Below are 60,948 nucleotides of genomic sequence, written 5' to 3' on the forward strand. Positions count from 1 at the left end.
ACCACAGACCTCCCATGTAAGGTGTAGTTTGAGTTTAGATTTATTAGTGCACTGCTGCTTTTTGCTGAAGCGATTATAACCTCAACTCCTGTAAAACAGGATAGAGACTTTACAGTGTGACAAGAGATCCAATCTCAGTCATAGAAACAGAGTCGTAGAGTTGGAAGGAGCCACACATTGGAATGAACCCCTGCAATGCAGGAATCTTTCATCCAATGTGGGGCTCAAACCCACAAACTTTAAGATTAAGAGTCTCATGCTCTACCGATTGAGCTATTCCAGTCCTCCTAAGACAATAAAAACCTCCTTATTCCATTTTTACAAACCAACAAGGAGATATGCAAAGATTATCATGGATTGGACGTGCAATATCATATGTATTTTGCTCTGATAATGTTTATTTTCATGAAACCAAGAAGCACCTAAAATGTCATATGGAATTGTATGGAGAAAAAAATATGATTGCAAGTTACTCCTCCTGAGAGAACCATTCTGATCTGATGCTTGGCTGTTGTAAACCGGAAACCTGTACAATGCTTTCAGATTTCATATCCAGAAACAAAATGCTTAAATTTGTTACATGCCAAATAAAACAGGTTGGATAAAAATACTGAGTACACTAATGTGTGATTTCCTGCTGATTAGCGTGTATGAACTGCTAACTGTTTTGTGAGTAGACCCCTGGCTGCCTAAAGTGACTACACACACATCTGCATTGCTCTACTATCTTGCTCTCCCAAAATAGCTGAGAAACAAGGTGACCTTTCCATTCTGCCCAGTGAAGGTTTGGATGCAATTCAATGACTTATACCTTCTTCTAGCAACATCAACACAAATTATTACTTTATCCATTTTGAAATTATTGCTCGCAGGAAGATTGCACTCACTGATTGACCTTGGGCTGTTTTCTCTCTTTCCATCTCTCCCTCCTCCAACCTTCCTCACAGGATAGCTCCAAGTATGCTGTAGCTCTGTGGTAAACCATAGTTCAGTGAAGGCCCGTGTCTCTGTAGACCATAGCTCAGTGAAGGGTCATGCCTTTGCACATAGGTCTCAGATACAACCCCTGGCATCTCCAGGTAGGACTGCAAGAGACCCTCTGTGAAATCCCAGGGAGCTGCTGCCAGTCAATGTAGCCAATACTGAACTAGATAAACCCACGGTCTGATTCAGTATAAGACAGCATCCTTTGCCTCTATGCCCACCACCATGTACACTCCTCAAAAGACAGGATACAAATGTGGGAGTCCGACAAACGTGGATGAAGTTGTGTGTTTTTTTAAAACTGATTCTGGAAGATATAAGACAAGTGGGCATTTTCTAAGAGATAAATTTTTGTGATAAAGCAAAATCTACCAGACCCTTGGATTCAACTGTTAACTTCAATACATAATGCACACATTATTTTACACCCTTTATCTAATTGGCAAATACGGCATATGATGTTCTGATCAGGGGTGGTTTGTTGAGGACCAGGGGGTGGGGAAGTACAGATGTTGTTGAAGTACAGCTGCCATCATCCCTGACCACTGGGCATGCTGGCTGAGGCTGATGGGTCCTGGAGTCCCAACAACTTTTGCAGGATCACAGATTCCCCATCTCTGTGTTTGGATAATATGAGGTTTGCTTGGTGCAACAGAGACTCATGTCACATTAGATGCGGTGACTTAGCTCAAGAGCTCATTGACTTTTGAGAGGCTCCTGGTTCAATCCTTTCTACATGGACCAACAGGCAATCTTTCAAACAACCACAAGCTACCTTAAAATCAAGCAAATGCAACCTCTTCAATGTGCTCAGAACCATTTCAAAAATATTTAATTCCTCATTTCAAAATCTTGAAATAGACACCAAAGGAATTGGTATAAATGAGTAAATAACTCCAGTATAGCTATATTTGTAATCATCATTATGTGCCGTAAGGTCATTTGCACGCATTAAACAGTGATATTGTAAGCCATATGTGACTTCCTAGGTAAGTGTGCATAAGGTTGCGGACTAACTGGTGTAGTCACTTCAGGATTCACTTTAGAGAATGTTGTCTGATTCAATGTAATACTGTAACACAGTCCCTCCAGAAACAAAACCACAAGTTTCTAGCCCTCAAACATTTTGCATAGCCCATTTCTTCCCAAATGTTTGTATTAATCATTTGTGGTCAAAAATGGGAGGGGGAAAGTGTCAATGAACTGTTGAAAATCCTGGATCTACAGTGACTGCAATAGCATTGGCATGCTTTCTCCAGTAAAGAGAAATGGACATTTTCACGGATAATTGAAAAGTGCATCTAATACAGGCAACTGGATATATTTCCTGCTTATGCTCCCCACCCACCAAGTGCTACCACACATATGAATATACATAAGGCTTGCAATCCTTCGTGTTAAATCAGGTAGCTTAAATCCTATTGTCTTCAAATGCACAGGTCTCCAGTCGTGGCAATTAGACATATACTGAGTAAACAGGTGCAGGACTATCAAACTGAGTAAATCAATAACTGTACAGGTGCAGAATGCTCAAGGTGCAGTGCTATAAATCTTGGCTGTGCATCAGACAGTTTCTGATAAACCCTTCCTTTCCAGTAAAGGCCAAACACCACATCCATCCCACTATTGCCTCTGAACATAGCCTTTCCAAGAAGCACGTGCAAGGTTTTCTAAATCTGCTTCACTAGAGAAAACAAGGACATAAAAGAAATATGTGCTTAAATCACATGCAATGGTGCCTCTGTGACATATCACATTCAGTTCTTTTAAAAACTAGTCTCTGCCACAAGAGAAATGGATATTGCAAAGAAACCCACACAAGCATTTAGGGTATGCTTTTCTTCTTTTTTTAAAAGTCAATTCAGAGATAATTAGACACCTCCTCACATTCTTCATTGAGCATAATGCTTTGCTTATTTTGGTCCAAGTGCTGCTGGTTTTGACTTTGCCAAAGATACCCCAGTGCCTGTCTCATCCTTTGGCCAAAAGCCCTCGACCGGGTCACCAGGTCCTCGCTAGCCATCAGGTACAAGAGAGGATTCACAGCACTGTTGAGGCTGGCCAAGCCTCGTGTCACTTGATATGAGATGTAGATGTTCCTCAAGGTCTGAGTGCAGGACCCCTGGAGCTGCCATCTCCGCGACAGCAAGTTGAGGTTCCTGAAGATGTGGTAGGGGAGGAAGCAGACGGAGAAGAGCACTGTCACCAGCACCACCAGTTTGATGCTCTTGCGCTTGAGGATGGGGTCCACATTTCGGTTCCTCTGCAGGACCAGGACCACGTGGCAGTAGCATCCCATGATGATGAGGAAAGGGATGACGAAGCCAGTCACCGTGATGGCCAGGATGTACGGCATGTAGGTCCCTAGGTTCTCGTGCTCCGTCGTGTCGTGGCACCTGACGCCCGCACGGTCCGTCTTGCTAAAGATGAAGTCGGGAGAGAGCTGGATGAGGACCCAGGCCCAGACCACGACGCTGAGCGAGACAGTAGGCCCGAGGGTCTGGCACCTGCCCAGCATCCTCAGCGGGTACACGATGCCCAGGTAGCGATGCACACTGATGCAGGTCAGGAAGCCGATGCTGGCGTAAAGGTTCAGGTGGAACAGCAGCCGAGTCAGCCGGCACCAACCTTGGCCAAAGAGCCACACGCGACCCAGGAGGTAGTAGGAGACCAGGAAAGGGAGTGTGACCACGTACAGCAAGTCCGCCACCCCTAAGTTGCACACCAGGACGCTGAGGGCGCTCCAGCTGCCCTTCCGAGAGCTGGCGCACAGGTTCCACAAGCCCAGCCCGTTGCCTACAACCCCCAGCAGAGAGACCACCAGGTAAATCGTCGGCAGGAACCACTGGGTGAAATCCGTGTTCACAGGGCACAGGAGCTCAATGTTGAGTGGGGTGGTGCCAACTGTGGTGTTGGCCAGGCTGTCTATTTCTCCTTCCATGAGGTCCATGACAAAGCTGCAGCTGGGGTAGAGGAGGAGGAACAGTCAACCAGGGAGAGGAACTACAGAAGGGGATCCTGCCAGGACTAAATCAGGGAAAGGAGCAGGGGAGGCAGAGGAGATGTCTATGCAGGAGGGAATCTATGAGTTCCCAAGGGAAGGCTTAGGAAAGGAGGCAGCATTGGTGGGCAGCAGAGGCACCAGGAGAGCTTTGCAGCCTTGGCTCAGAAGGGAGGTCTGGGAATCAAGAGCCGGGGTGGGCAATGGGCACAGAAGGGAGCTAAGAACTAAAGGAGGAAGCAGAAGGTGTCCTAGCTAGGACAGGGTGATGAAGATGTGGAAACTCGAGGGAGGGAAGCGGAATGGACGCGCTGCAGAGAAAGAAAAGGTGCACGGTTTTCGCCTCGACGGGGCGGTTGCGGAGGAAGGGGAAAGCGCGCAGGAGGACAGACAGGTCTCACTTTGCCGCTGGTTTGCTTTGCGTTGCGTCCGATCTCCGCCCTCTCCGACTCCAGATCCGACTCGTGGCCCCGGGTCGCGATGGAAAGCCGTTGCCTTCCGACGTGCTGCTCGCGGTTGAGGCGTCGGCGGGGCCGCGTCCGCGCAGCGTCGCGAGGGGAGCCTGTCAGATGCGCGCTGCTCCCGGAGCGCAGCGGAATCTGCAGAGCGGAGAGGAGGTGAGACGGGACGGGACGAGAGGAGAGTAGGGGGCGGAGATGCAGGAGGGATCCGGGAGGAGCCCGAAAGTGAAAGTCGAAGCAGAGGTTGTTTGGGAGAGGGGAAGACGGGCAGGGAGGGGGGCGCCTCGGGGGAGGGAAAGCAGGGGGCGTGGGACGGCCACTCTTCCCCTGCCCTCGGTTTGAACCTCGCCTTTGCACGACTACCTAGATTTCATTGGCTTTGCTGCTGGTCCTCACCACGCGCTCCTGCTTTTATTTGTCCTGCGTTCGCGCAGGTTCTCCAAATCCCTCCAGGGAAACCGTTGTGCAGGATCCAAGCACTGTAGGTGAAGTGAAGGACTTGGGCTTCATGGATGATGGTTGTAGCCATAACTTACCACGATTTCCCCATCTCACCACTTTATTACCTGTGAGTAGTGATTGTAAGCCACTTTAAAGTATTTTATGGTGTGTAGAATTGATGTTTTTGAATTATGGTGCTGGAGGAGACTCTTGAGAGTCCCATGGACTGCAAGAAGATCAAACCTCTCCATTCTGAAGGAAATCAGCCCTGAGTGCTCCCTGGAAGGACAGATCGTGAAGCTGAGGCTCCAATACTTTGGCCATGAGAAGAGAAGAATCCTTGGAAAAGACCCTGATGTTGGGGAAGATTGAGGGCACAAGGAGAAGGGGACGACAGAGGATGAGATGGTTGGACAGTGTTCTCGAAGCTACAAACATGAGTTTGACCAAACTGCGGGAGGCAGTGCAAGACAGGAGTGCCTGGCGTGCTATGGTCCATGGGGTCACGAAGAGTCGGACACAACTAAACGACTAAACAAGTGATGAATAAATGCAAATAATAGTCGCATGTAACACCTGGTTGTCCTACATGTGTCGTCTGCGATAAATACAAATCCTAAGAAGCCGGGGACTGGCTTCGCAATATGCTTGAATACAGCTTACATGCGCATAACATCATTGCACATGATGACGTATACACATGGGACATAAATTGTGTCGTTTTGTTGCTTCGGTTTAATTATTTACTTGTGTGTTATCTTGTATTTTATTCTGTGAACTGCCCTGAGATCTTTTGATGAAGGAGCAGTATATAAATTTAATAAATAAAACAATCATAATAAATATTCCCACTTAACTGTTTCCATTGCTTTTTTTTTCTTAAAAAAATGTTTAGGGGTACTCTCATTTTGACTCAAGAAAATTACCATTTTATAGTTCAAACCAGGGGGGGGGAGGTACAGATTCACAAAATGTTTAGGGGTGTGCGTCCCCCTGCATCCCCCCAGAAAAAAGCACTGACTCACACACGCTCTCTCTCTCTGTGTGTGTGTGTGTCTTTCTTTCTTTGTATGTATTTTTTATCCCACTTTTCAAACAATTGCCTCACTAAGTAGGTCACATGAATTAGAATAAAAAAGTTGAAGACTTGGAAGGGATCCCCAAGGATCATTAAGTCCAACCCCACTGTGATGCATGAATCACAGCTAATGGATCCCTGGCCATCCCTGAGCGAGTGAGTTCTATAGCTGAACGATACCCTATACCCTTCAGGTATTTGAAGATGGCTATCATATCACCTCTCAGTCTTCTTTTCTCCGGTTAAACATACCCAACTCCCTGATGCCCCACCTTGTCTCAAAAGGGAGAGACAAAGAGTGAAGTTTACAAACTAAAATGTCAGAATGAGGAAACGGGCTAAGACACCTTTCCTGAGTCTACAGTTGATGTTAGCTAAACACTGTGATACTTGCCAAGCCAAGTGAAGGGGAGAGGAAGCTCTGCTGAACAGTGACGGCAGGGAAGGGGCACAGCACACAGTGGCTGCATACACACACAAAAAAGTCAGCCCATGGCTTTCCCCGGAGCAAGGTTTCCCAAACTTGGGTCTCCAGCTGTTTTTCTGGACTACAATTCCCAACATCCCTGACCACTGATCCTGCTAGCTAGGGTTGATGGGAGTTGTAGTCCAAACAGCTGGAGACCCAAGTTTGGGAAACCCTCCCCCAGAGACTCCTTGGAACTGTAGCAAAATAGTACTGGTCATTTGTAGAAAGCCCCACTTGTCCAGTTCTGATTCCCAAGCATTATCCATCTAGGAATGTGGGAGGCTGCCTTGCACTGAATCACCCATTGGTTCATGGGTAGGCAAACTAAGGCCCGGTGGCTGGATCCGGCCCAATCGCCTTCTAAACCCGGCCTGCAGACAGTCCAGGAATCAGCGTGTTTTTACATGAGTAGAATGTGTCCTTTTATTTAAAACTAGCTGGCCCTGCCACGCGTTGCTGTGGGTTATTTGTGTGATTTCCCCTACCCTGTGCCGATCCCCGGCTTATCCCTGTGATTCCCCCTCATCCCTGTGAATCCCCCAACTCTGTCCTGATCCATGACCTATTATGCCCCCTCTTCCCCCACCCCAGCTTATCCCTGTGATTTTCCCCTCTCCTCCCCCTAACCCCCCCACTTACCCCTGTGATTTCCCTCCTCTACTCCGTCCAACCCCCCCCCCCAGGTTAGCCCTGTGACCCGTTCATTTTGCACACAATCATTCCCCCAATGTGTGTGTTCTGTAAAATTTTGCCCTGTCCCAATCCTGACTCCCCTACCCACGTGTGTTATATGAAATAACTTTTATTCTATCCAAAGGCACGACCCTGTAAAAGGCCCATATTCAGTTGATTCTACGCTGCGGCCTATTCGCCCCGCCCCCCAGGCAGGCCCCTAAATCCAATCAGCCTAGTGGAGGTAGGCAAAGCCAAGGCGAGATACTGTGGAGAGGGCAGGTTTCATCCCTGTGTCTCCCCCACCCTGTTCTGACCCATTACCTATCCCTGCCCCCTATTCCCCCCCCCAAGGCAGGCCCCTACCTCCACTTGGGAATGTTGGGCCTTGTTGCTGCAAAAGGCCTGTTTTCAGTTGGCTGCTGTGGAATTTTGTGTTGTCATCTGGTGGCGCGGCTTTCGAGGCAGCAGTGGGCGATCTGCCTTTCTATTGGATGCTGCTGGAGTCTTCAGAGCTTCTGCTGGTGACGTCTAATTTGGGCACCACTTTTGTGTTTAATCATTTTAGGTATGAAAGGTTTGCTTTTTTGGAAAACTTTTTATGCCAGATCCCTCACTGATGGGCATGGAACGTTGTGGCCAAATTTGTTACATTACAGTTCAGCGGTTACAGAGAAAGGCTGTGACCTCTGCACACGCAATGGCTACATTTTTATATATATAGATGCATCTCTGGGTTATTTGTGGGGCCTGCCTGGTGTTTTTACATGAGTAGAATGTGTGCTTTTATTTAAAATGCGTCACTGGGTTATTTTGGGGGCATAGGAATTCGTTCATTTCCCCCCCTTCAGAATATAGTCTGGCCCCCCACAAGGTCTGAAGGACAGTGGACCGGCCCCCTGCTGGAAAAGTTTGCTGACCCCTGCATTGGTCTATCTAGCTCAGTGTTGTCTATCTACACTGACTTGCAGGAACTCTACAGTGTTTCAGATCTGGGACATTTGCAGCCCTGCCGGAAGATGCTGCTGACTGAACTGGAGACCTGTTGCATGCAAAGGAAATGCTCTGCCTCTGAGCCAAAGTCCTTCTCAAGCAAAAGGAGACAGAATGTATTTATGGCAGCCTTAGCTATTCTTAGGGATTGCTACATGCTTGGACCACCTGCCTCTCTGGCCCAGCAAAATATGTTGGCCGGTCCAAAACAACCACTGCTTGCCTGGGGTTTATGGGCATCGAGCAAGAGATCTGCAGTTACCCCCCCCCCCCAGCAGAAACACACACAAACAAACTGCATACACTGAGCCACGTCTGGGAAAGCAGTGGGATAGTTCCTGCTTGCAGAGCTGAGCTGTTATGGCACCTTGGCTCCGGCTCATTCCTTCCCTCTCCCAGCGGTGGCACAACATCTGTCTGTCTGAGATCAACCAGCTGCAGCTTATGTGCATGCCTAGTGACATGTAACTTGTGCACCTGTTTGTGTTTGCTACCAGACTGCACCAGTCACAGCTCTAGTAGGGGCACCCACCCTGTGGAATGCCCTCCTATCAGATGTCAAGGAAATAAACAACTATAAGATTTTTAGAAGACATCTGAAGGCAGCCCCGTTTAGGGAGGTTTTTAAATGTTTGAAGTTTTATTTTGTTTTTAGGGTTCTGTTGGGAGCCGCCCAGAGTGGCTTGGGAAAACCCAGCCAGATGTCTGCTCCCGTGCATCTTTGCATTCAACATCGCATATTAAAAAATGCAAACAGTATCTGCTGGAGGCATGTGATCATTGTTGAGATTGGGATCTTTGTTGGCAACTGTTTTCTTGCTATGGTCCTGAGGAAGATCCCTCCCCTGAAGCTGCTATTTACATTAAAAAATGCAAATATCTACCCACATTTGCACCAATAGGTTGGCAGTGAACATCTCTTCTAGTTAAGCTCTTTCACTGGGCTAAGACTGAGGTTGGATTTTTAAAAATGTGTGTGTGTTTCACCTCCATCAAAGCCAGCATATATGCACTCCTTACAGCAGGACGCATTGGGGACACGGAAATATTGGTTGTGCCCACACGATTTTGGCAGTGCTAGAAGATCTCTACTGATGGTCCAGCATGAACAGGTGGCCTTAGCTGTTACTATATGGATATAGCAAATAAAGCCCAGAGAAGCACTCAAGGAGAAGGGGAGGGAGGGAGGGAGGGAGGGGGAGAGAGAGAGAGAGAGAGAGAGAGAGAGAGAGAGAGAGAGATATGAAGGTCTGAATTATTCTTGCCACCAACGCCTAATGGTGGTTTACAGCCTATCACATATTTGAAGTGCTGTGTATACAGAAGTTACACAATCCTGTTTTGTAAATGTGACCGAGAAAATAGTGGTCCGAACATTGATGCTCATTTTGCTCTATGACCTCAAGAGCTTCTCATCACCAAGTATTATTTTTTTCCAATCAAGACCACGTTCTACTCATTTTCTTTTCAAGTATTCTACTTTTTTTAAAAAAAACTTTAAGTTGTGTTAATAAAAAAAAACCAACCCCACCTAAATTGTCCCTGGTGTTTGTCAGCCCCAGCTTCTCTCTGTGATATTTTTGAAAGCAGAATCAGGGAAACAAATGCCTGGCATTACTCTTATTTTTGGCACCAATGCTTGCCTTGGCAGCAGTGTGGAGCTACGTTGCCTGACAAATAAGGATTCTATATTAGATCTGCATAGGGTTTGCCTTGCTTGTTGATGGACCAGGGAACTGTCAAGTTCAGCATTGTGTCTCCCCAGCAGGGGTCAGGCAGATGCCTATGACATCGAAGCTGACAAGCCGTTAAGGGGAAAACTAACTTCTTTTGTTTTGACTCCAGCATCTGGTTGTCAGATATGTTGACCTGCATCCAATGCAGTTCTAAAGAAGCATCCCACCAGCTCAAGGATCCCCACTCGTGCAATGGGACTTTCCCTCTCTTCTTCCCTCCTGCTGCAATTCCCCCCCTCAGTGCTGGGCTCCCCCCCCCAAACCCTCCAGAGCAGATTTGTGGAGGGTATGTGGGGCACAAGCAAGGATAACCCATTGTGCAAGCAGCAATCCTTGCATTGATAGGATGTTTACTTAGCACTGTATTGGATAGAGGCCATTGCCTGTTTGAACATGGATATTCAGTTTCTAAATATGACCGTTTATTCATTTCTACAATTCGCTAATGGACACTGTCTGTTACCCTAGATTTAGGACACTATCTTAAAGGTAAAGGGACCCCTGACCATTAGGTCCAGCCGGAACGACTCTGGGGTTGCGGCGCTCATTTCGCTTTACTGGCCGAGGGAGCCGGCGTACAGCTTCCAGGTCATGTGGCCAGCATGACTAAGCCGCTTCTGATGAACCAGAGCAGCACACGGAAACGGTGTTTACCTTCCCGCCAGAGCAGTACCTATTTATCTACTTGCACTTTGGCATGCTTTCGAACTGCTAGGTGGGCAGGAGCAGGGACCAAGCAACGAGAGCTCACCCCGTCGTGGGTATTCGAACCGCCGACCTTCTGATCAGCAAGCCCTAGACTCTGTGGTTTAACCCACAGCGCCACCTGCGTCCCACTAACACTATCTTAGTAGCCTTCTAATTCAAGGGCTGTCCGGTCTAAGTCTAGTTTAAAGATAAAGAAACCATAAGAAGGAAAAGCAGCAGGAGCTTTGAGTTGCTCATAAACAGTTGGCCACCCTGGCACACACACCCCACATCCATCCGTCTTCTGACTGCATGCCAGCAATCTTCAACATCTGGCGTGGAGATGCTCTGAAGTCCATGTAAACAGGACCTAGGAATCTGGCCGCATCTCCAGCCCACATGCGGAGCATGTTTAGAAGAGAGAACAAAAGCAAACCGTTGGCATATCGCTAAATAAGATGCTGAGGAGGCAGGAAGAGCGGCGTATGAAATTTAGCATGGTCTGGAGAAAGTGGACAGGATGAAGCTTTCTCCTTGTCGCAAAACTAGAACTCAATGAAGCTGAACGCTGGGAAATTTACAACATCTTCACACATGACAATGTGAAACTACCAGTATGGCATTGGCTCCACAAGAGGCAACGATGGCTAGCAACCTGGTTGGCTTTAAAAAGGCTAAGTTTCTCAGTGGCTACTAGCCACAATAGCCATATTTCACCTCCATTGTTGTAGGCAGTATGCCTCTGGATACCCTTTGCTGGGAATCAAAGAGTTCTGCAGGGCTTAGTTTCCGCTTACAGCAGGGGTCCCCAGACTTACCGCGCAGTGGGCCGGAGGGCAGGAGAGTGCGCGTGCAGCGGGCCGGAGGGCGGGGGAGTGCGCGCCTGTGCGCATGCGCACGCGCACACGGGCGGGAAAAAATCGCCGAAAATAGCTTGTGCGCATGCGTATGGGCCTCCCCCGACCCGGAAGTGCATCGGAAATGACCTCTTCTGGGTCGGGAGAGGCCCATACGCATGCGCACAAAGGATTTTCGGCGATTTTTTGCCAATTTTTAAGATCTCGCCGCGCCGCGCGCCGTAAGAGCAGGCGGCGGCAGCGGGCGGCGGATTGGGAGGCTGATTGGGCCGCATCCGGCCTGGGGGCCGTAGTTTGGGGACCCCTGGCTTACAAGCTTTCCATGGACATCTGGTTAGTCATTATGAGAACCCTGTGCTGGAGTAGGTGGGCCTTTGGCCTGATCCAGCAGGCTTGTCTACTTGGGCAACTACAGCTTCTCTGTTTGAGCCTGTTGTGATGGAACTGTGCTCTAATGGAGAGCATTTGGTTCCTGGTCCTAAGTGTGACACGCTTGGTACTGTCAGGGACTGGACATCGGAGGAGGAATGGTGCAGACCGCCTTCCCCTCCCCCTGCACTTCCCAGAGAAGAGGGAGACAGTATAGATTTAGAACAGTGGTTTGAGAAGGTCACAGTTCAGAGGCTGCAGAGGGGAGAAGCTGGGAAATATTGGGAGAGGAGCAGGAGGAAGAAGAAGCACCACCAGGGGAGAGACAGCTGACAGACTCAGTGTCTTTGGACAGCATTCCAGAACCCCACCCTCCCCCAGGTCCACGTGGACACTGAGAGTAGGAGAACAGAAAGTTCAGAGGCAGAAAGCACAGATCAGTCACCATAGGGATGACATATAATAGGAGAGACGGGGGGGGGGGGGACGTTACATGGAACAACGTCATTATCCTAGAGGCAGCACCATGCGTCTCTCTCTGTGAATATTGAATAAATTACATTGATAAGAACTTCTTGTTTTCCCATTTCTGGCTGCCAGCCGTAAGGGAAGGGGGTCAGATTCCCTGAAGCCTGACAGATACTACACAACCTCAACTCCTGAAATATAACGAATCCCTACTGGTAGATGACACAAATATCAACATCAGGCAGATGCCATCACTATATTGTTTCAGATGCCTTACGAAAACATGTTTGTTTCAGCAAGCCTCACCTGATATATAATTTAGTTACATATAGTTTAGTTGCCTGTATCAGTTTTAAATATTTTAAAGGTTTTATTTGTGGTTTACGGCTGACGGTTTCATACACATTTGTGGTTTTGTTTTGTTTTATTTAAAAAATGGTCTGTGGATTTTAGCAATGGTACATGTACCCTGTTTGGAGAGCTGTTTGATCAAGAGGCTTATAAATCTTTTAAATCAATCAATAACATGAAGTGTACCTAGGGAGTCTAACGGTGCTTGTTTGTGACTCTTGCTTCTTCAAAACAACATCTAGCCAGAAAAGCACAATGCATCTGAAGGAGGAGAGGTATTTACATGTCGGAAAAACAACACTCTGCTCCTGCAGAGCCTCACGGAGCCTCAGGCTGTTGCACAATTATGCTGGCCTAGATCCCAGGCCCTGCACAAATTCAAAATAGAACTGCTGTCACTTAGGCCTAAAGAGGGCAAGCAAGGTAGAAATGAAGAAGAAGGCAGCATAAAGGACTTGGGTCATCAGTGAGCTGCAAGACAATGAAACTGAATGTTGGAAGATTTGGAACCAATAAAAGGAAGAACTTCTTTATGCTACATACTGTTAAACTATGAAACTCACTCCCGCAGTGATGGCCAACTTGGATGGCTTTAAAAGAGGATTAGACAAATTCATGAAGAGTAAGGCTATCAATGGCTACTAGCCATGACAGATATGCTTTGCCTCCATGGTTGGAGGCAGTAACGCTACTAAACACCAGTTGCTGAAAACCGCAGGAAGGGAGAGTGTGCTTGTTCCGCTTGCAGGCTCCCCAGACGCATCTGGGTGGTCAGTGTGAGAACAGGATGCTGTCTTAGATGGGCCATTGGTCTGGTCCAGCAGGCTCTTCTCATGTTCTTATGAATGATCAATGCACAAGCATTGAATTCAGAATGAATGTTTGTTGTAACCTTTCCAGAAACAAATCAGAATGCAATAAAAAAAATCATTCCAGTAGCACCTTAGAGACCCACTAAGTTTCCCATTGGTATGACAAATCAGAACAAATGCCCATTAAAGACTGTATGGTATGATCTCTGTGTAAGTTTTGTGCAAGCACATTTGCAAAGCTCAGCTCGGCAGAGAGCAGGGGCGGCACACGACTTTTGGAACAATTGTATGGTGGGCTCTCCTTATATGCAGCCGTTCTGCTTGCTTCCTTGTTCTCTGGGAAGTGACTTCCATGGACTTGTTGTGCAGTCTGCTAGGCCATCTAATGTTTTAGGCAAACGCTGCAATCGTATGAGCACTTCCTTGGCCCACTAAACACAGCGGGAGTTGCTCCTGCCTCCATATTCATACTTTGGAGAGCTCTGAACATGTTCAGTTAGGGGGCATTGGAACATTTTATGCTCACACGTTGAAACCGAACAAACAGCCCCAAGCACCTTTCAATGACTTGAAGCTTTCGTTGTTTGCGTTATAATTTGTTTATGGAAGCAATCTGAGTTCCCTTATTTATTTATTTTAAATATAAATCCTTTCAAGTTTCTCCCCCCCCCCCAAGTTTCCCTAGCTGTTGCCAGTTCCACAGTCCTTGGCCTGGGTCGGTTTTTCTATTGCCAGCAGCCGTTTTTGCATTTTCTCATCATTCCCTCTCTCCACAAGCCACAAAAAATCCAATCTCAGTATATCTTCCAGGAACAGGTAGGTAGACGTGTTGGTCTGGTATAGTCGAAACAAAATAAAAAAAAATCCTTCCAGTAGCACCTTAGAGATCAACTAAGTTTGTCATTGGTATGAGCTTTCGTGTGCCTGCCCACTTCTTCAGATACACTGAAACAGAAGTCACCAGATCTTCACATATAGTGAGAGGGGCCGGACTGTTTATGGCTGCATTTGGTCTTACAGGAAGAATTTACGACTGTTTATGATTGGTTCCACAGGAAAAGCAAGGGGTGAGACTTCCAGGAGGTAGTCAAATGGGCAGTACTGTATTCAGCTAACTTTTTTTGCTTGGCTGCATATTTTGATGTAAACCCCACTTATCTGCACATATTATTATGGAATTTAAAACATCCCCACAACAATGCTTGGCTTCAGAATAGAGTTCTCTGGTAACATGCTTTGGTGGTCTGCTAAACATTTGTCTCCTGGCTTCTGGGGCTGCAAAACCTTTCTTAAGAGGGAGTATGTTTCACTGCCCAGACACTGAAAAATATTGCTTTCTGTTTGTCCTGATCTTTCGTTCCATTTCCAAGATAAGAGTGGCCCAATTTTGCTTTCAATATATTGCTGCCAGTCCTCTTTTCCAGTGCCAAACTCCTCGATTTTCCCACAGAATGCCATTGTTCAGTTCCCTCACCGCCATTTATTACGAGTCCCCTTTTGATATGAATCACAGTCTTACTGTTATTTCAGGCCAAAGAACACATTATTTATTGCTGGAAAGAAGACTTGAGGGCCAAACGAGATGTGATCGTGGAAGCCATGTTTTTTATTCAACGTGTGAGCATAAAACAGCGTGGACGGCAAACCTCCAGCCTTTGGGCCAAATCTGGCAAACCAGGGATTCATGAGGCCATTTCCCCCAAACCACATCCACTTGCTCCCCACCTTATCTTTCATATGTGACGTTAGGTGCAGAGCAGGGACAGACACAGTTGCCGATGCAGAGTCAGGAGCCATAAAGTGCACACTGACAAAGTAAAGCAGGCTTCAAATCTACCACCTGTTGGGCAGTAGCTCTTAAGCCTCCTGGATTGGCTATGCTAAACCCAAGCCTCAAGTCTTTAAACCACCACTCAGGACTCTTTGCAGGCCCCGTGCATTGCTCTGATGTCCCTACTTTGGGACTTCAAAGTGCCCAATCGCCTCATGTCATTGTGACATCAAGTGATTGGCAGGTGCGCAACCTCACCCACCTGTCAGATTTGGCCTGCAAATCCAAGATCTCATAAGTCAAAACAGTTCCCCACTCCCAACATACACAGGCAGGGGAGTGTGTGTGTATACTTTAATATCAGAAAGGTTGCATGAGTGAGGGGAGCTTAATGTTCCCCAATCCTGAGCCTTGTTTCTCTGCATTCAACCACCCCTAGAAATTTCCTCTCACCTTTGTTCCAGTATTGGAAATAAGATCACAAGAGGTGCCCTGCTGGCTCAGATCCCTCTAGCGCAGCAGCATCCTCTTCGCCACTGTAGCCAATCAGGTGACTCTTGGAAGTTCACCAGGAGGGAAGGAAAGCAATGGCTCTCTCAGTAGCAGCCCAGTCAGACTATGGGAAAATGCCTGAAGACATATACCAGCTTCGCAGAAAGGACGAGAATTCAAACAGGGCTTCATCTCTGGATGTGCTTTGCTTATTTTTTTGTTTTGCATTGCTGTTGAATAAATATCGTTGTGCTGCTATACAATGAATGTTGCATATTGCTGTGTTCCTTATATAAAAGTGCCTGAAATGATTGGGTACAGGAATATAATGTGGGGGCCATCTCCCTCCCCCTTGTCCACACAGCCTCTTTGAGCTCCTCTTTCCACCTTATATGGGAAAAGAGTAGACACATGTGTAAGTCGATAAATATGGGTTCCACATTGTGTTTTGTTTGGGCCAGAAAAAAGATCTGAGAAACATGTCTGGATCTGGCTCGTGATAATAATGGGTGATCCTAAAAGTAACCTTATCATGGTCACCATTGGCAACCCAGTCCTGCTCTTACCTTGCCAGCCCCGTCCTCAGTTCTGTTTCCTGCTCATACCAAAGTGGGTCAAAATACTGGCTTGTGTACAGAAAAGAAACACAGTGAGAGGAAATGCACCTTTGCTGTCAGAGATCCAAACGATAAGACAGCTTTTTTTCTTTTTAAGGTCCATTGCTTAGCCTTCATCACTGTTCAAACGGCAAGTCGCAATTTCCCAGTTTTATGCCTGCAGATCTAGAGCAAGGCCATTAGAGGGCATTTAAACTTCATCCTTCAGTCCAGCTAGAAGTTTCAATCACCACAACAAAACTTCTGGATAACCCCATGGCCTGCTTGGAATAGTTTTGTTTTGTTTGTTTTCATACGGCTTTCCATCTCTGCTGCATTGTTTTTCTATTTTGAGTCTCTTATTTTCGCCTCTGGCTGCAAAAGGTTTGGGGCTGGATATTATGTAGTGTGCCTGGTAATTTGGAAGGGTGTGTGTTTGTGTGCTCTAACTCCTTCTATTTCTAAGTCCCTAACCACCTCCATTAACAATGTGAAGATGCTCAGAGGGAGATTCTCTCTCCCCCCCCCCCACCCCCACCCCTTTTATTTTGAGACAGGTGCCCTTTCAAAGCAAGAAATGCCAAAGGCACCCGAAGAAGAAGAACCTACTTGTTTTGGTGACAGCTTGAACATGTCCTGTTTATTTTTGGTATCTGCTGGATATAGCAGGATAATCATTGCCTTATTCTCTGGGGCCAATCCAAAAATAATTGATTTTTTCATGGAAACAAATATGACAACACCTTCTGTATTAGATCTCTTCCCCTGGGCCAAGAAATTCCTGATAGTTTTGAGTACAGGTTTTCAGACTTTATTTGCAAAACACAACGGTGCTTGCCATTCCTAATCCAGGGCCATCAGTTCGAAAAGCCAGGTGCTTGTCTTGGGGTAGGTGGGTGTGTCTGGCCCTGAAGGAGGGCATTAAGCAAAAGGGAAGAAGAGCAGACCCACAGAATATAAAGCTATTACGGATGTGTGACCTTTTCTCACATTACCCAACAAACCCTGAGGCCTCCATGGTATGCAGCAAGTCCCACCATCTCAGGTTGGTGCACAGGGACCAGCTTGTGGTGGCCCCTCCTGGGCAGAGATGACCCGAACCTCTAGGTATAGGATGCATCCAAAGTAGTGTGGAGTAACACATCCCATCTGTGTCAGGATATCTCTGCCCACCCATGCCCCCCATCTGTTGTAGGGGTTCTCCCTTGCCTCCAGAGCAGATCTGGGAAAGGTGTAGAAAAAGGAGAGGCGAGAAAGTCCCATTGTGCAGGTAGAAATCCTTGTGCTGATGGGCTTCATTGGCTATTGCCCTCCATTTCTGCAGTAAATAGTGCATGGGAGCACCTTTGAAGTCTCTGTTAGTCCACAACACATCAGCCGGGTTGCTAGAATATTACTAGAACATTGGCTTTTGCACAGCTGGGGATTTTCCTTGGGTAGTTTCCTTGAGCATATTGCGAGTTCTTTAGTATCCAATCCATAAATTAGGAGCAATAAAGACGAAAGGCTGTTCTGAGTGCAAAGTATGAATGGTGTCACAGGCATGATAAATACCCTTCGGCAATGTCAAATAGACCTTCCACCTTTGGAAAACTGTTGATGGTTGTAGCAAAAGGAAGCAGTCCTTCAGAGCATCAGCGCCACTCTCCCTATTCATGTTTACACAAGCAGAACAGGGCATCAAAGAATGCCTTGAACTTTACTACAGATGCTCTGTTTCTCTTCTACTGCTGTTCTTCCCTTTCTTGTATACCAAATAAGGTCTATTTTCTGCTGTATGTTGCCTGGGGCTTGCCACAAAACATTAGATTTCACTGCGAGTTCCTTGAACAACCCCTGGTCAATTCATCCTCAGCCAGTTCATTATTGCATTGATTCTTTTATTTCTAACAACAACAGCCTGGTTTGAACAATGGTGGATGCTTTCCCCCTTCCCACCCCCAGCTCCCCCATAACTATTCTCCAGTGAAATGATAACACAGAGAAAGAATAACAAGACATGGTTCCTTAGATTACTGCAGCTGCAAAGCATCATTTTTTCCAATGGATGGATTTATAATAGTAGCCACAAGCTGGCATTAAACACATCAGTATTGTACAGTATTAAAACATATGGTCTGGTTTTCCTCGCTGAACGATAACATTGTCTAGCATAATTGCAGGGGAATCAAGGGAGAAGACAGATGTCGGCTGCGATGAGGAGCTGCACTTTAGCTTTCTTCCTCTCTCCCAGCTAAAGACGGTCATTTCTTCTCCCTGTTTCTAGGCAGTTATCTCATCACCAAAGAAATGAGAGCATCTTGGACTTGTGACGATCCTGCTGCTAGGATGAGGCCAGTATATCAACTTCTGAATGGAGCGGGCTGGTTTACAAGCGGCTTCCTCATCCTCTCTGTGGAGGCAACGCACTCAGTGGAATTTCCAACATATTCTGAAAAAGCACAGCTGAATGAGAGGGCCAAACTAGATGTCAAGAGAGGATGGGAGAAAAGCTCACCAATCTCCGGGTTTCTTTTTAATTGAGAAGCAGCCCTCGGAGGCTGTCAGTTTTAATGGGGGAGAAGGGGGTGCTTAATATTTTCCCCTCCCGTTGTTCACCTGATCACATTATCCCTCCCAGAACTGCTTTTCTGGGTCTCTGTATCTATTCCCTTACAGAAGAAAGGTGGGCCCTTTTGACCAGACAGATGGTGAGATATGAACGGGTTGAGATGCTCATTGTGACTGCTATTCTTTTGTTCAAATTGGCAGACTCTCTAATAAAATAATAATAATAATGTCGTCTTCTGCATAATGTCTAGTTTGGGTATGATTTTCTTTGGAGTTTATTTTCATGCATCTGGTTCTGATGTACTTAGGATATGTTTGCCACGTTCAGGTAAAAAATCTGTTGCCTGGACTGATCAATGACTTAAGTGGCGGTACTGAGCACACTTTTCACAGAAATGTGCTTAATGTTACATGTAGTTTGACCTTGGCTTTAAATCAAACATTTTTTTCTTCCCAAACCCCATTTGGGTTTGTTTTTCACAGCTGACACTATGAACACATTTCAGCCTGGGCCGATCCAAACTGAATCAACTTTACAGGAACAGAAAATGCCAAAACCAACTTACAAGAAGACAGGCACAAAACTGAAGTCTCAGATTGCTTGGGAAGGACCCAGGGGGCAGGAAAAGACTTAGGCAACTGTGGGAAGGTCGGCAACCTTCCATCCCCACAGCTGCCTCATTAGGGCAAGATCTACTGGGACAAGTTGTTGTGCTAGGCCTTGCCTCCTAAGTCGACCTTGTTTCCTTGAATAAAGAGTTAATTTCACTGAAGCTGTGTGATTTATTGCCGCCCTACCCCTGATCCCAGCTCCTGGCACCACTCTGGTGCTCCCACCAGTGTTTCTTCAAAACCCCAAGCTTGCCAGCACCCTGACCTACACCAGCCCCGTCCAGGTAAGTTGTAGCGACACTGGTGTTCAGAAGGCGCTCTTTCAGCTCTGTCCCACCACACTGGCCACTACACATATTTTTGATGTGTGGAAATCAGTATGAATGTTTTATTCCCCAGAAAGTGCACTATCAACTGCCGCACCCAGATCTTGCAAAGTAACCTTCATTGCAGCCCTTGAAACTTCACACTTTGGAAGCTATAAAGTACGAAATTTTCCTGGTGGAGCCGGAGCCCCTCCTCAATCAAGGAGGAAAGCAGCACCCCTTCCCCCCCAAAAAACAGGCCAGTTTAAATCCAGCCAGGTAGCTCATTTAGCTCCAGCTGTGTCAATAAATCACGCTGCTACATTTTGGGTCACAGAGGGTCCGTTGCTATTTGGGGATTCATCCACTTACAGAGCTTGGCAGTCGAATTGCAAGTATTGATTTTGCTGGAACAATTTATATCGGACTTAAAGAGAATGTCTTTCTTAAGGTGCTCGGTCCTTTAGCACACAGCTAAGTGGTCCATGGAGAATTTAGGAAGAGTTTAGGTAGAGGTGGGTGACAAGGCTAGTCATAGGAATTTGGGGGGCCCTGTGGCAGGTGGGGGGAAATTAAAATGTCTCCTGCCCTGCACTAGAAAACAATATTATAAAGAACTACCTCCTCCATAATGTCTGGCTAAATTTACTCTATGCCAGATTCCCCCCGATTTCCAGGCATACCTGCCAAGTCTCCCACTGAAAAATGTGGGATCAGCAGCGGCGCGACACCGGAAGTTGCGTAGAAGCAACTTCCGGGACCGCTCTGCCCATGTGTGGGCACCGGAAATCGGGCAGAGCGGCACCGGAAGTCGCTTCTACACATGCCCAGTGGCCATCTTGGTGGTGGCAGCATGGCCGCCAGGCATGTGTAGAAGCAACGTCCGGTGCCGCTCTGCCCGATTTCCGGTGCCCACACATGGGCGGAGCAGCACCCAAAATGGAGGCTCCCTGGCAGGTAGGAAATCCAGGGGATTTCTGGGATTTTTCGCCATTCGGGAGAACAGCGGAAAACGGATTAAAATCCAGGGGTTTCCCGCAAACAACGGGATACTTAGCAGCTAAGTTTCTAGGTGTTTTGGACTACAAATCTCATCAGCCCTGACTACGGTTGATGGGATTTGTAGTCCAAAATGCCCAGAGGACACCAGGCTGGGAAAAGCTGCTTTATGTCCTGATGCCAACAAAATGTGCATTTGCTCAACCCCACCAGGAACATCCAAAGTTGTGGGAGTGAGGGAATCCACATTGTACATAGGTGGTAACAGAGGAGCAAGCAACCCCCTCAGACAAGTAGTGCCCCCTCTTCACTGGACACTTGTGGCTAACTTGAAGGAAAGGCACTTTTCATATGCAAATTATAACTGAATAATGATTTGGGCATTAAGATTTAGGGCTGCAATGCTATGCATGCTGACTTGAAACTTAACTTCATCAAAGCCAGCTGGACTTCCTGCAGAGGGAATGTGTTTAGGGCAGAAGTATTAAAATGAACATTATTCCTGTTTTGGGAATCTAACGTGAGTATAAGGTCACACACACCCTATGAACATAGCTGCCAAGTACCCCGTTTTCCCTGGGAAACCCCCGTTTTTACTTACCTTTTCCCAGTGGTCCCCTGTATCACTTCGTCTCCCGTTTTTCTCCATTATTTTCTCCTGCTGGCGGCCATTTTTTTTCTTTCCGATTTGCCCTTCTATGGGCACAAAAAATGGCCACCCCCGGCTTCAAAAGTCGCATCTACGCATGTCCGGAAGTGCATAGACGTGACTTCCAGTGTCAGTGGCGGCCATTTTTGGTACCCAAAGATGGGCGGAGCGACACCGGAAGTTGCGTCAACGCACTTCCTGACATGCATACAAGCGATTTTTGAAGCTGGCGGCGGCCATTTTTTGTGCCCATAGAAGGGCAAAGCCACACCGGAAGTTACGTCGATGCAACTTCCATTGTCACACGGTTGCCGGTCCCGGATTCTGCAGTCCGGGACTTGGAAGGTAAGCCTATGAACTTTCCTCCCTCTGTGCCTTCCCTCCCCAGCAATCCTCCCCCTCTCTCTCTATCTCTCCCCCCTGGTTCTGCCACTGTAATAGGGAAAACGGAATGAGACTGTTACAGAAGGAGAGGGTGGGAAATCAACACAGGGGTGCCCTAGGCGCTTAGCCTGTGAGTGGACCTTAAAATCCTAGAATGGTAGAATTGGAAGGGCCCATGGGAATCATCTATCACAACCCCCCTGCAATGCAGGAATCCTTTTGCCCAACTTGGGGTTTGAGCCCACAACCCAGAAATAAAGAGTCTCATGCTCTCCAGATTAAGCTACCATCTGGGCTTGCTTCACAAATATGTATTTCCCACAGCTATACCAAAAATCCTTGGAAAAGACCCTGATGTTGGGAAAGATTGCGGGCACTAGGAGAAGGGGACGACAGAGGATGAGATGGTTGGACAGTGTTCTCGAAGCTACGAACATGAGTTTGACCAAACTGCGGGAGGCAGTGCAAGACAGGAGTGCCTGGCGTGCTATGGTCCATGGGGTCACGAAGAGTCGGACACGACTAAACGACTAAACAACATACCAAAAAGCTGGCTTGCTGGGCTGCTCATTTACAGACAGACCTTTCTCCATTGTGTCCCTCAGCAAGCCATGGTCTTCAAGCCAGGCTTCACACTCACAAATGTCCTTCACCCCCATCAAAGGACCTCCTCCCTTGTCCTCGCCCTCACTTGCTTGTTGACCAGCCCCTTTTTCCTGCCCTTTAGTTCTGTTTCCTCATTTGCTCTGTCTCCAAAGCAAGAAATTCTCTGTGACAGTAACCACATTAGCCACCTGACATATGCCTGCCATGTCGTGGGGATTCCCTCCTTTAAAAAAGCAACTTCAGCCCTGGTGGAGATTTCTCGTATTCTGCCACAGACCCATCACTTACCATGCTGGCTATTCCCGTCAGACCCTGGCAGGATCTGAGGAGGCATAAACGTCTTTGGGTCTCGAGCCTGCAGTACTGATTCTGGTTAGATACTCGCGTGGCGATCCCTACGCCACAGGTGGCCGAGCAGGCGGACCACTCAGTGCTCCACTGTTCACATGCATAGGGGATCAATATCGACGCTGTCCCAGGGAGCCTTTGTGCTGAGCAGGGAATGAAAGAAAGGGGCTTCATTAAAATCAGAGGCTGAATCACAAGGGAGAAATTATTAAGAGCAAATGGCAGTAGTGATTAGCAGGAAGCTCTGGAATCTGAGGCATGGGGAGTCGGAAAAATTCAATATAATTAGGTATAATTGGAATGTTTCTTTTAATTAGAATTGTATAATTAATTTGGATAAAGTGTAATTGGGAATAATTTCAATGTGATTTGATGTTGTTTAATTGAAAATTTTAATAAAAATTATTTTAAAAGAAAGAAAGAAAGAAATAAGCTTCATTAAAATGGACACACATAAATTTTGTGGTAACAACCTTCAGAGGGATAGCCTTCTTAGTTTTGTAGCAAAAATGAGAGGGAATTTTTTGGGATTTGAAAAACTCACAGGTTTGGCTGAGGCAGCCTGCCAGGTGGGCAGGGTATAAATAATAAAATTATTATTGTTATTACCATCATCATCATCATCATAATCATTGCTGTGGCATAAGCTTTTGTGAATTAGGACCTCCTCCAGACTGGGGGTGGGTTGTTGTTGCTGTTTTTAGGTTTATTCTGTAACATGTCATGGATGCAATAACAGCATATTGTGGTACACTAATGCCAGTCATAGCTGCCAAGTTATCCCTTTTTTTAAGGGATTTTCCCTTATGCTGAATAGGCTTCCTCGTGAGAAAAGGGAAAACTTGGCAGCTATGATGCCAGTGTACTGGAAGAAGCAAAGATCACCAGTGTCGAAGCAATGATTCTTCAACATCAAATTTGTTGGACTGGTCATGCTGTGTGGATGCCTGATTATCGTCTTCCAAAACAACTACTCTATTCCGAACTTAAAAATGGAAAGCATAATGCCAGTGGTCAACAAAAGAGGTTTAAAGACTCTCTCAAGGCAAATCTAAATAAATGTACTGTAGTATAAACACCAACGATTGGGAAACACTGGCCTGCGAGCACTCCAATTGGAGAACAGCCTTTACCAAAGGTGTCATGGGCTTTGAAGACGCTCAAACTCAGGATGAAAGGGAGAAATGTGCTAAGAGAAAGGCACGCTTGGCAATCCCTCACCATGATCAACTCCCACCCGGAAATCTATGTCCCCACTGTGGAAGGACATGTGGATTCAGAATTGGCCTCCACAGGCACTTACAAACCCACTCTTAAAACTGTGTTTATGGAAGACAATCTTACTCGGCTATGAGTGATTGCCAAAGAAGAAAGATTTGTGGTGGATTTATATTGGACTGTCCACATATCATTCTGCTTTATTAGTAGTTCTACAATGTTTCCCAAATGTTTTTGTTTTGTTTTTTGGTTTCAGAGTTTTAAAGCTCAACTTGTGCTGTGCCAATAGCTCAACTTATTGAGAGCAGCAACACAACAATATTTACATTTGGGGAAGAAACAAGCATAAGGAGGAAGATGGTGAGGTTTTTTTTTATAATCGTCATCAGAAATCACCCACCCCAGAAAAAACAAGTTCTCTCAGGCTTCCTTTTCACAGAAGAGGTGGAGGAGAGAGTTATAGGAAACTGAATCCGAAGAAGAGGGGATCGCTTGCCCCTAATGAGTCCTGCCAGTACAAAGGCTTCCTCTTGCTCTATGGAGCTTTCCCACCTTTCCTCCTCTTGTGCCCCCAGAAATTGGCTTGGGATTTCAGTGTCAGGAGAAGCCTCAGAACAGTGTGTGGGGTGAGGACAGGGGGGATTATTCCATCTGGTAAACTGCAATACTTGCACTGATAGAATGTTCACCAAGTGCAAGGTTGAATTCCACCCAGGGATTTCTGAAATAGCTCCTTGGTTCCATTCTTAGCAAGGTCTTCCGAAGGAGGAATCTGCACATGATTTGTCCAGTGAACTTTCAGTTCCAGCAAGTGCCAATGTGCACTGAATCATCTAACTCCAGTTGAGGATCTAAGCTGCACAACCTCTGAAGCAAATGCTTTTAAGGCCTAGACCAGCAGCACCTGAACAGCAGGCTGTGCATGTACATACAAGTCACCTGGCCACAGTCTTCCCCACGATGGGGAGATGTGTTGTGCTTGTTTAAATTACAGCAATTACTTCTAAACCTGCAATATAAATCAGTGCATGCATATTCCAGGAAACTCTAGAGCCTCCCTTTAGGCAATGCCTTTCCTCTTTTTTTGGCAATGTCTAAGTAGCCACCCTTGCAAACCCCCTCATTTACGTGCTATGGTCCATGGGGTCACGAAGAGTCGGACACGACTAAACGACTAAACAACAACAACAACACCTTTTCAGCTCTGGCTACCAGGCTAGTGCTTAAATGCAAGGCTGGTTTGAGCCATAACTTCAACAACAAAGTGATGACCGAAAAGGTGGGCCAGGACCTGTTGAGTGTTACCTGCCATGGTATCTGGCAAGATCTGCCTGTCTTGACTTTCACAAATCCATTCCTGGCAGCACTTTCCTGGGATCTCCACACGCCTTGGATGGGGGCAATCTGGAGTGGGGAGGCGAACATCCTCGCTGCAGAGGGGGACACATGTGAAACCTCCTCCTGAGCAGCGGCACTGGAGCTTACAGCTTGGCTGGAACACTTCCCCATCCCGATAGATCTTCCCATTCACTTCGCAGCTGTCGTCGTCCTCCTCATCTGTAGTCCACATTCGGAGTAGCCAGAAAGAATGGGAAATCAAATGTAGGCATTCAGTCTGTAACAGAGCTACTACATAATATGATCAGCAATGGAATATGGTACCTCCACATTCTGAAACTGAAATTGGCTCTGCGTTGTTGTTTTTTGGAGAGGGAATTTCTCCACTGAATTCCCTACATATGTATCAGGAATTAGGGTCAGAAACGCAGTACATTTAAGCCTAAAAGCCAAAAAACTAAAAAGGTTATTTAAAACTCAACATTTTGGGCCAAAAGGCTAGTTATAAGACTGATGAGTTCATATATCTTCTTCCACTGCAAGAACAGGTGAGAGGTACATTGTTCCTAATGATTATGAGAAACATTTTTGTGTCAGAGATTCTCCTACAGACGCAACTCCACAAACCAGAAGGTTGGCTATACAATATAAGGTGGAGTGAAAAGCAGTTACACAATCAGGCCTTGTGTTGGCCTTCCATCTGGATTTTCCACTGTGGCACAGTCTTCCATGGAGAAGCTCAGAAGCCAAGAAATCCATTGGCAACATTCCAAAGTTGGAATGGGAAGTGAAATCTGAACAATTTCAGACCAGGTTATTTGAAGAATCTCCTGCACTCATATGAACATGGCAGCCCAAAACAATTTACATAGAAATCTGTCTTATATGGAGTCAGACCACTGGTCTATCAAAGACATCCAGACTGCCGCAATTTTCAGGTGGGATTCAACCACACACCTGCAAATACATGTTGCACGATTAAAGCTGATTTGGAGCTGTTGCGCAACAAATCTGCTTCCTCAAAAGATCTGATTGTTTGCAACAGGGGAAGTGGCAGGGAAAGTCAGTGGAAAGTCTGGGACAACACTTGCTTTGATGCGGCATCATCTAATTTCATGGCAAACAAACCAGGATGGATGCCCAATAAACAGCTCATTTGGAAGGGTGGAAGCTCAGGACTATCTACACCAGTGGTTCCCAAATTTCCCCTGCCCAGGAGCATTTGAAAATTGCAGATCGTCTTGGTGGAAAATTAAACAATATGAATATTTATTGCTGATATGGAACAAACCACCCAAATGAAGCTCAAAAGAAGGTCCACAGACCACATTTTTTGGATCCCCTGACAAGCACAGCCTTGTTTCCTGCTAGGATGGAGGTCTATAGTTCAGTGACAGAACTTTGCTTTCCATGCAGAGAGTTCCAGATGCAATTTCTGGCATCTCTAGTTAAAATGATATCAGGAATGATATGAAAGACTTCTGCCTGAGAACTTGGGAGTGCCACCTGCTAGGGCTGAAAATACAAGGCTAGCTAGATAAATGGTTTCTGACCTGGCAGCTTCTGATATCCCTGTTTTGTTTGATTGCCCAATGGACTAATACCCAAGCTAAGCCCGACTCCATCCTCAGAGTGTGGGATCCCTATCTTTCCAAGAGTTGGTCACAGGTCTCCTGCTCTTTCTAGAAAGCTTTTAAAAAACGGGAAAGTCATTTTGCTCCAAGTTAGGTCTTGTTATTTTGTAAAAGGCTGATATTTGTTTAACTCACATCCCTGTCAGCTGACCTGAACTCTCCAAGTAGGACAGGAAATCGGGGCGTATTTGCTGAGTTTTGTTTGCATTCCTGCCTGCTGCCATGGGAGCTCCAGGGGAAGAATAGAGAAGACACAGTCGTGACATAAAGCCAAGCCTGCACTGTGTACCAACTTACAGGACTGTCGTCACAGCCTCTGATTTATGGCCCTGTGAGAGCATCATCATCCCTTTCTATTGAAATGTCCACCAAAGGGTGTGAATGTTTGGAATCGCCAGCGCGGACCAATGTGCCATTCGACACTCAGGATTTTCACGCATGTCAACAGAGGTGAGGGCAAAGGGAGAAGATTGGTTCACCGAGTGCTGATGTCACAATGACACTTAACTATTTGGTGAGTGAAATATTCTTCTTTACTAGTACTTCTCAGGATATGGAACACTTTCTGTCTTGCTACAGCTGTTCATAATTATTAGGTATGAGTATAATAGCAGCAGGGTATCTGGAATTTAGATCAGGACCATGGCACAGAGGAACAAAGTTTTAACCCTTTCCACACAACTTTTCCTGATTAAAAGCTACACAACACCTGCATGTCTTGCCGTAAAGGACCAATAGAAACTTCTTGAGAGAGGGATGTTAACTGAAAAGAATAATATGTGAGATTGAAAAATCCACCCCAGCGTTGCAGTCCCAGTTCAAATTCCTCTCCCTGCTACCCTGTAATTCCCACAGTTACGATTAACACTTTTAAAACACAAGATATTCATGAATGATGGCTAGCCATATGTACTTTGGCCCCGACTCACAGATCTAATAAAGATTTTGGAGTGCAACATGCTATTGGACTCTTGTGTCTCAAGGGCACCCTGCAGCTTTCCTAAGCTTTTTAGGCATTCTTTCCGTATGCATTAGACATTTCTGGCTTTGCCCAGTTCGAGGGAACCAGTTCCATCCCGCTAAATGACAGAGGGGCTCCTGCAAAGAGAGGCAAGAAGGAATAGCTCACAATTGCAGGTTCCTCCTCTCCCCATCAGGGCAGCGCTGTAATCGCAGACAAGTCCTTGGCTCCTGTCGCACACATATAGATAGCTGCAGGGCTCTCCCAGTCTGCGGGCACATATGTTGCAGCAGCCGCATCCGTCCAGAACTAAGGAGGAGCCAGGAGGGCAACGTGGAGGGATCCATGGGCAGTAGCATGGAGTCTGGCAAAGCTGTGCATACACCTGGAGAGAGAGAGAGAGAGAGAGAATATAGGGACATGGCGAAACGAGGATATAGTGACACTGAATGCCTTTCATTTTGGGGAACACAAACCATGGCTACTAGCAGCATTCCCCTGAATACCAGTTACTGGGAATCACAGGTAGAGAGAGGGCTGTTGTGCTCAAGTCTTGCATGTCATAGAATCATAGAATTGAAGAGTTAGAAGGGACCCCATGGGTCATCTAGTCCAACCCCGTGCAACGCAGGAATCTCAGCTAAAGCATCCATGACAGATGGCCGTCCAACCTCTGCTTAAAAACCTCCAAGGAAGGAGAGTCCACAGCCTCCCAAGGGAGACCGCTCCACTGTCGAAAAAGCTCTTACTGTCAGGAAGTTTTTAGTTTGAATCTCCTTTGTGGACTTCCCCTAGGTATCTCACCACAGTGAGAGCAACATGCTGGCTAAATGGCCCTTTGGCCTACTCCAGCAGGTCTCTTCTGATGTCCCTACACTTTGGGGCACAATTCACCAAGACACTCTGCTTTATAATCCCTCTCCAGGGGTCGGCTGAGGAGCACAATAGGCCACCTTCCAGGCAGAGGCCTAACTATTGATTTGGCAAGAACTGTTCTTTGTGCGACTGACTCCTCTAAGTAGTTGAACCCCACCAAATATCAATCAAAGCTAAGGATACGTAGCAGTTAATAGGATAGGGACTCTCACAAACAACAATACCAGGAGAATCACATGACCTAAGCTCACCTCTGTATTGATGGTCAACTTTGATTTTGACATTGGCTTTATTGTGTTTTGGTTACTGACCACTGACTGAATAATTAAGCACATTAACATGGGGTGGATATACTTAGATGTTTGCGTAAGTTTCTGTTTAGTATCAGCTAGTTGTTCTGTAGAAGCAGCATCGAACAAGTATCCAGGGCCGGCTCTAGGGGTAGTCTGGGTGGCGCGGGGTGCCAGGGCGCCTGCCCACCAGCCGCGGCAAGAAATGGAGTGGGGCGGGGGCACCGGAGCGATCTCCGCACCACGGCGCCAGGGCGCCCAACGTGCTTGAGATGGCCCTGCAAGTATCCAATTGAGTGTCCTCTGGCATAACTCATGACAAAGGCTAGACAATTCTGTGCCTTTGTAAAGTTGTTACATCAATTAGGAGAGGAGAAAGATAAACAAATAGTTTTCTGCATCTTCCTAGCTTCCTAAAATACATGGGCACAAGAAATCATCTACACTTGAGATCTGTGCTCTGCACAGAGATGTTAATTTTTTTGTAGAAAATGTGACATTATAGAACACTGTTAGTTTGGAAACACCACGCTTGATTTAGCGACAGTGCTTTTTCAATCTTGACAAATCATTAAATCATTGAATTATTTAAGTAGTGAAGGGAATACAAATAAAATTCAACCAGTTGGCACTGATAGTACTCTAGCCATATGTCCTCTTTTCCCAGGACACGCCCTCTTTTTCATGGGTATGTAAAATGAGTGTTAAAAGTTAAAAGTAGAAGTCAGGCAAATGTGTCCTCTTTTCTGCTCTTCAAAATATGACAACCCTACTAGAGCCACAGTCACACATCATGATGAGCCGTACGCCACTCGTGCTTTGCTCCTCATTCCTCTCTGCTTTAACACTGAGGAAACAAATAATGATTCGTGGTCTAGCATTACATCTCAAACAAGCACATGCAAGCATTTTTATTTATGCATAGCAACTTCACCCCGCTCTTCAGACAAAAAGACTCTGGAGTGGCTTATATACAATCATTTAATGGATAACTAACTAAAAGACATGGCACAGAAGGGGAAAGGAATGGGGAGGAAAGATGAAAAAAGCCAACTCAGGTTAGATTCAGGAACACCTGGGCTCAAATCTCCATTCAACTTAAAATAAAATTCCTTCAGTAGCACCTTAAAGACCAACTAAGTTTTTATTTTGGTATGAGCTTTCGTGTGCATGCACACTTCTTCAGATACTTCTTCCATTCAACTTAGTCTGCCTCACAGGAGGCAAACCACTTCCCTGAGCTCAGCAAAGGAAGGAAGGGATAAAAACATAATGAATGAGCAAATGAACTCCTTGACACTGCCGGTGAGTAAGGCCTTGAGGTAAGAAGAGAGGCAGTGGACACTTTAAAGCAAACAGGGAAGGGAAGTGGTGAATCAAGACCCCCCCCCCCAAAAAAAGCAATGTGTTTAGTATGGATACAGCCTGCCTCACTCCTTTTCTGATGAAGTGAAAAGGGGACTAGTGTCTATGGTAATTCACACTTGCGCTACTCAGTAGACAGGGGTGAAAGATTATAAGAGAAGCTGCCTTCTTAAGAATCTGCTCAAGGTGAGCTTCTTTGTCAGTGTTTCTTCTTTATGGGGATCTATTTGCATTCGAAAGAAAATAATGTCATTGGGATGCTAATGTGTTCAGCATCTCTAGCAGTGTAACTCATCAAATGATGCCCTTTCATCTCCCTCACAGAATTTGGAAACAAAACCTACCTAGAGTCACTCACAGGAGTGCTATTTGAATAATCTAAAAATTGATCAATTGTGCTACCCCTGGCATTAAGTCTTACCGAGAGTGTGCAGTAAGGAAAAGCAAACCACGCCTTTATATTTCCTAGGATAATATGAAACAAGCTTTCTTTTGTTGATAATTTTGTTGTTTCTTTTGTTGTTTGTTGATAATATGAAACAAGCTTTCTTTTAATATGATCTAGCTTTCTTTTGTGCCTTGCTTCCCCCCCCCCCCCCCGCAGGACCAATTGCAGTCATCAGCAGTCGTTAACAGCCATCAACAGGTTCACCACTCCTATCAGCCCATCACCCATTCCCACCCACCCCCACCCTCTGAATATAAATAAGGGTCTGGTTGATTCTGTTTCAGTGTATCTGACGAAGTGTGCATGCACACGAAAGCTCATACCAAAATAAAATTTTAGTTGGTCTTTAAGGTGCTACTGAAGGAATTTTTTTATTTTGCTTCGACTCAGACCAACACGGCTACCTACCTACCTGTAACATGAAACAAACAGGGATTGATGTCATTGGGATAGAATGCACAGCTTCTTATAGCTGTTGATGTGTAGTATTTGTTTTAATGGGCTTGCTGCTCTCCACCACAGGCTATTCTTGGATGTAAATATGCTGAAAATCTGCTGTGATCTGATTAATTTTACCTCTCCTAGGCTTTTTTTCTGGGTTGCTGTGTCCTTCAGTAACACCTGGTTGTATTTTCACACAGGTATCCAGTCCATGCTTTACATATTTTTAAAAACAGGCAACTGCAACAACCTCAGCACTTACGGTGTGTTTCCAAAATCTGAAACTGAAGCAGTACTGTATTCTAAAACCACTGGAAAACTCTCAAGTGATTAAATTGTTCTCTGGTGTGTGTGTGTGTGTGTGTGTGTGTACATGTTAAACGAACTATGTTGTTCATCTTGTGCAATCCTGCAGGAGGCATCAGCTGTACATGTGCTTCTCAGTATTTCCCAGAGCAAAAGTTGGACAACAATTGAGCAACATTGAAAAATAATGCCAGCTGCTTGGCTTTGTGCCTCTTGAGGTTGTAAAACAGAGAACTGAGTGTGCAGAAGAAACTATTTAATTGATTACTATGCAGGCTCCTCAGCTAGCATAAGCATGACTTTGGTACCGGCACAATTAATGAAGTAGATCCAAGTACAGGGATTTAAAATATGGGAACAATGGTGCTAAAGGATAAAAGTTGGCCATTCAACATTTATTCACAATAGCACATTCTCTATGGTTTGCACAGATGTGACACTTAAGCATGCACACTAAAAAGACACATTAGTGTTTGAAGACATCCTTTAATTATTCCAGTTGCCAAAGTGAAGTTGCTTGATTATAAATTGTTTTGTAAGTGGGGGAGGGGGGGAAGATCCTTGCTATCTAAACAAACATTCCCAGCTTCCTTACCTTGGAAAGGAGACAAAGGAAGGAGATCAAGAGAAGCTGGAGTTTCATTCTGACACTTCACCACATCCCTCCCCAGGCAGTTTGGAGACAGCAGCGTGTCTGAAGTTTTTAAAGTCTGCGAGTAAAGCCCTGCAAGTGTTTATACTCTTCCCTGCTCTGATGTCACTCCTAGGCTCCAGTATAAACACGAGTAGGTTTGGACAAGCATCAAGTTGTTTCTTTTTCTTCCTCTCTCCCCCCCCCCCAACATTCCAGTTAACATTTCCATTCACCTCAAGGTGAGAACATGCAACCCATTCACAAAGCACAGAAGGGAAGTTTTGCTGTGCTGATCGCAGAGAAGCAGAACAGAAGCAGCAAAGGTATCGAACAGTAAGTGTATCTTTTAATGGGAGAGCTACTCTTCTCGGTGTATTTGTGTGCTCTCAGCAAGATGAGAGATCTCTCCACAGAGATCTTTGAGGAGCAGAGAGGTTCTGTGTATTGTGGAAGCCTGCACACTTTGAGCACCTTTGCACCCAAGTGGAAGCTTGCAAGAGAGGTTGGATAATAGCATGGGTAGGCAAACTAAGGCCCAGGGGCCGGATCCGGCCCAATGGCCTTCTAAATCTGGCCAGTGGACGGTCCGGGAATCACCGTGTTTTTACATGAGTAGAATGTGTGTTTTTATTTTAAATGCATCTCTGGTTTATTTGTGGGGCATAGGAATTCATTCATTTTTTTTCTTTCCAAAATATAGTCCAGCCTCCCACAAGGTCTGAGGGACAGTGGACCGGCCCCTTGCTGAAAAAGTTTGCTGACCCCTGGATTATAGCAGCTGACCACTGCCAATGACTGTAGACCCAGACCAGGGAAGGGAACATTAGAGGCGCCAGGGGCAACTAAGGCAGTGCCAGATGCAGGCAATGCTCCTGAATGCCAAGCAGCGTCCCGGTCAAATATATCATGCCAGATTGGGAGCTCATGGGTATGCAGCCATAGCTGCACCCATTGGTGCACAGAGCCCCATTCCAGTGGTGTAGCATGGGGGCAGGGGAGCTATGGCCCCGCGTGAACATTTCTGAGGAGGCGCAACCAGGCACTCCCACGATGGGCTCCCTCTTTCTGCTCCCAGCCAGTGAAAGGATGTCTGTGTGCCCTTTGCCCCTGGGCCAGCCAAGAGGGAGGAGAGGCTGCTGCCACCACTGCCCACCAAGGAGGAAGGGAGGAAGAGGAAGGCAGTAAAGCACTGCCAGAGCCATGTGACCTGGTCGCCTTTGTGTTTCTCTGCTTTATCTCTGCTCCCAGGTTGGGGCTAGTTTGCAATGAGAGACTCCCTTGATTGGACGCTGGCCTGAGAAGGGCTGGCCGCTGCCCAGTCCACCAGGGGGCACAACACTTGCCTCGCCTTGGGTGCCAGCAACCCATGCTATGTCCCAGCCCAGCCCCATTCTGCCTCGATAATTGCTCAATGACTGCAGGCTACCCTCCTCTCCAGCTTACGAGCTGCCATTGCTTGCACCTTTTCTTGATTATTTGAACACTTGTTTCCTCTTCACAAGGTTGCCTCTACCTGTCAGCTCAGTGGAGGGAGGAGGGGCTGCATCTGCTGACCCCGACATCATATTGCACCCTATCCCCCCCCCAAAAAAACTGCCAAGTCTCCCATTTCCCCCGGGAAATCCCTGTTTTTCCAGCTGTTCCTAGCTGAAAAAACGGATTTTTTTTGTTTTTTCCCAGTTTATTCTGGCGCGGCGGCCATTTTGGAACTGGGAGGAGCATGCTCAGAAGCGACTTTTGATGCTGCTCTGCCCAGTTCCAAAATGGCTGCAGTGCGACTTCTGGCGCGGCGGCCATTTTGGAACTGGGCAAAGCAGCATCAAAAGTCACTTCTGAGCATGCTCCGCCCAGTTCCAAAATGGCGGCAGCGCTACTTCCGTTCTGCTATTTCCGGCCCGGTCCCTTATTTCTCTGACAGCAACTTGGCAGGTATGCCCCCCCACACACACATTGGTGAATTCGGCACTACATGAAAAAGGGAATCCAGATTGCATGGAGTTCTCAATCACATGAAATCCTATGAGCATGCAACAGGACATCCTCTTTGCAGATGTCATGCAGAGTAAGTTGGTGGGGGCATAAGGTCAATAGCTTTGCTCCCCACCCCATTTAGGCTGTATGTGGAGGTGACTTGTGAAAAAGGCTATGATGGACCACAGAATAATGTGTCTCTTAATTTCATTGAAAAGCATTGCAACTTGGGCGCTGCGATGGCTCTGCACAAGCCCACCACTTCCTTCTGTAGTCATTATCTTATAATTTGGGTCCTCCCTGCAAGAGAGGGCATGCGTTTCGGTGGGACCCGGCAATCAGGCCTAGGTGTTGGGGCGGGGACAATTGAAGCAGCCACAACACCCTATTGGTGGTCCCTCTGACGGGGAGCAATTGGGCTAAGGGCATGCCAGTAAAGGGTCAGAGGGACCACTATTTAACTGCTGCACGTGACCCTAGAGATCTTCTTTTCGGGACACAGTGCATCAGAACACCTGCCCACCTCTCCCTAATTTAGGGCTTGCGCTTGACCTTGCTATGCCGTTGTGTGTCGTCTGTCTTTGGGACAGGGGCACGGCAGGAATTTCCCCCATTTGGCTGATTGGCGGGTGCCACTTGGCTTTCGCCTGCCGCGTAGCAAATCGTCACAACTTGTAAGGTTGACGGATAGGCTCTGGTTCCGGTTGATAGGGGTGACAGGATTCCTAGCCAACCCTATGCACGGGTATTCCTGTAAAAGGAATCCATGGACCTCTGGTTGGTTTTCCCCAAGCGGGGTTGTGCCCTGATCCAGAGTTCAGGGCACATCTGGGGGAAAGCAGGTTCTCTCCATAGGAGAGAACATGGGTTGCGGCAGGGCTAACAAGATGACCAAGGGTTTGGGGGCGGGTCTGATATTTGGCCTTGATTGGTGGTTTAATTGTTGCTGGGGATTTTTGCTTGTTGCAATTTGTTGACTGACAGCCCTGGCTACGTTTAAGCTGAAGGAGCAGTTTGTGTTATCTCTTTGCTGCTCGCTTCGAATCTCCCGCCCACCCTCCGCTTTCTTTAGGCCCCTTTGCTTTGACCTTGCAGTGCCTGTCTAAGGGTCGCCTGTATTCAGGGGCCTGGTAGGAATTTTGCCACTTGACTGATTGGCTGGTGTCAGGTGGTTTTTGTCTACCATACTGCAATTAGTCACAACTTGTAAGGTTGCGGTTAGTCATTGGTTCAAATAATTGGTCGAGGGGTACGGATTTTGGCTGGGCCTGACCCTCATGTGATTGCTGCTGCCATATACCCTGTGTGAGGGACAAGGGATACAGGGAAGTCCCTCCCATCTTAAGTTCCAGCCCATCACCAAGCGCTGGAGAGAGTAAGGAGAGCTCTGCCTCCAGCGGAGAGTCAGGAAGTGGTGTCCGAGGCTCAGGCAGGGTTGTGGAGCCCATGCCTCAGGTGGGACAGGAAGTTGGACGCACGGGGGGGAGGCCAATCCCCCCAACTCCCGAATTGCGACGCAAACGTAGGGGGAAGAGGTTGGGTCTGCCAAAGTTGTGGTGCTGGAAGAAAACGCGCCAATCGCCATTCGGGAGTTCTGACACCTCACCTTAAGGATGCATTTTCATTGCTCTGAACACTGTAAATAATCAGCACTTAATAAAAGCCTTAAAAGACCATGCTGGAGTCGTTACTCTAGAGTAGCCACACCAAGCCCTCAGACAGCAACTCCCGAATCTTTTTTTGGCTACTTTGGAGTGCAGCGATGAGCGCTCAAGAGGCTGAGCATTGGAGGCTGGAGGCCGAAGCAGCGAAGCAGGAGCTACAGAACCTCACAGCGCACGCACAGCAGCAATTGCATGCCGCTCAGGAGGAAGCGCGAGGGGCGCAGGAGGAGCTGAACAAGCTGGTGGACCAGGTGAGGACAAAAGAGGAGACTGAGAAACAGCTAAGGGTGATGGTATTAGACCTGCAGAAAAAGTTGGAAGAGGAGAAAGCCGCTAGAGGTGGGGGGGCACCCCAGCCGCAGCTAGTCCAAGTGAGAAGGGGACAGAGCCTAGTCACCAAGTTCAGCGGAGACCCGAGGGAGTACCTCGGATTCGAGACAGAAATAAATTATGCGCTGGAATTGCATGCAGCAGAATTCCCAGATGACGCGCACAGAGTCTACTTTATCATAGAGCATTTGACGGGGGCCGCCCGAGAATGGGTAAGACCGCTCATCGCGCAAAAAAATCCTTGCATGAAGAACGCAACTTTATTTCTAGAAGCTTTAAAATTAATGTACGCTAGCGACAGTGAAATGGAGGCCACTAAACAGGAGCTTCATGACTTAACCCAAGGAAAATCGACAGTTAGGGACTACTGGGCGAAATTCACCATGCTGGTGCACAAACTGGGGTGGGATCTGAACAGTGAGCCAGTGAAATCAGCCTTCTACCTGGGTTTGCATGCAGACGTTAAGGATGAGCTGGCAAGAGGTCCTAGACCGCAGACTATGGATCAGCTCAGCAAAGCGGCGCTAGCGGTGGGGGTGAGACAGGAATCCAGATGGTATGACAAACAAGCGACGCGCGCAGCAAAACCTTGGTTCCCACGCTCTCAGGACAGACCACATCACCAAACCCCACCCCAGGGACCGCCCCCAGACCCGCCCAGACCAAGCCCAGAGCCGGAACCGATGGAGATTGGGGGAGCGCGCGCGCGGGCTTTTCAAACCCCGGCGGCGCCAAGACGCAAGGAGGGAAGAGGCGGGAATTGCTTTCTCTGCAACTCCCCCCGGCATCGCGTCAGAGACTGCCCTCATCGCAGAGAGTGGCAAGGAAAGGCGGGAACGGTTGTACCTTCCCCCACTGACGTAGCACCACAGCAGGGAAACGAGACAGCCTGGCTGCAGGAGACAAGGGGCAGCAGCCAGGCACAGTCAGCAGTGAACAGCCCCAGCCCGCCCACCCGCACAGAGAGGAGCAGAGCCAGCCCACCCCTCCCAGAGCAGGAGTGGTTCTAGAAGTCACACTGACGCTCCCAAATGGCTATCCCCTGACAGTCCTCGCCTTAATTGACAGTGGTGCCTCAGCCAACTTCTTCTCGAGAAACTTTGCAGAAGAGCACCAGATCCAACTTCTGCAGCTGGATTTTCCCCTGCATGTGGCCACCATTGATGGCAGAGAGTTGCTGGGAGGGGCCATCACTCATCAACCCCCCCCATGAGAATGACAGTGGGAAGGCACTCAGAGACACTGGCTTTCAACGTCACGACCATCTCAGACCCCCCCATCGTTTTGGGAATGAGCTGGCTGGCGCGCCACGACCCCTCCATAAGTTGGCACCAGAGATGCATCACGTTTGGGTCGGACTTTTGTCTGGAACATTGCATGCAGCACCAACCAGGGGAGGGGCCTCCGATAGCCACGGTGGCCACCATGCACGTCAAAGGGGGTGAGGCGATACCCAAGCCGTACTGGGACCTGCAGGAGGTCTTCAGCGAAGCGGAGTCCGACCACCTACCTCCACACAGGCCTTTTGACTGCCAGATCAACCTGGTGCCTGGGGCAACGATACCCCCAGCCAAGCTGTACGCCATGTCAGACCAGGAACTGGAGGATCTGCGCGCTTTCATCGACAAGAACCTCAAGCGGGGGTTCATCAGAGAAAGCAAGGCAGCAGGGGGCAGCCCGGTCTTCTGGGTGGACAAGAAAGACACGCAACAGCGCCGTCTGGTGGTGGATTTTAGACGGCTGAATTCAGTGACAGAGCCAGTGGCTTTCCCCATGCCCAGAGTGGATGATCTTCTGACAGCGGCACGCAGGGGCAAGATTTTCACCAAGCTAGACCTAAGAGGGGCGTACAACTTGATCAGGATCCGGGAGGGCGATGAATGGAAAACCACGATGTTCACGCCTCTGGGCTCTTTTGAATATCTGGTGATGCCCTTTGGGTTGCAAGGGGGCTCAGCCTGCTTCCAGGCCTTCATGCACCACGTCCTGGGGTCCCTCCTCTTCAAGAACTGCTTGGTCTTTCTGGATGACATCCTTATCTATTCCAATGACCCAGTGCAGCATGTGAAGGATGTCAGGGAGGTGTTGCAGCGCCTGAAGGACAACCACCTGTATGTGAAGCTGGAGAAGTGCAAGTTTCACACCAAGGAGGTGGACTTCCTGGGCTACAAGCTGTCAGACAAGGGGCTGGCGATGGACAAGGACAAGGTGCAGACCATCCTGGACTGGCACAGCCCCAGGACGCGCAAAGATGCCCAACGCCTACTAGGCTTCGCTAACTTCTACAGGAAGTTCATCAAGAACTTCTCTCGTGTCACGGCTCCCATCACCGACTGCCTGAGAGGCAAGCAGAAGTTCAGGTGGACACCAGAGGCACAAGCAGCGTTCGAAAGCCTCAAGAGAGTATTCGCTTCAGACCAGCACCTGTTCCACGTGGTGCAGGATGCGCCCCTACGCCTGGAGACAGATGCTTCTGATAAAGCTGTGGGAGCGATTCTGTTGCAACTGGACACCAACAGAGAGTGGAGACCCTGTGCCTTCTTCTCCAGGAAGCTGACCCAGCCTGAACGCAACTACACAGTGTTTGATAGGGAACTTCTCGCGATCCACGCTGCGTTCCAGCACTGGCGACACTTCCTGGTGGGCGCCAAGCACCCCATCCAGGTGTGCACAGACCACAAGAACCTGGAGTTCTGGAGAAACGGCCAGGGTGCTCAACCAGCGGCAGATACGGTGGGCAGAGTTCTTCTCGAACTTCAACTTCTCCATCCACTACATCCCGGGGGAGCAGAACGTCAGGGCGGATGCCCTCTCCCGCAAGCCAGAGTACATGGAGGAGGAGTTGCCACCAGCACCCAGGCACGTTTTCCCCCCATCTGCATGGTCATGCGGTGCAGCAGTGGTGAGCGAGGCAGAACTCACAGCACTGACGGCAGCGGATGAATTTGCCACCCGCATCCTCAGAGACCTGAGAGGGGGGAGGGAGCAGGCCAAAGACTTTGAGGAAAGGAGGGGTTTGCTTTTTTACAGGGGAGCCCTGTACCTCCCAACCAAACAGCTGAGAGGTAAGGTTCTCAAGCAGATGCACGACAACCCAACGGCGGGTCATTTCGGAAGGGACAAAACCACTCACCTAGTCATGAGACACTTCTGGTGGCCAGGGGTGCGGGAGGATGTTCGGGATTATGTCAGGGGATGTGACACCTGCCAGCGAGCAAAGGTGGTCAGAGCGCCACCAGCAGGTTTGCTGGAGCCATTAGCCACACCGCACAGGCCGTGGGAAGTAGTGTCCATGGACTTCATCACAGACCTGCCGTCGTCCAGGGGCAAGACCGCAGTGTTGGTGGTGGTGGACCTCATGTCCAAAATGTGCCACTTTATACCGTGTGCCAGGGCGGTCTCGGCAGAAGAGACGGCCAAACTGTTTGTGGACCACGTATTCCGACTGCATGGATTGCCTTTAAGAGTTATTTCGGATCGTGGCCGCCAATTTGTTTCCAGGTTCTGGCGACGGCTAATGAACCTCCTGCAGGTGGAGGTCAGCTTGTCGACGGCTCGGCACCCGCAGACCAATGGACAGGCGGAGCGGGTCAACGCCATTCTGCAGCAGTACCTGAGATGTTACGTCAGCCAGAGGCAAACGGACTGGGTGGATCGCCTGCCACTAGCAGAATTTGCCTACAACAATGCGGTGCACGTCTCCACAGGGGTGTCGCCCTTTAAGGCCAACTACGGGCGCGACCTCAGATCTTTCCCGGAGAGGGAGGGGGAGGAGGAGGAAGAGGGCCCACAGGCAGAGGATTGGGCAGAGGACCTGGAGACGGTGCACCAGCAGCTCAGAGAACACTTGGAGAGGGCCAAGGAAGCGTACAAGAAGGGGGCAGATCGCCACAGGCGGCCGGGAGAGGTCATCAGGGTGGGGGACAAGGTTTGGTTATCCTCGGAAGGTCTTCCCACCAGGGGGCGATGCAAAAAGTTAGCACCCAGGAGGCTGGGCCCCTTCACGGTCACGCAACAGGTCAACCCGGTAGCCTTCAGGCTAGCACTGCCGGAGGACATGAGAGTGCACCCAGTGTTTCATAGATCACTGCTGTCGCCGTACAGGGAAAGTACCAGGTTCAGGGACAGCGATCAACCTCCAGAGGGAGGGGGGGAGACGGGAAACGCCCGACAGCTCAATGAGGCAACTGAGATTTTAGACTCAAGGAGAGGGGTGAGAGGGCTGGAGTACCTGATAGCATGGGAGGACACTCCGCCATCCCACAATGAGTGGATACCGGCCACGGAAGTACCTGAGGAATTTTTAGTGGAAGAGTTCCACGCCCTGTTCCCCCACAGGCCCAAGCCCTGGCACATGGAAAGGGAGGGAGAGGGGGAAGAGCAGGAGGAAGGGATAGCAGGTAGCAGCTCCCCATGGAGATGGGAAGCGGAATTTGAGGACACGGAAGAAGAGGTGTGGGTTTCACCGAGGTCGACGACGTCAGAGGCAGGAGAGGACTGGCAGAACATTTTTACTCCCACCAGCTCTGATGCCACTGACTTCTTGGGGTTTCCGTCTTCTCAGGGGGAAGGAGAGAGATCGCAGGATTGGGGGGAAATTTTCACACCCACAGGCTCGGATGCCACGGACTTCTTGGGATTTCACTCGTCCCCAGCAAGCAGAGAGCCACTAGGGAGGGGGAGAGAGGAGCCTGGGAGGGGGGTGGATGTGAGGGACAAGGGATACAGGGAAGTCCCTCCCATCTTAAGTTCCAGCCCATCACCAAGCGCTGGAGAGAGTAAGGAGAGCTCTGCCTCCAGCGGAGAGTCAGGAAGTGGTGTCCGAGGCTCAGGCAGGGTTGTGGAGCCCATGCCTCAGGTGGGACAGGAAGTTGGACGCACGGGGGGGAGGCCAATCCCCCCAACTCCCGAATTGCGACGCAAACGTAGGGGGAAGAGGTTGGGTCTGCCAAAGTTGTGGTGCTGGAAGAAAACGCGCCAATCGCCATTCGGGAGTTCTGACACCTCACCTTAAGGATGCATTTTCATTGCTCTGAACACTGTAAATAATCAGCACTTAATAAAAGCCTTAAAAGACCATGCTGGAGTCGTTACTCTAGAGTAGCCACACCAAGCCCTCTGACACCCTGTTTCTCATATTTTAAGACATACGCATAAAATAAGCCATAGCAGGATTTTTAAGCATTCAAGGAATATAAGACATACCCCGAAAATAAGACATAGTGATAGGTGCAGCAGCAATGCCGGCCACAGCAGGAGAAGGAAGAAAAAAATAAGACATCCCTTGAAAATAAGCCATAGTGTGTTTTTTTGAGGAAAAAATAAATATAAGACATGTCTTATAATATGAGAAACACGGTAGAAGTATTCCTTTAAAGGAATCCCGGGCTCCACATGTTTGTCTGTTTATCCCCGCTAGGGGTCAGGACCACGCATGAGCCTTGGGGAGCATCTGGGGAGAGGACAAAGAAGGGCTTGTGCTTACTTACTCACTCCCCTACTAGGCTAGAGGGAGTCAGATCTGTCCCAGGCGGGAGACAGATGGCTGGGAACCAATGACTAAGCAACCACTCACATTTTGATTGTATTTTAATAAAAAAGTTGTGGCCAAATTTTAATGCCAAAAACCTTAATAAAAATTATGGTGTCAGTGTGAGTTATTGGGGGTGCCTCGGCACGCAACCCGGGCCCAGCGGTCGTCAGCCCCCGTCCCAGGTGTTCACCTGGCTTACTCCTGGCTGCTGTCCAGAGTCAGCGCTACCCTAGGTACCTTTTGAACCAGAGCCTATGCAACCACTCACTTCATTTGTAATCAAGAAAGTTGTGGCCTAAATTCTGCCAAAAGCCAAACCTAAAATTTGAGTCCTGTCTGAATTTATTTCTAGGCCAGGTTAAAGGGTCTCTACACGCAAATATGCGGAGTGAGTGAGCGCTTACCTGCCCATTTGTCTTGCATTCCAATCCAATATTATGCTTTGAAAGAAATCCCATGGGTTTTATCAGGAGTGATCTCTGTATAACGGATTCAAACTAGTGTGTTTGCTCTCTGAAAGATTCAGGCCACCTCATAAAACAATTGTGGGGGTTACCGAGGGCCGTTTTTCGTTGCTACTTAGATATTGACAAAATCCAGGTCTTGGTGGGTGTGAAAGCTTAAACTGGAGGAAAGGGGGTAAAAAACAAAACTGCCCATGATGAAACTGCCTTTTCTTTTGAAAATCTATACTGTGGCCATGCTTGCTGTGCTGTGCAAAGTTCTGGTTCCTGCAAATGATGCTGTAGGAAAGGTAGAGGTGCAGAAAAGAGCAATGAAAATTGTCAAAGGATGGGAAAACATCCCTATGAGAAACGGCTAAAAAAACGGGGCTTTATACTTTAGGGGAAGAAAAGTAACTTAGACAGGGAAATGATAGAGGGGTATAAAATTGTACATGGTGTGACAAAAGAGGATAGGGAGATGTTTTGTGTGCATGTGTGGTCATATGAGAACTTGGGAATTATCCAATGAATGATAGGAAATTCAGAACAGACAAACGTACTTCTTCACACAGTGCATAGCTAAGGTGTAGAATTCACTCCCACAAGATGCATTAGTGGCCACCAGCTTAGAAAGTTTAAAAAGGAGAGTAGACAAAATCTATCAAAGTTGCACTTTCCGGAACAAAATGAGAACCAAAACACAGCTATGCTTTGAAAGTTGAACTTATCTGCATTGTGTGATGCAGTTCTCCAACTAACCAACATTTAGAAAAATGCATATATTCAGGAGAGTGCATAAAAATCACTTTATCAGTAAACACACACACACACACACACACACATGCCAAAGTGCTCTATAGTAGTAGTAGTGCTCTAATATGCAGAAATGTGCATATTACTCAAGGCTGCATATAGAAAATGCATTTATTCTGATGAATTTTTATGAGGATTCTTTTTGGAAAAATCACAATATAATTTGAGATGTGTAACAATTGGTATAATAATGCACTTAGTATGCAAAATTTTTATTTATTTATTTAAAATCATTTACCAGCAGCTTAATTTTTGAATCTGTTAAGTGTTTATACAATATAAAAACTAAACAATATCATTAATATAAAAACTAAACAATATCATTAAAACAAAAATACCAGGCAAAACCAATAAAACAGCAGCATAAAATCTTATAAAAAACAAAACAGAGGATTGAATTACATAAACGACCTCGGCCCAGTATTCCTGAAGAAGCGTCTCTACCCCCACTATTCAGTCCGGACACTGAGGTCCAGCTCTGAGGGCCTTCTGGTGGTTTCCCTCACTGCGAGAAGCGAGGTTACAGGGAACCAGGCAGAGGGCCTTCTCGGTAGTGGCGCCTGCCCTGTGGAACGCCCTCCCATCAGATGTCAAGGAAATAAACAACTATCTGACTTTTAGAAGACATCTGAAGGCAGCTCTGTTTAGAGAAGTTTTTATTGTTTGGTGTTTTATCGTGTTTTTAATATTCTGTTGGTAGCCACTCAGAGTGGCTGGGAAAACCCAGCCAGATGGGCAGGGTAAAAATAATTTATTACCATTATTATTATTAAGCAGGGCCCAGTCTCTGGGTCAGGGAAAGCCTGGGTGAAAAATATGTCTTTTAGTAGAACTGGGCCCAGAGTGTGGTGGGGCGCATGGGGAACTCTCTTCCTGACAATATTATGGTTTAATATGGGAATTAGGAAAAATGAAATCCACGTGGATAAACTCAGCATCAAGATTTTCTGAATATTCCACCCCTGTTCCAAGCTTCCCCCACAACCATTGAGGCGGCAGACTTTAAAAAGAGAATATCATGGTGTACACATTGCTCCGCAGTTTGCCCTGCTTTCACTTCCCTCTCCTTCCTCTGCTGTTCCTGTATGGATTTCTTGACTTGGAAGCACCTTGGGAAAGGGACCTATTCTCTTGTGCTTGTACCATGCATTCCACTGAAGATATGTTATAACAACAGCAGTAATGGCTTTTGCATCATGATCTTGGTCTTAAGGCCAAACCTGATGTGATGTGAAATGTGTTTTTGCATTTAATGTGGAGATTATAAAAAGAAGAAATAGAATCAGCTGGGGAAAGAGCTTGGAGTGTGTGAGTGTATGTGTGTGAATGGAGTGGGAAATTAACCCCTTCTTCCCCTGCAGTAGTCTTAAGGAAACTCCTTCATTTGAAACTGATCCTTGTTTTGGGGCAGGGGCACACCTGCTATAGTTCCAGGGAATATCAACCCCTCCCAGCTGATACTATTTGCATTTTTCAAAACCTGCTATGGGCCATGTCACCAGACCCTCCAAGTATCCCTATTTTCCAGGGACAGTCCCTGATTTACAGAAGCTGCCTTGGTTTCTGATTTGATCTCAGAATGTCCTGCTTTTCCTTGTTGTTGTTGTTTAGTCGTTTAGTCGTGTCCGACTCTTCGTGACCCCATGGACCATAGCACGCCAGGCACTCCTGTCTTCCACTGCCTCCCGCAGTTTGATCAAACTCATGTTCGTAGCTTCGAGAACACTGTCCAACCATCTCGTCCTCTGTCGTCCCCTTCTCCAAGTGCCCTCCATCTTTCCCAACATCAGGGTCTTTTCCAGGGAGTCTTCTCTTCTCATGAGGTGGCCAAAGTATTGTAGCCTCAGATTCAGGATTTGTCCTTCCAGTGAGCACTCGGGGCTGATTTCCTTCAGAATGTTAGGCTGTTCCTATTGTCATTGGATAAATGTTGGAGAGTATGGAGTTATGTGACCCCTGAACAAAGGAGATAAGTAGCTATAGAACCTTTAGAAGACATCTGAAGGCAGCCCTGTATAGGGAAGGGTTTTTTATGTTTAACTTTTTATTATGCTTTTTATATATGTTGGAAGCCACCCAGAGTGGCTGGGGCAACCCAGTCAGATGTGTGGGGTATAAACATTATTGTTGTTGTTGTTTAGAAGATCCCTATTTTCATCCAACAAATGTTGCAGGGTATGTGTCTCCTCCTGACTCTCAACATCTCCTCCTGCAGTTACTCCTGTACCACACTCTCAGTTCAATAAGGAGTATGTATGCTCTATGTGTTACATCTTAATCCCTGTTCTGCCAAGGAAGGACTGGTTTACATGCGTCTTTCCTACCCCCATTTGATCTTCACAATAACACTGTGAGCTAGGTTAGGCTAAAAGAATGGCAGCCGGCCCAAGGTTAACAGGGGGTGGGAGGCGCCCACAGAGCAGGCTGCTTGTCCTCCGACAAGCTGCTTGCTGTCTTCCATTATCTGATGCCTGAGGCAGCCAGCTCACTCTACCTAATGGTAGGGCTGGTCCAGAAACATATAGAGAAATCTAAGAGTTTCTAACTCAGTGATGGCGAACCTATGACACACGTGTCAGATGTGACACACAGAGCCCTCACTGCTGGCACATGCCCCATCGGCCCATTCGTGCTATTGTTGTTGTCCCCCCCATTTGTTCTTCCGCTCCTCCTACAGCTTGTCTCCGCTAAAGCTTGTCTCTCCTACACAGCTTGTCTCCGCTGTTAAAACCTGGATCCTTTGTTGTTGCTGGTAGCCAGAGATTGGTTTTTTAACCCTTTCTGTGCTGTTTTTTCTGATGCTTTGGCAGACTGTGATTGGGTGTAACAGCATTCATTTATTTAATCCGTTCTGTGCTGGAGTTTTTGGCGCTTTGGCAGACTATGTCGGTGCTGCGTGTTAGTTCCAGCGAAGGTATTATTTGTCATTTATTTCTGTTCTCTTTCCCCCAAAAAAGCACAGCAGCTTTGGGGCATCCCCCCCAAAAAGCAAAGCAACTTTTGCACCCCCCCCAAAAAAAACCTCCAAAACTTTGGTCAGCAGCTCCCCCCAAAAATCTCAACAACTCTGGGCACTTTGTGATAAATAAGGGGTTTTTGGTTTGGTTTGGTTAAATAATTAGTTTTTGGTTTATTAAATACAGTTACAGTATATATTACAATTATACATTTTTGTTATTTAAACTATAAATATCACGAAATTATGTTTTTTTTCTCAAAGTGACACACCACCCGAGTTATGCTCGGTTTATTGGCGAATTTTGACACACTAAGCTCAAAAGGTTGCCCATCACTGCTCTATCTGGAGTAAACTTAAACTGGGGTGCATCCTTAGAGTGGCCAAGTTGCTCTCTGAGGATCTACTTTGCAGGAGTGTCTATTTTGGCTCTGCTTATCCTCTGCTTAAATACTTACACATAAAACAAATATTGCAAAGACCAAATGAGTCTCTCTCTCTCTCTCCAGCGCTCTCGCTTCCAAAGGAAATGAAATTCCACCACACTGCCCTGAGAACATCTCACCACGTGGGGAAGGACCATGTAACAATACAGAGAAGCGTTGCCCCGTATTGTATAACTCGCAGAGTTGAGGGAAAGCAAGTCTGAAACCAGTGAAGAATCCCATATTATAAACCTTATGCCAACAGCCACCCTGCTGGGCTCAGGAAGCAGAAGGAAGCGGCTGTAATTTTCTGGAAATACCAAGGAAGAAAGGAGGCCAAAACCACAAATGTGAAAACAGCCAATGGCCCATACTTAAGATTTTATCAAGGCTGTTCACTGACTAAGTGTCCCCCAGAGGGATTTGATCCCGCCTCATTAGATTTCATAGTTGCTCAGGGGAAGGCAGCATGGGAACCAGGCAGCATGTCAACCACAGAACTGCCATGGCTGCTGATATCAGTTCCTTTGTGCCCTATGCTAGGTGTCATTTAATGAGGTGTCAAAGACCAGTATGGGCCAGGCCGATTCCATGTGCAGTTGCAAATCAATGAGCTTCTAGAGGGGCTCAATCATCCATTGGAAAAAGCAATGGAGAAGAGAAGATGGGAGGTGGTACAACAGCCATCTTTAAATGTCTGAAGGGTTTTTGCTGACCAAGGTTGTGGGTTTCCTTTGAATCTTATTGCTCACCCTGGTGATGTACTTTCTGAATGTCTTCGCTGTTTCACTTTTCTGCTTTAGAAAGTACACAGCACAGTCCCTCGAAAAGTCACCCAGAAAAAGTAGTATGTCCTTATTCAGGCATAGGCAGCCTTGGCTCTCCAGGTGTTTTGGAACTACAACTCCCATGATCCCTGACCCCTGGCCCTGTTAGCTAGGGATCATGGGAGTTGTAGTTCCAAAACACCTGGAGAGCCAAGGTCGCCTATGCCTGTCCTTATTTTTTCCCTAGAGAGGGAACATAAAGTGGAACACACACACCGCCGCAGATTACATCTAGCACCCTGGTGATTCTCTTTTAGGTGCACGGAGGGAAAGAAGACTCCACACCTTTCTCAGTGATGCAACTTGCACACTTGGTTGTGGCATATCTTACATACAATTTCATTAGTTGCATAATGAAATCACGATGTCAGCCTCTTCATTTTCCACAGTTGGACTCTATTTCTGTAGCCAGTTGTGTAAGACAAGAGTTGACATAAGGACGAGAATCACATTCCTTTGCATCTGGAACTGGCAGTCGTCCTCCTGTGTTACTATAGAAATGAGGAAACCAGTGCAAGCAATTCAGATTTTGTGCAGCTTGGCTGGCAAGCCTGTGCCCTTGGATGACGATGCCAGTTGCATCTCAAATAAGATTTTCAGCATACCCTCTGATATTTGCCAAATGGAAACAGATACACTTGCTTTACATTAAAGGAGGAGAGCATTTATTGAATGTAAGCAAGCAGTATGAAAAACAGCTTTGTGATTGCCACGTCCCTCCAAACCATTTGGGAAACCTTGACTTCAGAATTTACATTTCCCTCCCACTTAGAAAATGCAAATATTGTTCCCAAGGAAACTAAACAACATCTAGAGTTTCAAGTAAGCTTCATGCACTAGCAAGATTATTAGTTCTGGCATCATAAACAAATAAAGGAAGATGATATTGTAATCATACTTAACGTATGTAACAGAGGCAAAGCAAGCATGAACCTTGTGAGGTGGGCTGGCTGCCAAGCAATCTCCTTTCTTTCCATCTGTTTCTGCAGCCATTGTGGCTTGTGAGATGCAGGGAGTCCCACAACATATGGCCTATTAGCTTGGGAAGAGGTCACTGCCAGCTGATTTCCAGCTTGATACCCTTACTCTGTCTCTTGTAGGGCCACCTCAAGACACTTTGCTGTCTGGTATGAAGGACAAGAAAGTGTTTCCTCACCCCCAACCCCATCCATGTACAGACACTGATTGGTACAGCCCCATTCGGAATTCTCTTCCTCCCTTGTGGCAGCAATAAGCAGAGGAAACAAGGTAGAGTCCTTTTTAAATGACTTTATTAATTCATAATAGCAAGAGACAAAAGGATGCAACAAGCCCTGACAATGACGTTGCTCCAACTGAGCATCTCCTCCCTTCTTCCTAGCAACAGCATTTCCATTTGCGGTGGCTGCTCATGGCCAAGTGCCTCTGCGTCCTTTGTTCCTGCACCCTTAGCAAACGCGAGTTCTAGGAGAAGGGAGGGTCAGAAATACTCTCCAGTGACAACGTGTCAGCTGGCTGCTCAGCCTCCCCTCCCCCCTTCTCCTAACACTTCCCAACTCTTTTGTTCTTCTATCTCTGAGCTGTGATCTTCCTCAAACCCCTGCTGTAAATCAGTACTGCTTCCATCTCCTCTGGAAGAGTCAGGAGAAGGGGGGGTGGCAATCTCCACCATTCCTCCTCAATCTCATCCCCTTCAGTCATGTCTCTGACAAGTGATGGGACAGCATCCTCCATCGAACCTCAACGCAGCAAGCTAGCTTAGGGGACGCAGGGCACACTTCTTCCCGTAGTGCTGGCTTCCTCAAACTCGGCCCTCCAGATGTTTTTGGCCTACAACTCCCATGATCCCTAGCTAGCAGGACCAGTGGTCAGGGATGATGGGAACTGTAGTCTCAAAACATCTGGAGGGCCGGGTTTGAGGAATCCTGCCATAGTTCATAGTAGTAGTAGTAGTAATTATTACGGTATTATTATTATTATTATTATTATTATTATTATTATTATTATTATAATACCCCACCCATCTGGGTTTCCCAAGCCACTCTGGGCAGCTTACAGAATATAAAAAACATAATAAAGCATCAAACATTAAAACTTCTCAATACAGGGCTGCCTTCAGATGTCTTGGTTACAGGTAGGTAGCCGTGTTGGTCTGGGTCGAAGTAAAATAAAAAAATTCCTTCAGTAGCACCTTAAAGACCAACTAAGTTTTTATTTTGGTATGAGCTTTCGTGTGCATGCACACTTCTTCAGATACCTTCTAAATGTTGTTTAGTGCTTTATCTCCTTAACATCTGAAGGAAGGGTGTTCCACAGTCAGGACGCCACTACCAAGAAGGCCCTCTGCCTGGTTCCCTGCAACCTCACTTCTCGCAGGGAGGAATCTGCCAGAAGGCCCTCAGAGCTGGACCTCAGTGTCTGGGCAGAATAATGGGGGTGGAGACACTCCTCCAGGTATACTGGGCCAAGGCCATTTAGGGCTTTAAAGGTCAGCACCAACACTTTGAATTGTGCTCGGAAACACACTGGGAGCCAATGAAGATCCTTTAGGATGGGTGTTATAGTTAAAACAGCCTTCAAGGAGGATTGGAAAATATTTGTAGACTATTAAAAAAAGTATTGTGGACATGTTAGTACACTAGCAGGCTTGGAGTAAATTCAGCCATTAAAAGTTACTTTGAGAATAAAGTTAAGAAAAGAAGGTATAGATAAATTATAATATGCAGTAAAGGTAAAGGGACCCCTGACCATTAGGTCCAGTCGTGACTGGCTCTGAGGTTGCGGCGCTCATCTCACGTTATTGGCCCGAGGGAGCCGGCATACAGCTTCCAGGTCATGTGGCCAGCATGACAAAGCCGCTTCTGGCAAAGCAGAGCAGCGCACGGAAACACCATTTACCTTCCCGCTGTAGCGGTACCTATTTATCTACTTGCACTTTGACGTGCTTTCGAACTGCTAGGTTGGCAGGAGCTGGGACCAAGCAACGGGAGCTCACACCATCGTAGCAAAAAATAATCATGAGGAAACCATGAAAAGGTGGGAGGGAAGTCAACTGTTTAAGTGAATGTATATGGGATAATGTTTGATTAACTGTATTTTATTTGTGTAAAATATACAAATAAAAATGATCCCCTTCATGGATCAATGCCCTGTCGTGGCGAAGGGGCTTGAATAACTCAGAGAAGCTATGAGCTATGCCATGCAGAGCCACCCAAGATGGACAGGTCATAGTGGAGAGTTTTGACTAAACGTGATCCACCTGGAGAAGGAACTGGCAAACCACTCCAGTATCCCTGGCAAGAAAACTACATGGAAAAGATTGAGGGCACTAGGAGAAGGGGACGACAGAGGACAAGATGGTTGGACAGTGTTCTCGAAGCTACGAACATGAGTCTGACCAAACTGCAGGAGGCAGTGGAAGACAGGAGTGCCTGGCGTGCTATGGTCCATGGGGTCATGAAGAGTCGGACACGACTAAACAACAACAATTTTATTTGTGTAAAATATACAAATAAAATCTTTTTTAAAAGAAAAAAAGATTTCATCTCAGAGTGCTTCTTGCTATGCAAGTTTTCTACATGGGAATATGTTTATCCATAAAGGTAAAGGTAAAGATACCCCTGACCATTAGGTCCAGTCGCGGATGACTCTGGGGTTGTGCACCTACCTCGCTCTATAGGCCGGGGGAGCCGGTGTTTGTCCGCAGACAGCTTCCGGGTCATGTGGCCAGCATGACTAAGCCACTTCTGGCGAACCAGAGCAGTGCACAGAAACGCCATTTACCTTCTCGCCGGAGCGGTACCTATTTATCTACTTGCACTTTGATGTGCTTTTGAATTGCTAGGTGGGCAGGAGCTGGGACCGAACAATGGGAGCTCACCCCGTAGTGGGGATTTGAACCACTGACCTTCCGATCAGCAAGCCACCACAACGCCACCCGTGTCCTATGTTTATCCATAGGAGCATTCAAAAATGTGATCCCTTCCTGTAGACTCATTTTAGTATATTGCATTCTGTTTCACCTCAAAACTTTACTACAACAGTCTAACTGTTCAAATATATGAAAGGATGTCATATGGAGGAGGGAGAAAGATTGTTTTCTGCTGCTCCAGAGAAGCGGACACGGAGCAATGGATTCAAACTTCAAGAAAGAAGATTCCACCTAAATATTAGGGAGAACTTCCTGACAGTAAGAGCTGTTCGGCAGTGGAACTTGCTGCCAAGGAGTGTGGTGGAGTCTCCTTCTTTGGAGGTCTTTAAGCAGAGGCTTGACAGGCATATGTCAAGAATGCTTTGATGGTGTTTCCTGCTTGGCAGGGGGTTGGACTGGATGGCCCTTGTGGTCTCTTCCAACTCTATGATTCTATGATTCTAACGCATATGTAAATCCGTATTATTATCACCCCTGATTTTGGGGGTGAGGTGGACTGACCATTTGGTTATTGAGGCAAAGGACCCCATTTATTTTTTCTAGCCAATGAAAAGAAACCTATTTGGATAATGCTAAGTGTCAGCTGGCTCTATGGAGCATCCTGATCTCCACTTTGCTCAAAGCCCCCCCCCAAAAAAAGGAAATTGGTTTTGGGCTCTTATTCAGACTCAGCATTCAGAGATCTTTAGGAATAACTGAAGAGCAAACATTTGGGCGACACGCATCCAAATGCAGCCTGCCTTTCATGGGGCTTATTGCACAGCTCCTGCCATAAGGTCTGTAGTGAGGGCAGGCAAGATACATACTGAAGAAGGATGGATGTACAACTGGATTCCCTGTAACTCTCTGTTCCCAGCCAGCCAGGAAGAAGCAAGGAATTAAAGCGAGGAGGTTAAATTCAATATTGCCAGCAGGAAAGCCAACAGTAAATAATAAGTCAGCCAAAGACAAGAAAGAATTCATAATCCAAGCCCACAGGGATACCGGTAATTATTTCAATATCAGCGTATCCATCTCCTCCTCATTCATTGTGAGACGTGCTTTCTAAAGGCTATCTCAAATCCTGTGCAGTAATTGTCTCTCCTGCTTTGCTACACCACGCCATCACTGGAAGTCTGGACAAGAGTGAATTCCTGAACCTTGCCATCAATTAAACCTCATCATTTGATAAGCTCTGTCTGATATCATCAAGCAGCACAGCTGGGTTTATTATTATTATTATTATTCCTGCAAAATGTTAAAGCACGCTATTCTCATTCTGTGACTGTTTAGTCTTTTTGCATGATTGTAAAAACCAAGTCTGATCGCTGTGATCCCATGGGGCTTGTGTGAAGCAGCTGAATTGTTAAACACGCTCTGATCAGAGTGCAGTTCTGTCTGCCTTTGTTCCCCTTGGCAAACTTTGCTTTGAGAAAGAGCTCAGCTCCTCTCCTAAATTATTTATAGCTGTGTTGTGTAGTGAATGTTGTGAGCCAGTACCGGCAGACCTCCTGTGCACCCCCTCCCCACACAGTGATGGATATTTTTTCCCAGGCACCCTGTTTATATAGACTAGAGCTTTCGAACATAGCAGTGAGTCTATAATCGGTAATTCATGTCCGCACTGGAAGTTATCCTTACTTCCCAGCTCAGGTGGCACCGATCTGAGCTATTCACAGAGCTAATCTGTTTGCTTATCTGCCTTCTCCACAGCCTGCCCCTACAAAAAAAAAAAACGGTACTTCCTTTGTGTATCAATTGCACTAGGTTAATCCAAGGAAATGGGTAGCACTCAATGAAAGTGTGCTGCAGCAAAGTGCCTTTGGAGCAATAGCTCTACGGGTAGGTGATTTTAGTGAGACAGGCTAGGTCAGGTTGGTGTAAAATGCTCTCTATAGACAACCTTGGCTAATGCTGTAAATGAAGCACAGTGTTTTGAGAAAGTCCTGTGTACATGTCCCATTAGAAAGACCATATGTGGGCAAACAGTAGATTGGGATTTACTGGTAGATCTCTGAGTCATTTGCAGCAAGACTAGCAAGAATTCTGTTTAGCAACAGCTTAGCAACCGCAAAAAGACCTCCCCTCGCATTTGGAATTATGATGCTGAGATGAAGAAAGCTGAGAGGGGCAGACCTTTGTGTGCAACAAGTTCTGGCACTGCATCCAAATTTCTTGGCTGAGTTATGTGCTCACAGGCACCCTGTTTCTTAATTCTAAGAGTGTCATCCTCCCCAGGCCACAATTTTTCACCTTGGTCTGATTGGTGTATTTCAAGGTTCTATTTAAAAAGATAAACACAACCCTGAAGCCTTCCTGCCCCTGAAAAAGACTATTAAGGCTATTCTAGGGAACTAAAATTAAAGAATAAATTCTCCTCCCAAAGGAGGCCAGGGTGGCAAGCAGAAACATGACAGCTAAATAAAACATTCTAAAAACAACAAGTAAAAACCTCTAAAATCAGATACAGTTCAAAGCATTATTCAAAACATTATTTCAGGCAGTACACTCAGGGTTGCCCAGCACAGCATTCTTCAGGAGCCGAGTGCCTAGATAAACAGGAATGTTTTCAAATTCCTCCTGAAAGATTAAAAATGATGGGTGGAGAAAGGCACACCTCACTAGGGAGGGCACTCCACAGCCAGGAAGCCACCACTAGAAAGGCCCTGCCATGGGTCAGCAGCACCAAACAGGGAGGCCTCACCTGCTGATCGTAGGGCCTGTGATGACTTATATTACCTCTTTTAGGTACTTGGGTCCCATGCAATTTAGGGCTTTATATGCTAGTGCAGTGGTGACCAAACATGGCCCTCCAGCTGTTTTTGGACTACAACTCCCATAATCCCTAGCTAACAGGACCAGTGGTCAGGGATGATGGGAACTGTAGTCCCAAAATAGCTGGAGGGCCAAGTTTGGCCACCACTGTGCTAGTACTAACACCTTGAATTGGACCCAGTAGCTCACTGGCAGCCAGTGTGGTGCTTTCAGGACTAGTGTCGCATGGCCCCACTGGGCTGTCCTACTTACCAACCTAGCAGTTGCCTTCTGCACCAGCGGCAGCCTGCAGACCATCTTCAAGGGCAGCCCCACATTGATTACATTGCGGTAGTCCAAGCCGGAGGTCACTGGAGTATGGACAACTGAGGTTAGAGTATCCCAGTCCAGGAGCAACTATAGCTGGCAAACCAGCCTAAAGCTAGGCAGAAGCATTATTGGCCACAGAAGCTACTTGAGACTCCAGTGTCAAGCTGGAATCTAGGCGTACTCCCACACTATGACCCTGATGCTTCGGGGAGATTGTAAGTCCTCCCAAATACAGGGCACACACCTAATTCCCAGACACGAGAACCACCTGCCCACAACACTTCAGTCTTTCAGGATTCAGCCTCAGTTTATTGGCCCTCATCCAATTCATCACTGCCTCCAGACACCTTCACAGACTTTCCTGATTCTGATGGACTAGAGCTGTGTGTCATCAGCATACTACTAATGACCCCTTGCTCCAAATCCCCAGAGGACAGCTCCCCATGGTTTCATAGGACACACAATGGACCTTTGAGGGACCCCCGCAGCCCAAAAGCTATGGAGAACCAGTGAACCGGTCCCTGTTGACTTACCTGCACCTCAAAGTATTGCTGACCGATAGTAAAGGGATGTGGGGTGTGAAACAGCATTGATATTTCCTACCATTGTGTTCTTTTGGGTCACTATAATAATTGCTCTTTGTGCTTATACATCACTTTAAACGTTTTAATCTTAGAGATAACCAAGCCCACTCTGCCAGTATCAGCAATTCAGGATGCATCTCCAGCATCCATGACAGAATTTCTTCCAGCCTCTTCAGCAATGCCTCCAGTAGAGGAGAGTCCATAACCTCCCAAGGTAGTCTGTTCTACTGTCATTTCTCTGCATATTTAGCTGAAATCCGCTTTCCTCCAAATACCACCAACTGGTTTTTGCGCCATGGAGTAAGAGAGAACACAACTGCTCCATCTTTTGCATGATAGCCTTTCAGATACTGTACTTAAAGACCACTATCATGTCTCCCCTTGATAGACTATTCTTCAGGTTAAACATACCCAGCTCTTTCAACCATTCCTTGTAGAAACTGGTTACCAGATTCTTCACTCTCCTATTCACCCTCCTCTGGGTATGCCCCAATTTATCAAACCCCTTAAATTGGACACTCAGAACCAGACACGGTACTCCAGATGGGACCTGTCTGACCTTTGCAGAACAGAACTATTACTTCTCATGATATGGACACAGTGTTTCTGCCAATGCAGTTCAAGATAGCTTTTATAGCAGGAGCATTGTGCTGCTGGTTCATGTTCAGCACATGACCACATAAGACAACTAGATCCTTTAAACATGTACTTCTGCCAAGCCTGGTCTCCTCATCCTACAAAAAGGTAAAGGTACCCCTGACCATTAGGTCCAGTCGCGGGCGACTCTGGGGTTGCACACTCATCACGCTCTATAGGCCGAGGGAGCCGGCGTTTGTCCGCAGACAGCTTCTGGGTCATGTGGCCAGCATGACTAAGCCGCTTCTGGCGAACCAGAGCAGCGCACAAAAATGCCGTTTACCTTCCTGCTGGAGCGGTACCTATTTATCTATTTGCATTTTGACATGCTTTCAAACTGCTAGGTTGGCAGGAGCTGGGACCAAACAACGGGAGCTCACCCCGTCATGGGGATTCGAACCACCAACCTTCCGATCGGCAAGCCCTAGGCTCTGTGGTTTACACCACAGCACAACCCACGTCCCTTCTCCTCATCCTATATATCTGCCATTATTTTATTTTATTCATTTTGTACCTAAATGCAGGACTTTCTCTCTGTTGTGTTTATTCTTTTTTCATTTAATTTTTATTAAAGTTTTTCCAAGAAAACAAACAATCAAACAAAGATAAAATGATAGACTTGGCTAGGTAAGTTAACTGGAAGGGTAAGAGAACAAAAAGACCAGAAAACCCAGAAGGAGTGGTCTAAATTTTCGGAATATCTCAAAGGGATTTTCTAGCATAATGCATTCTTGTATGCAATTTTCACTAATACAGTACAAGCATTCTATGCACAGTTTGCCTCGGTGTATGATTTTTTGGTAGACATTGCCTGGCTGGAAAACCACTTTGCAAAATTCAGTGAGGTGCTGATTTCAAGGGGGGGCTGTGTTTGGGCCCACCCATTGTTTCAGAAAGTGTGAATGAGGTAGATTTGCCTTTAAATGCTAAATCAATCCCTAATACCAAGTAAGACTATTAGTCTATATAGCCCAGGATTGTCTACTTTACCTTTACATTACCTCTCCTTGGTCTCAGGCAGAGTTCTATCCTACCACCATAACTGATCCTTTTAAGTGGACAACTTGGGGATCTTATGCATGCAAAGCATTTGCTCTGCCACTGAGCTATGATTCATTCCCATAGCTCTTTAGCCATTAGAGTAGCTCATTCCATGGTCTTGAGACTCAGACAATGCTTTAGCTCTTAACAGCCGCAGCCAACACAATGAATTCCATCAGAGGCATTTCAGGTGCAAAGGTATCCCTTCTTTCTATGGCTAGCAATGGACTAGTCTGGTTTCTGGCATTGTATGCCATCTAGTGGAAGCATTGCAAAAGAATATTTTGTTGACTTGCAAAGCATGATTGCATTTCCTCTGCTCATGCTTTGAAATGTATACAAGAGACGGAGGAGAAAGGGTGAGTGCAAAACAGGTAATAAATGTGTTTCATTATATCCTGGATGAAGAATTTAATTTATTTTCAAAATACATCTTTTCCAGCAACACTAATATCATAGTAGCGCATGGTTTGGAGGAAATGAGTTTTCCTAGTTCGAAGGGATGCTATTCTGCACCTAAACTCAGTTTAGTTTCTTTCCCTGCCTGTGCCAGGCACAAAGCTTCAGTTCTTGAACCAACCTACATAGCATGGCCTTTCATGTAGAAACTCTTCTCCTCTAATCCCAAATTAGCTGAATTTGGTTGTGGCTCTGCAGAGAGAAGGAGAATGTGCAACATGAGTTCGAGGCAACTCCTGGGTTGGAGGGCTGGATGTGGAATCAGGGAGTGTGCCGGCTGGCGATCCATTCTGGGCAATAGCCAATCCACAGCAATGCACACAAGGAAGAAGGAACAAGGAGAACCCTGCTAGCCCCTTAACGAATCCCTCAGTACGTGTGTGTGTGTGTGTGTGTGTGTGTGTGTGTGTGTGGCTGGCTGGCTGGCTGGCTACAGGCACACTGGGGAGGAATGTGGCCAACACATGTCTCTCTTTCTTACCCATTTTTGGCTGACATTTTAAACAGATTCCTCCCATCTTTGAGCTTTTGCTTTGGCATATCAGATTCCTAATACTGAATGCAGAGTTTGCATCTCAAAACAACAACAACAACAACAACACACACACACACACACACACACACAACGCAACACAACACATTCATACAGTATTGAGATTGCCATGTGGTAGTGGTTGCACAATTATCATGAACACCTATTGGCCAGCAGGTCATTAATGATGGGTATTAGATCTGCCCCTGTCCGTGTGGCACTTTGCAACCTCTCTCCTTCTCTTGCTCTTTCAGAAGCTTTTAGCTTGGCATTTTTAAAGAAATAATGGTGCCTAATGTTATACCTAACAGTTAAGAGCCAAGATCTTAACCAGAAGGCCTTTGAGCACAGTTTGAGGGGGAGGGGATGAAGAATTACCAGTATCTCCACCAGGATATGTTGAAGAAAATCACCAATGTGCATAAATGTGCACAAAACTGACACAAAAGAGTAGCGAAAATCTTTCCTAACGGTTGTTTTTGCAGTGGTGGTGCCACATATCACGCCAGTGTAAACATTACCGGCTCAAAATGCAGCTAGCTCATTCTTTTTCTCAATTTGGATCAAAGCTGATTTGAGAAAAGTGTTAAAATGCAGTATTTCATAAGAACTGGCAACAATAGGTGCAAGATAAATATTGAAATATTGTTACACGCCACAGGGAACCACTGCCTGCCAACCCCCTTACAAAAGAAATGTTGCCAACCTGGCACCCCAAACAGCAAGTCCAGTTCCCATTTAAATTTCCCCAAGTATTCCAGAGTGGCACTATGTCATAGGCATTGTGGGAAATCAAAATGGCAGCTGGCTTCAGAATGCCAACCAGGTGTTCCAGGATAGGGCCTCTGGTTGGCCTAGGAGCCTTGCCCAATAGTGCATCAATCTTCCCACTTTAGATCAGAACAAAAAAAAAAGTTCTTTATGACCTTTGTATACAACAGAGGTGAGGAACCTGTGGCCATAAAAGATTGCCAGACTCCTTAACTCCCATCAGTCCAGAGCTAGCATGGCCAGTGGTTAGGGATGGTGGTAGTTGTAGGCATTACTAAACATCTGGGAAGCCACAGGTTCTCCATCCCTGCTGTGGTGGTTCCTTTGGAGATGTTCTTCCTTTGCCCTCCATCCTGAACATATCTGGTGGCCTCTCACTCATATACAATTTATATAAACCAGTCCAAGAAGGGTCTTCCTTCCTCAGCATCCTTAGCCAACTCAGTAAAGATGCAGCTGCAACCTGTGTGTGAGAGTGTGTCTTGTGTTATGTGTTTGTATGATTCAGCCGAGAAAAATAAACTTTTGGTCTAGTCTGGTTATGAAAGCAACGATGTCGCCTGGAAACTATGCAAGGCCAAGAGAACATCCTGTATCGGGAGGCGGACGGGAATGGGAGGACGGCGGCTCAGATTGAATTCAAAATCAGTGGGAAATATAATTACTCCGGCTCCAGCCACGATCAATCTGAGTTACTGAAGTGCCTGTAAAGAGGCTGAGAATTCAAAGCATGCAAAGTAATTTGTAAAAGGTGTTTGGCTTAAACGCAAAGACATGTTGTTGCGTTTGCTGTGTAAGGCTGGATGGGCCCGGCTTCTAGTAGGTGGCAGCTTGTGAACCATAAAGCAGTGTTTCAAGGGTAGGAAAAGATGATGGGACTCAAGCTTGCCTGGACACAGCATTCTCTGATCTGGAAGCCGTTTGCTGTAATCCTTGATTATGAAAACTCCCTGTTGTCATTCAGTGGGGGGCAGAAACTCACATCCACATCAAACACTTAAAGCACATGGCTTCCTCCAAAGAATCCTGGGAACTGTAGCTTATTAAGGGTGCTGGGAATTGTAGCTCTGTGGGGGTAAACTGCATCTCCCAGGATTCTTTGTGCTTTAATAGTATAGGGTGAATGTGGCCACACTGCACTTGATTGGGGCACTTTTGTTTCTTCCCAGTGTCCCTACACAAATTAAGCCCTAGGGTGAAGAAATATTCAGCATAGCCCAACAAAATGTCTGTGTATAAGATGCTGCCCTTGCCATTGACATTGTCCAGTCAAGAAAACCCATAGGGTCTGCACCACTGTGCAAGGAGAGGTCAGACAAACAGCAGTTCTGTCCTTGATCCTACAGGAAGCAGGTGGGACAAAACATATCACCCAAAACAACTGAAGCAGATGTGTCTGATTGGCACAATTTCTTCCACTTTGGACAGAAGAGCTCACAAAGACATTTAGGTCTCCTGCTTAACGTGCCTCTGCCCAAAAGCTTCTTGTCCTGTCACTGATTTTCAGTTCTGTTTCAACTCTTGTCCTCTCTTTTCAGATCAGTTTCCAGATGGGAACAATACAATGTGAAATAACTAAGGCAGGACCCTGGGGAGGCTGGGGAATTTGAAGAATTTCTTAGTAGAATGCGGCGGCAGCCGAAGTTTCCATTGCCTGCATCTCCAAATATGAGAAGGAGAAAGAACTCAGCCTCAAGCAGACATGGCTAATGTGGAAAGCAGAAGTCTGTCTCCTGCTCCCTGGACCTTCAGAGAGGAGGGTACCTACAGAATTCAAGTGGGGAGCCTGAAGCTTGGGGGGGGGAGCTGAACTCACCCAACAACTTCCCTGTTTCTATACCTGATTTGTTATTTTTTAAACACACCCACCAATGTTGTGAAGTGGCTGCAATGGCAGGAGATGACGGGGAGGAGCATGGGTGAAGGTTGCTTGGAATTTGCTGGGGCCAAATGACACATTGCAGCGGAGATGTTGTCTCTTTAATGCATCTCTGTCTCTTTCATGCTTTCACATACAACACCCAGAGAATTCAGTATCCCATTCTGGAGCTTCCAGCATAGGGGCTGGAAGGAAAAAACTGCCACCCTGGGCCCCTTCAAGAGGAAAGGTGGGATAGAAATCAAATGAACTATAGAAAATTGGGGGGAGCCTATATCCACCTCTAGATCCCACTCTGGTACACCTGGTTAACATTATGCTGATTTCCTAAAAGGGATGCTGAGAGCTAGATCAGGGGAGGAACCATGCTGCATTGGACAGGATTGGACTTGATGACCCTTGGAGTCCCTTCCAACTCTATAATTATGTGGTTCATGTGCATGGTGCTTGGGCCAGAATTTGAGTTACTTCAGCTTCAAACCCTGAGCACAGGGAGCTTTTGGAACAGACGCATCACTTTCTGGTGGCTCAGAATGCGATCATTTCAGCATATGAGTGACAAATGGGGTTGCCAGACTCAATAGAGGACAGGACTTCTGTGCCTTTAATTGCCCTGCTCTCTTTTGAGTCTGGAAACCTTAAAGAGAAACCAGCAGGCCCTTTGTTTAATTTCCAAGCAAAGGGTCTGCTGGTTTCTCTTTAAGGATTCCAGACTCAAAAGAGAGCAGGGCAATGAAAGGTACAGAAGTCCTGTCCTCTATTGAGTCTGGCAACCCTAGTGACAAATAAGGTTGCCAGACAAATAAGGAGCCTCCCAGAACCTGAGATTCTGGGAGGCTCCTGAGATCTAGGGGTGGCCCAGTGATGTCACAGGGGGAGACCCTCTTTCCCCTCAACCACCATGTC

The 60,948-nt window shown here is 46.9% G+C and overlaps 2 protein-coding genes and 1 long non-coding RNA gene across 6 annotated transcripts in view; 1 reads left to right on the forward strand and 2 right to left on the reverse strand.

The window, feature by feature from the left end:
• Window positions 1–4,626, reverse strand: part of LOC118089075 (P2Y purinoceptor 1-like) — a 5,128-nt gene extending 502 nt beyond the window's left edge. The window contains exons 1-2 of the mRNA XM_035123470.2: window positions 4,387–4,626; window positions 1–3,947 (exon numbers count right to left, since the gene is read on the reverse strand). The exon at window positions 1–3,947 is cut by the window's left edge and continues 502 nt beyond it. Coding sequence (XP_034979361.1) covers window positions 2,846–3,934 — 1,089 coding nt within the window. The 5' untranslated portion in view covers window positions 3,935–3,947; window positions 4,387–4,626 and the 3' untranslated portion in view covers window positions 1–2,845. The remainder of the gene's footprint in view (window positions 3,948–4,386) is intronic.
• Window positions 4,627–18,142: 13,516 nt separating this feature from the next.
• Window positions 18,143–32,284, reverse strand: CCN5 (cellular communication network factor 5). 2 transcript variants are annotated; one of them, XM_035123992.2, is made up of 5 exons: window positions 32,164–32,284; window positions 28,011–28,227; window positions 25,215–25,466; window positions 22,632–22,834; window positions 18,143–18,669 (listed from the first exon to the last, which is right to left on the reverse strand). In XM_035123992.2, exons 1-5 carry the CDS (start codon window positions 32,209–32,211, stop codon window positions 18,622–18,624), a joined length of 768 nt encoding a protein of 255 aa, XP_034979883.2. In that variant the 5' UTR covers window positions 32,212–32,284; the 3' UTR covers window positions 18,143–18,621. The 2 variants fall into 2 exon arrangements, with proteins under 2 accessions (XP_034979883.2, XP_034979884.2); XM_035123993.2 differs by having other exon boundaries at window positions 18,146–18,630.
• Window positions 27,132–60,607, forward strand: LOC132592454 (uncharacterized). Of its 3 annotated transcripts, none has more exons than XR_009557935.1 (3): window positions 27,132–27,395; window positions 32,419–32,535; window positions 59,702–60,607. It is a non-coding gene; the product is annotated as an uncharacterized LOC132592454 (long non-coding RNA). The 3 variants fall into 3 exon arrangements; XR_009557937.1 differs by having other exon boundaries at window positions 32,419–32,525; XR_009557936.1 differs by lacking the exon at window positions 59,702–60,607 and adding an exon at window positions 46,425–47,198.
• Window positions 60,608–60,948: the final 341 nt, after the last annotated feature.

The sequence above is a fragment of the Zootoca vivipara genome, chromosome 7 (genome assembly GCF_963506605.1).
Source record: "Zootoca vivipara chromosome 7, rZooViv1.1, whole genome shotgun sequence".
Classification (NCBI taxonomy): Eukaryota; Metazoa; Chordata; class Lepidosauria; order Squamata; family Lacertidae; genus Zootoca; species Zootoca vivipara.

Bases quoted from the DNA above. Each gene is read 5' to 3' on its own strand.
- CCN5 (XM_035123992.2), bottom strand. From the start codon at position 32,211: ATGAAACTCCAGCTTCTCTTGATCTCCTTCCTTTGTCTCCTTTCCAAG. The intron at 22,835-25,214 runs GTAACACTCAAC...TTCCCTGCTCAG, and splicing joins CTTGCCAGATACCATGGCAG to CACAAAGGCTCCCTGGGACA. The intron at 18,670-22,631 runs GTAAGTGATGGG...GTGCTTTTTCAG, and splicing joins TGACGGGAATAGCCAGCATG to AATATGTTGGAAATTCCACT.